Below are 72,089 nucleotides of genomic sequence, written 5' to 3'. Positions count from 1 at the left end.
GAGGAAGCTGGCTACGTCCTTCGCATGTTTAGGCTATGGAAATTCTTTAATTGCTAAGACTTATCGGCACAAGGTTTAAGGACTTCGGAAGGTATGATGTGCCCAAGAAATTCCACATCGGCCTGAAAAAATTGGCATTTATCTAGGTTAATTTTCATGCCATGGTGCCTTAACGCTTCTAAAACCTCTAACAAGTTAGCCATATGCTTGCTCCTATATTGTTGCACCGATTACAATGATATCATCTAGGTATACCAAAACTCCACGGCCTAATATGGAAGCTAAAACTGACATCATTACTCATGAAAAATGAGCCAGAGCATTCTTTAATCCAAAAGGAAGGAAATTATATTCAAATAGCCGATTATTCACTATAAAGGCCGTTTTCTCTTTACTCTTGTCATCTAAGGGAATTTGATGGTTGCCCGCTTGAAATCCAGCGTGCTGAAAAATTTACTCTCCCTTACTTTAAGCAAAAGCTCTACGATTGAGAGCAATGGGTAGGCGTTATCTTTCGTAATGGCATTCAGTCACCTATAATCAACACAACCTGAGAGAGCCATCTTTCTTCTTAAATAAAACGATTAGAGAAGCCCAAGGAGATTCACTTTCTTGAATAATACCCTGATCTTTCAGTTGATTAATTGTTTCTTCGATTACTTGTTAGTGACATGCAGGAGTTCTATAAGGCTTTGTTTGAATAGGGGGGTGATTACCCGTCTCTATTCTAAAAGGTAATTTATTAATTCTCCGGGGGGGCTCATCTCCAGTTGCTATCACATCTCGGTATTCCCTAATTATGTCTCCTAACCATCTGCGGTAATTTAAAGGTGTTGCTTTGGCAGCTGTTTGCAGTAGCCATCTAAGCCGTGGTTCTCCGCGACCTTGACTCTGTGTAGTCAAGGCCGACATGGCGTTATCGGCTGTTACAAGGGTGCATACTTCTAAATCACAAAGAGACTCGCTACTTAATTCTAACCTATTACTACTTACATTAATAAAAGGTACAATCGCCTTCCCATCGACGATGGTAGCGACTCCTGGCAACACGAAGTCTGCCCACTTTTTATGGGGATTAATATAGACAAGTGTACCTTCCAACATTCGTGCTGGGACACACCATCTCCTCTCACCCAAGAGGAAAGTTTTTGGTACTGCCCAGTTCCCACTGGCATCGACACTTCCACTCCCCCTCCATTGCCCATAGAGAGCCACCTTGTGCTCTCGCATGAAGCCAATTCCCAAAATAATGGGAATTCCTTCCATGTGAGTTGTCGGTACAACATGGAATTTGTGAGTCAAGACTCGGCCACCTAGGGAAATCTGCTGGTTGACAATGGGCTGGATCATTATCTGATGACCACTCGCAGTGTTTAACAACAGACATCCCTTCAATGCCATAATAGCGCCCATCACAAAGCGTTCCTCCATCAAGGAAACACAAGCTCCGCTGTCAACAAGGCTTGGTATGTTCCCGTTCCAATTCCCACTTCAAGAACAGGAACTGAATCTCCACTCTCTCGAGAGGGAGAAGGGGTGGTGGGTGTCTGTTCTGTTTCCTCCACAGGTACACACACCCCTTGGGCAGAGGGAGCTCTCAGTGGTGGGGGAAGATTCCCACCTACTTGCTGGCCGGGGGTGGCACTACTCCCACTAGGCCCTCTTCTTCTTTTGCGGCCCCCGCCGCCACTGGCCCTTGGGGTGCTAGAGGGAGGATGTTCGCAGGTACACTTCTTCCTCCCCTTCCCTGGTGCATTCCCCTTCCTCGCGAGGGAGGGAGCGCACTGTTGGACACGATGCCGTTTTTTGTACACTCGCTAACTAGAAGGTATTCTCACTGTCCTCCTCTGTCTGCTCTGCATCTGAAGCCAAACTTTCATAGTCGGCCAACAGTCTGACGATGTACTCTGCGATACTCGCCCCCACTCGTAATGCTGGAGAATAGCTGGCCCACATCTCCCGCCTGGCCTCTTTTTTGTAGGGCAAAGCTTCGTATAAGGCCTCGTCTGAACGATGGCCAATCCTTAGGTTTGTTTCCATGACCTTAGCAGCTTGGCTGCGGACCCGGTCATCTTCGCGGCGGTCTATGCAATTCTCTGGGCATCGGTCCAACCGCTTGTGGCCTCTTCGACACTGTTAACAAAGGCTTCAATCGACACGAAGCCCTCTTTTGGCCTCAAGTTATCAAAGTCGAGGATGTGCAATACCGGCACGGGAAGTTTCATCACCACACTGTGAGGCACTACTCCAGCCGGCGCTGGAGGTTGCATTGCAATCCCGGATAGAACGGACACAATCATTCCATTCCCGCTACTACAGTTCCCCACCGACGTAGAACCATTATTTTTACTACCGCTGTTCGGAATTCCCAACGGTGTACTACTGGTTGTTTCACTCGTGTTCATCGGGTTCCTGCCCCCTTGCCGTCTCCACTTCAGGTATCCCCTAAGGAGGGCCAGTTCATTTTCTTCGTCCATTTTGCTGTTTTCCCCTCTCCTTATCAGGCTTACTTCTACCACCCTACTGTCTCTCTCGTCTCCATCACTGCCAGCCCGGTGGGAACTTGTGCTTCTTGTATTATTCACCATTGTCCTCAAATTAATATCACTCCACAGTTATTGAATTAGCATGTTCGCAGACCCACAGTTCGCTATATTTACTATTAATTAGTGCTTCGCAGCAGACCCCGCACACCTGACACCAGAAAATTACCCCGACCTCTCAAGGGATCTACTTACACTGGTCCGGCTGCGGTACTATGGGTCATGTTTAAATAAGACACAGGGTAAATTTAACAGTGATCTGTATTGTCTAAAACTTACACAAGGGCCCAAGTATCTAAGCAAACTAAAATCTACGGTAAACACGAGTTAGAGGCGGAGGGGGAAACCAACAGAGGCAGCGAGGTTATGCACGTCTTTCCCCTAACTTCCACAAAACCGCTGTGCCCTTTCCAAGGGACGCCCTTTGGGCATCTTTCTCCAGCCCTCAAGTACCTCACTGCCCCCAAGTTCTTTGCTCTTGGACGTGATTGGCTCTAGCACCTATTCCTAGGCATATCAGCCAATTGGTGCCAGCAAAGGTGACGCTGTGTCCTAATGAACTTTGGAGGGAGGAAGGTTTCCTCTAGGTCTGAGAGAAGATGACCGTTGACTGATCCTGTCATGGCGTCCTGCGACTGCATCAGGACTCCGAGGTATTCTTACAAAGACTGAGAAGGACTGTACATATATATATATATATATATATATATATATATATATATATATATATATATATATATATATATAGCTAAGCCATTCTCAGTCTTCTTGAAACTTCCCCGGAATCCTGATGCAGTCGTAGGACGCCATTACAGGACGGGTCAACGGTCATCTTCTCTCAGACAGAGGAAATCTTCCTTCCCCAAGAAACCCCCCCAAAAGTTCGTTGGGATTTAGCGTCACCTTACCTGGCACCGATTGGCTGATAGGCTAAGGAGAAGTGCCAGGGCCAATCGTGTCCAGTAGAGAAGAAATCGGGGTTGTGAGGTATGACAAGGTGGGAGAAAGATGCCCAAAGAAGGTGTCCTTTGGGCAGAGCGTTTTGTCACGCGTTTAGGGGAAAGACGACTTTCCCTCGCTGCCTCCACCGGGTTCCCCTCAGCCTCTCTCTCTCTCGGTTTTATGGTAAATTTTAGTTTGCTTAGATTTGGGCCCTTGTGTAAGTTTTAGATAATACAGATCATTGTTAAATTTACACCCCTGTGTCTTATTTAAGCATGTCCCACAGTACTGCAGCCGGACCAGTAAGTCAACCCGACGAGGTCGGGGTCGTTTCTGTGTCAGGTGGGGGTAGAGTGCATATGGATGTCGTTGGACCATTGCCTTCTGTGCAAGAGCAACCCAAATACATTCATGTGTTCGTGGATGCATTCATGACGTTTCTGCGGTGTGGCGATGGAAAATAAGACAGCAGATGAAGTGGCCAAGGCGTTATGTTCCTCGTGTGTCGGTTGGGTGTCCCAGGATGTTGGTCAGTGACAATGGACGCGAATTCATCAATGGTGATCCGTGAGTTTACGACTCTAATGCAAATAAGGCATCACCATCGCGCTTCGGCGCGTCGGCCAATGGGCTGGTTGAGTCCCATAATCGTGAAGTGATCAATATCTTAAGATATCTCAATCGAGGATCACCCGACCCGTGGGTCCTGCTGCAGACGGCTGAGCTGGCTATTAACACCGCTTTATAACAGCTCGATTAGGGGACACCCCTTAGTTCCTGATGTTCGGGCAGGATATTCGATTACCGTGACTCGATGGTCTTGGACCCCAACAGATCCACTCTATACAGTAGAACAGTACCGGGTTTGGTTTTGTAACATGACCCGCCGAGTGTTCCAAACTACCCAGCGACTGCCGTTGAGGGCCAATGAAAAGTATCGGGTGCGGTACGATAAACGCTTCCGCACACGATTCTCCAATCCAGATAGGGGATAGAATCTACCTGAGGAGACAGCAACTGCCGAAGCACAAGCTCGAACCGGCCTATACGGGACCATATCGAGTGAAAGAGATCAAACACACCACTGCGGTCATTCAGCATATCCGCACCAGGGCAGTGAGCGAGCAACACCTGTCACACCTGCGTGGGGTGCTTGAGGACAGCCTAGTGTTCCACACCAACCAACCGGTACCTCCCTACCCGGGACTGGCTGGGTATTTGGGGGAAAGAGCCAGTGGAACCCGCAAGCACGCAGGTGGGGCCATGCTGACCGAGCAGGCGCGTGCTCACGAGTCGTTGTCAAAGGTGAATGCTATTGCAAAGTGAATGAGAAGGGTCAGTGATCAAAATTGGTAATTGTCGTCCCATGTCCTTACCTTGGAATCAGAGATATACGAAGCATTTTAATGTTATGATGTTCTTGTCTTATGTTTTTGATTATCCAATTATTTTGAGTGTCAACATTTTCTGTGTCATATTTCAGTGTCTAATTTTGTTTAATCGTGGTTGTATTAATTTCGTTGTTGCAACGTTCCTTGTTATGCTTTTATTTTTTGTTGTCGTCGTTCCTTATTTTGTGTTTAATAATTTACCAACCTAAGTGTCGTATTTTCTGTAAGATTACTTTTTTGTTATTATTGTTTTGTGTAGTTGTCTTAAAGGTAAACTGTTGCCATGAAATTGTTTTTTTCTTTTGCTTTGTTAAAAATTTCACTGCTTTTTATTATGTTGTTGTGTTTAAATTGCCAAATTATTGTTTTGTGGTGTTCACTTCTTTCAGGAAAACTTTGTACATTCGCGGGATGCGATGTGATTAAAAATGTGATGACCACCATTTTTTTTATGTTGAAATAGTGCAGGACTTGATCTTTTAAAACTTTTGGGTATTGGTCTGTTTCCAGAAAAGGGTAAGGTTTGTTGGGGGATTTCGTAGAAAAAGAAAATAAAATGATAAACAAATACATAAATAAATGAATGAGTAAGTAAAAGATAAAAATAATATACAATTTTTTTTTGTGTTGGTTGTAAAGGCGTGTTCCATTCATGTTTGTAATTTTGGTTTGTACACGCGTCAGCTGGCCTCCTTAGAGATAGTTAGGTAATTTTAATTAGTTAAGTCTAACCGTGAGGGACGAGGCTCGTGGCGGGATCCGGGTGTGGAGGGGTAGACGCATCTTTGCGGGGACACAAAGGACTTGGGAGGGGAGTGCTAAGCCATTCTCAGTCTTCGTGAAACTTCCCGAATCCTGATGCAGTCGAGGACGCCATTACAGGAGGTCAATGGTCAACTTCTCTCAGACAGAGAAATCTTCCTCCCCAGAAACCCCAAAAGTTCGTTGGGGATTTAGTGTCACCTTACCTGGCACCGATTGGCTGATAGGCCTGGGAGAAGTGCCAGGGCCAATCGTGTCCAGTAGAGAAGAAATCGGGGGTTGTGGTATGACAAGGTGGGGAGGAAGATGCCAAAGAAGGCGTCCTTTGGGCAGAGCGTTTTGTCGCGTTTAGGGAAAGACGCACGCACCTCGCTGCCCTCCAACCGGTTCCCCCTCAGCCTCTCTCTCGGTTTACGGTAAATTTTAGTTTGCTTAGATACTTGGGGCCCTTGTGTAAGTTTTAGATAATACAGATCATATATATATATATATATATATATATATATATATATATATATATATATATATATATATATATACTTATATATATTATTATTACTTTTAAAAATAGGGTTATTATTATTATTACTATTATTATTATTAATCATATAAAAAAATCTAAAAATGTCAAACCTCCTTTCACACATTATATATAATATAGATATATAATATATATAATATATATATATATATATATATATATATATATATATATATATATATATATATATATATATATATATATACATATATATATATATACATATATATATATACATATATATATATATATATATATATATATATACATATATATATATATATACATATATATATATATACATATATATATATATATATATATATATATATACATATATATATATATATATATATATATCTACATATATATATATATATATATATATATATATATATATACATATATATATACATATATATATATACATATATATATATACATATATATATATATATATATATATATATATACATATATATATATACATATATATATATACATATATATATATACATATATATATATATATATATATATATATATATATATATATTATATATTATATATATATATATATATATATATATATATATATATATATATATATATATATATAATGTGTGGAAGGAGGGTTTTGACATTTTTAGATTACAAATGATATAATAATAATAGTAATAATAATAATAACTTATTTTTAAAGTTTAATAATAATATATATATATATATATATATATATATATATATATATATATATATATATATATATATATATATATATATATATATATTCATTCTCTTAAATGCCAAAATCAAAATATATATATATATATATATATATATATATATATATATATATATATATATATATATATATATATATATTGCATTCTCTTAAATGCCATCAACTAAAAGCATATTAAGAAGATACTCACTGTGTTTGCGAACTTCATGATGGTATGCGTTGCTTGAAAAAAGGAGTCAGTGATTAGGCATTGCAGCTTTTAGATTTATGGGAGGCCTGGCTTCCACAGGGAGTCCTTACAGGTTGTCAGTTATTAACAATCACTAGGCTATATATGGCAAAATAACAGGTAAAGACCCATCTGTCATCGTCCCAGTTGTCAGCAGAAACAAATCTAGTCAGTTTGCATCTGACAATTGAAGATAATTGTGGATGTTGCTTGAAGGCCAGTTAGTTACCTTACACATAATCAAAAACATAAAAATTTTTATGTATATATACAAACTGTATAATATGTTAGCATACTATATAGTACTGAAGTAGGAGTTATTTTTGTTGCTGACAAACTTTAATACCAGGTCATACTGGTGATTTTATAATCTGTTTTTAATGACGTTCTAAACATTACAGTATGTAGTTGCTAGAGAACACTTTATAGTCGCAAGAAAATAGTTACAGGTACTCAAAATTTTGTTTTGTTGCTTCACTGCACATTTGATTATATAAAGTGTCCCATTCTCATCTTCGTCCATAGACTTACCATGTCAGGAAACAGCCTAATTAGAACTAGGTATGCTGGACACACTCAGAAGTGACGTTCATCAGCTACTAAGGACATTCTCTTGTCACTCAGGCTCTTTTAGAATGCGTTACAATATCCTTGAATGTGCCTTTGAAAGTACCTAGTAAGCTTGCTTGTACAAACTAGAGGGGATAAATTAATTTTAACTTACGAGATGTCAGCAAAAAATGTTAACGTTTTTATACACATTATGCAAGAACCTAGATTGTGGTTATTTCATCCTGTTTTTAAGTGACCAGGATGTCAGTACGTAACTTTGATCTTCTTGAACACTAGAAGATGTGAGAAATTAGTAGTTATAAAATACCCATCTTACACCACTCCCTGGATTATTGAAACTGTTTGATAACATTTATGGTCTTTAAAAATAACATGTATGGTTTTTAAAAATAACAAGAAATTCATGTAGACATTCACCAAGGAGTACCCAGGGTAATTGTGCCTTCCAGTTGGGGAAATTACATCTGCTAATGAATGCTGTTTCAAAGTGGTGTATGTTTGACCCCAGTTTTTTGGCTAAGGTGTTTCATATTTCAGAAGTTAACGCTGGCCCTTTGTCGGAGGGCATCTTCAGGTGTGCCAAATGTTCCGTTGCAGGTGCTTGCTGCTGCTCATGGGGATTGCCTCCAGCCATTGGATAGTTCTTTGTTGCTTTGAAGATGCATCTGAAACCATTGAAGGGTAGGAGGGGCCCCATTACATTCACGTGGAGATAGCTGAACAGCTGTTTGTTTGGTAGGAATTCACCAATGCTATATTGTATAATGGGTCACTTTGCTTGTTTGCTACTTGCTGCACTGTTGTTTATTTTTCCTTTGTGTCATGCATTTTTTCTGTCACCTGTGTGGCTATCCTGCCGACGGATGTCTGTGGATGAGTTGAAACTTTTTTTCTTTTTTTTTTAATCTTGGCTCGAGGAAGCGAGCAACTGGCGTCACAGATAACAATTTGTCTGATGGCATTAAAGGTGGTGTCTCCTTATATCAGACTTGCTTTGGTAGGGTGGTAGTTTCTTAATTTAGGACCTTGTTGTTGAGCATCAGTAAGTTCTTCATAACGTAGTCCTGGTTGAACCCGAACCCCTTAATTTCTATTCTGGATAGGGCGTCAGCTACAGGGTTTTTCCCTCATGGAATGTGTTGTATTGTGCGCCCAAATTCGGCAAAGGCAGGTAGGTAACATTGCCAACAGGCGGAGTATGGGCCCTGTTTTTCGGTTAGGGCAAGGATGAACAGTTGATGATCTGTCAGAATGGTGAAAGGCATACCTGTGAGTAAGTGTCAGAAATGTCAGGTGCACAGATATCGGTGAGAACTTCTCTGTTGAATGTGCTGTATTATCTTTTTACTGTTGTCTTTTTCCAGCTGAAGAAACAGAGGGGTTTTGTTGTACGATTGATTCTCTGCTCTATGACTGCAATGTTGTTTGCTTCAGTGATGAGTGTTTGCATGACCTGAAGCTTGGGAAACACCAGTGTAGTGGTGGTTGCTTTGAAAGTGTCCTATTTGGTAGGGCCTGAGGTGAGCACTGGCATTGCGACTGAGGAGGACGTTGTAGAGGAGTGCCATTATCTAGTCAAAGTTGGGCAGGGATCTTTGGTAATAATTTACTATGACCATGAATTCTTTTTAGTTGTTTTAAAGTGGTTAGGATTGGCATTTCCTTACAGCTGCTTCCTTGGAGGGTAGGGGGCTCTGTTACTGGAGAATGTAATTATGTCATCACGAAAGCATCCACAGAATGTGAGGTCTTGCAAGGATGTTGACCATTAGCCTTTGGAATGTAGCCCCTGAATTCCATAGGCTGATTTTGAGTAGTTGAAGGTATACGTATTTCAAAAGGTGTGATCTCTGTTTTCAGGATAGCTTTGTGGTGGACTTGAGCTTGGGAATACCCTTTAATTAGGTCAGACGGCAAAATTCTTGTCCTGTGAAAGGTGGATGTGATGTCTGCCATGTTGGGAAGGTGGTAGTAGTTGGGATCTCTCTGAAGGTTAAGGTTCCCATAGTCTCCATAGGGGTGTCATAAGCCATCAGGTTTCTTGACCTTGCGGAGTGATAAAGCCCAGGGTATGGAGGCCTTCTGGCATAGGCCCATCCATTCCAGGTCCTTGAAGGCCCCCTTTGTAGTGAGTAGTTTCTCCGATGGCAGGCTGAGGAATTTGGAGTGGACCGGGGACCCATTGTTTTGATACAATGATGGCTGCCCGTGGAGTCGGACCAGAAAATATTGGTTAATTCCTGCACCAGGTGGTGTAGGTTTGCGGGACCTACCAAAATGGTCGGCTGCTGGGCCCCACAGAAAGGGGGCCCATGAGGCAATTATGACAGACGTCTACAAGTAGCCCCATATGTCTGAGGAAGTTGGCAGCTATGAATTCCTACCAGTGTTTTTTTCCATTTAGGTTGGGGGCCAAGTTACGGTGGCTTTGTGTCTGGCAGCCACTAGGTGTCTTTTGATGTTAGTGTATGGACCTGAAGGTGCCAGTCTCCTCGAGGAACTTCTTGCCAGAGGCGCTTTCAGCAACGTAAAATCTGGTGAAGTGGGAGTCTATTGGTGGCGTGGTGCAATCCTGCTCATTTTTTTCTCCAACTGCTGCTGGGGATTAGATGCCTGGCCAGTTTGATCAAATTGGGTGATAGATGCATAGTATGGGCGGCTGGTGGTGTCCTTTTTGTCACGCTTTGTGCAGCCACCTGTGCACAACATTGGCTCATCGTCATGGTCTTCTTGTGGGGCCTTACAGGCCTTCTAGAACTCTTCACTCTCTTCAGTAGGTCCACGGGCATACCTTCGCCAAGTCTCCCTTGCAGTGTTGGCCTTCTGTGGCTCCTCATTGGTGTCAAGTTCTGGCAGTGTGAGGAAGGACTGAAGCTTGGTCCAGGACACCCTTTGCAAAATTTATATCCCCCAGTGGGTTGTTGAGAAGACAGAAGGGACATTTACCATGGGTGGGTGGCAGAAAGGAGAACTGTGATCAGAAACTGGAGTTTGTCATAGGTGATTCTCCTCCCTATGCATCCAGCCAGCACATGTGAAGGAAGAGGGATTCTGGGACCACCGCAAAGAATAAGTTCACGAGTTTTTTGTTTTATTTTTTTTTTTAAACAACAGATTTCAGCAGGGGAATATTATCTTTGCCATTTGGAACTAGAAAGATGTTTCAGTTGTCTTACAGTAAGACAGACAGAGGTTTGCCATATTTGCATTTGAGAACTTGCCAGACAACATCTCATGGATGCTTAGACCTTCACATATTTGTTTTTAAGCAATAGATTTAGCCAAATTTAGTCCATTAGCTGCCAGGGTTTGGTGTAAGACCTTAGTATGTACCATACTATAGCAGTAATCTTTATAATGCTCTTAAGAGAGCTAGCCCGAGCATAAGTGATGCGTTTAGGCCGTTAGTAGCTTTGTTTCATCAGGCATGGCTGTATGTAGTGCAAGTACCATGTTTTGTCTACCAAGTGGAGGAAAAGTTTTCGAGAGAGCGAGCCAGGGCTAAGCACTGTTATTAGTTCATTGGTGACCTGATTGATCGCTGACCACCAACTTGCTGGTCCAACCTGGATTCAGCAGCAAAGTACAGAGCTTGCAGCAGTAATTGTTGCTTAAGTTTTCTGTCCACTTTACCCTCGATAGCATTATAGAGATTTGCTTGTCATTAAGTACCCCTGTATTTTCTGTGTTGTCTGTCATTGTCTCTGCTGTTAACTGTAGTTCTCTTCATAGTTATAAAAAGCTAACTTTGTGTGGTAGGTGAGTATGTAGTGTATGGGAAGGTTTAGCTCTCAGATCTGGTGTGAATGTACAGTAGTAATTTTTTTACTGCTCCCTTATTTTGTGTACAGTAATTGACATGTAAAATTGCCATAATCTAACTTCTCTATCTTGTCCATATTACACTTTTCATGGTATTTCCTCTTGCAATAATGGGTCACTTCCCAAAGTGCTGGAATGCAGTGGAGTGCCAGCATCTATGCACATACAGTTGTAGTGTTATTTAACGTTTTATATTCAGTATTGCATATATTTTTCAAACTTGTGCAGTACATGTATTTTACTTGAAATACTTATCAAATTGTATTTTCAGGTTATGTTGAGTGGCAGTTAAATTGCTAGAACATTCCTGCTACTGCCTGTTCTACCCTGTTGTCCATTCTGTACATTTTACTTTAGAGGGGGCACTGCAGGCAAGACAGGAATGTAAGTAATCACAAGCATCACTGTTTTTCTGTATTTTGTGGTTCACTTTTGTACCATCTGCATCATCACTCATCCTGGATCTTTTACGGACAAGAGCTCAGGTTTTGTATGTGATTAATGTATTGAAACTTTAAATTTTCGCTTGTTTCTTCAGTCACTAGTATTTCCTCTTCTGCTGTAAATAACTTTGCATTGAAAATTCAAATTATTTATGCAATTGCCTGTTTTTCCCACTATATCTGTTATTTTACCTTAATGTTGTTACACCAAATTGCTTCATTTTTCATTGTACTGTGCTCCTGTTACATCTTACTCTTTTCCTTATCCATTTTTATATTTAACCAATTTCTCCATTTTGGTCCCCACAGGTCTTCCGTTAGCCACCTGCCTCCCTTTGGTCCCCACAGGTCTTCCGTTAACCACCTGCCTCCCTTATTGCATCTTCGTCCTCCTCTTTGCTAGGCCGTAAGAAAATGGAATTTTTCATAATCTATATTCTCCCATTCATATCTTTTTAGGTCATTTTCAAAACTGTAATTCTGTGATGCCTTTTAGTAGTTTGCTCTTGTCTGTGTTGGTCTTGTTGGTATTAATTTATCGTTTTTGTCTTTTCAAAAATTACCTTCTTGATTAGCGCAAAACAGTCTGTCAAATAAGGTTTGCATTGCTTTTCTGTCTTTTCTTGAAGTCAGGTCCTTACTTGAGACATTGTTTCAGCTTCTAACTACTGTCAACGTCAGTGCACCACTGTCGACATTACTGACGGTTACTTCAGCATCCCTTCTTCCTGCTGCAACGTCTTTCACTCCTTTACGCTGTACCTCTGTTCATATTCTCTTCATCTCTTTTAACAAAATTGCTTGTGTGCAACTGAGGTTCTCCTGTTAAAACCTTTCAAACCTTCATACTGTAAATTTCTTTTCAACACTGAATGACTTGATAGGTTTCTGCAGTTGGCCTTTGGCCTAATATTTCTATATTCCTTCCTTCCTAAATACTGCTGTCCTGCTTCTGTGACCTCAACAAAGCCACATCCTTCCAACCAAGTTTCAAATCTGATTAGTTAACCCACCATTTCATTTTGAATAACTTTGTACCAAATTTAATTTGATTTTTTTGTTGCAAATGCATATACTTCACCTATGACCAGTATGCCTCCAACAAGTGTTTATTTTATCTTAGGACCAGCTGAATAGAGTGAAGTGTTTTATTTTATCTTAGGACCAGCTGAATAGAGTGAAGAGACTTCTTTTTCAGCACTCCTACACCATTTTTTGTTTTTCTTTCCCATGACTCATTTTGGAAGTTATTTCTCACCTCAATAACCCAAAGGTTTTACTGTTACTCTAAAAACAGTTGGTCTAATGTTATGAGATTAAAGATAGATATTTATTACTTAATTATACAGTATTTGTATATTATTTACAAAAAATAAACCAGGTACAAAATATGTAATAATAATTATGAGAACTCAGGAATGACAATGATATAAATGTACAAGGGAGCAAAATGTACATGAATATCCATACTTACATTAGGCATGTACAGCATAAATTAAAAAGTATCTTAGCAATATGATGATACGCCAGTGCCCAGGTTTTTCATCATATTATAACAGTCTTGTAACCGTTGCTTATCCCCAATTTTTTCCAAGGTCTTCGCTGCTTCTGACAGCATTCCTGCCCTTTCACCTGGTGAGGACAAGAGTTGTGATGGAAGATGCCTGCATGCCAGCATAAGAGCAGTTGCACGTTCTCGTTCACCACTGAAGCTGTCTATTTTCTTATCTGCAGGTAATGAATGCGTGATTATAACTCGCCAGGATTAGTTATTAACTGTAAAAATACAAGAAATAAATTAAAATCACTTTCAATGGCAAAATCCTACCACTGACTTACTGTAGATGTTTATTGGGTTACCTTTCTCCATTCTCCCTACATGCCTTATGTAAATTTTACCATAGTAAGTTAGGGAATTAGTATTCCCCTTTCATCTCACAATAGCCCTTAATTTTGACTGCAGTATTTATAACCACAGTTCCTCAAGATTACTTCATCGCTTTTTGACTGCAGTATTTATAACCACAGTTCCTCAAGATTACTTCATCGCTTTTTATCCCTTACAAGACTGATGAATTTTACATTATCTTTCCCTCCCTCCCGTGGGCGTGGGGTAGAATTTGTTCAACCTTTTTCAAGGACAAGAAAATTTTTCAAATTGAGACTGAATGTGGTTCACCATTGATGGTCGGGTAAATTTAGGTTCAATGGTACATCCTGGTCTCATATTTATTCTGCTTCATTTCAAGTGCAGTATTCATTGTGGTTTACTATTCTAGCTGTCTTTTTTATGGTGATTTGAGCACTATGAAGGAGTTTTAAGGAGTTTTTAGTTGCAGTGACATGGTTGTACTCCTCTTATAAACTGTCCTTGAAAAGAGAGGTACAACCATGTCACTGCAACTAAAAACTACTTAAAACTCCTTCATAGGCAGACAACCACCATAAAAGACAGCTAGAATAGTAAACCACAATGAATACTGCACTTGAAATGAAGCAGAATAAATATGAGACCAGGAAGTACCATTGAACCTAAATTTACAAGACCATCAATGGTGAACCACATTCAGTCTAAATTTTAAAAATTTTCAGCTTAGCTAGCAAAAGGATAAGGGCATAAAAAAAAACCAGTTCAATGAAGATGGTGTAAAAACTTTTCTGAAGCAAGATAAATATTTCATACACACAAATACAGTATATCTGGAACAAGGTGCTTCTGTGAGCAATTTCATAGCAATTTTACCTGAAAATCCAGTTACTACAATGGTCCATTATTACAAAGGAAAGCCTGAAACGGGGAAAAAAAAAAATTACGAATGGAGGAAGCATTTCAGCTACTTTTCACTTCCTACAGCTGTAGAGAGGGGCTTCAACTTTTAATCTGGTAATCATTCTACAATGCAAAATGTTTAGCCATAATGTAAATATAAAGGAGTATCCTTCACCACAAGCTGAAAACTGTCTCACTCGGCTAACCAAAGAGGTGCACTACCTCTCCTATGCCCCTCAAGACTGAGCGGCAAAGTAGACCTCTCCAATGAGTAAGTGTGCTTGGATTGCACACATTCAAGAGAGTGCAACTTAGCAAGTGAGAAACTATTGCTGGTCAGCCTCCCTTGCCCCTGAAGGAAAAGCATAACGAACCTGACCTGCCGTTAGAGCAAACACTGTCGGAAGAGTATGCACAAAGCTAACAGGTTGTACATGTCCACTCCCTACACCTTGGAGACCAAGGGAAGGGGATGTGCAGACCTATCCCAGTGTGAGCCCATGGGGGGAGGGAGAGTGCAGTCCTCTTGTCAATGAACATGCATAGCGGTAGCAGCCATGCCAGAGTTACAATGATCGTATGCCAGTGACCTGACACCTTGGCTGCAGTAAAGAAAAGCATGTCGGAATATGTACTGTATTACTTTTAAAGACCTTAGAATTCCCCTTCTTCCTCCCATGTGAAGGATATGCCAAAGACAACTGCCACGACAGGCTGAAAAATAACAACGATGAAGAGGCCCACTCATCTACCACAGCAAAGGGCTGGCAGAGGCTGGAAAAGGAGATGCTGAACGCACCAAATAGTTGGCTACTGGAAGAATTAATGTGACTGGAGAATCTCCCTTCCCTTACAACTGATGAAGCCTTGGGGGTCCAGGGATATCAGTAGAAATGAAAGGAAACGAGGCTTGTGTCTCTTTCCCATTAATACATTGAAGAATGCAACGTTACCATCAGACCATGTTTTCTGCTGATACTTAAAAGATGAGCCCAACCGTCATGTTTTCTCACACCCTGATGAGATGGTACTGTATTGTATATCCAAATTGAGAGGAAATGTTTTCTGGTGGAGTTAAAAAGTGTTTATGGATTAAACAGGGTCACCAGCAGAATATTTCCCTTGAGGGTGACAAACACACCACGTCCTTTGTATTCCTTCTGTTGGCAAACTTTTACTGCTGGGGAGAGGGGCACATACCACAGGGGGCTAGATCAGGAAATATTTCCCATTACAAAAAGGGCAATATTTTTTAGGGTCTACAGGGGGCTAGATCAGGCAATATTTCCCATTGCAAAAAGGGCAATATTTTTTAGGGTCTACTGATAGGGAGACAAGCAGAAACCACAAGGTCATCATCCCAAGTCCCTCTCGCACTGATGGTTAATCACATTTCTTCTCCACACTCAAAGGTAAGACACATTACTATCAAAAACACCCACAGCACCATAAGCCACTCGACCAACCCATCATTCTTCTCTATCTCTACGAGTTAAATGATTACCTCCATCTCACATTGAAGAATACTTTTAATATACAGGAAGTGATGGTTACATATATCCCCCTTAGACAAATCTTTTATAAGTTTTTAATGTTTTAAATTGAAGCATATGTGTACTTGAAGGAATGAGCATTTATTACCCCATTTAATACACAAGCTGATGGAGTCTTAAAACAAACCCCAATGGTTAATAAACAATTTTACAACTCAATGGTTAATAAACAATTTTACAACTCAAAAGTATTTTTATCGCCAAAGTTAGCATACTTTAAAACTTACCTGGCTTCCAATTGGTTGGTCCTCATATCTTTGTGTTAATATTTTCTAGACACCATAAAAAAAAATACGTTTAGCCTGACCAACCTATCCACCAACTTCACCAGAATAAAAATATAGCATAACCAATATATGCCCCTCCTTTCTTCAGTATCGAATAAGAATCTTTCACACCAACAACATGCAGCATGAACCAACAGACTTTGTGAGACTATGTAAGGTACTATCTAGAATTTACTATATACCTCTCGTTACCCTATTCATCATGTAAACCCAAACTATATTAATGAATGCAATATAATAATGATCATTTCTACAAACCCATACAAAGTTAAGAATGACAATGTCCTGTTGATAATAAAATGTACAGCAAAGAGGTTTTAAAAACTATCGGAGCCTACAATTTTTTTAAGGGATTTAATATTGAAATATAAAAAAATAACATTCCTTCGTTATCAATCTGAAAAGCTACCTAAATGTGAAAATAACTGGAGTACATTAAAATTACTGGATTTTACTATATTTTTTCTTCAGTGTTTGTATAAATGTATAAAAGATTTTAGAGCTCATTGGTGTATTAACAGTGTAGACAACCTAATGAAATATTGTCTTCCACTACAAAAGACCTAAATGCTTCTCCATTCTATCTACACATGCTTCCCAACTGCATAGCACTGTAATTCAAATACATATTAATGGCAACATGCATGAGAGAAATTAACTGCAGACACTCGCTCCTATATAAAAAATCTACAGATAAGAAGGATTTTAAAATTTCTGTGCAGTGTTCCAACTTCAACCCAGTTCACGCCAGGAATACCGCAAATTCCATCTCCCAGGATTCCTCAGAAACATTTGTTCCACAGTTCCAAACATAAGAATCTTTCTGAGCGAGTACAATTTTTCAGCAAATATCTTCACCTTGCAACAGTTCAGAAACATTGTATTAAAAAAAACTGCAACCTAAAAATTCCTGTAAAACATTGTATAATACTAACACTTAGTGCCACATATAACTGATGACTTCACATGCAACCTAAAAGAAGTTCAAAAATTAAATTCTAAACTTAAAACATTACAGAATTATAATACTAATTCTACCTACCTTTGCCACATATAACTGATGACTTTCCATATCTATGTCTCAAAGATCTATCAAGCAGCTGCTGAGTCCTGGCAGGAGAGGCACCAGCCATCATCCGAAGGGTAGCCTCATGAAGGAAAACCCTAGCCAATACACCCTGTACAAAGACAGACCTTTGAAAAACTTGGAAATTCATAAACAGCCTGTTTTTCAGTAATATGTCACATTTTTTGTACAAGGAAAAAAACCTTAAGACTGAATATAGGATATACTTTTGAAAAGTCAAGACTGAAATATATCCTACAAACTGAAAATGGAAAGAAAAAAAAATAAGTAAATAAATTCAAGTACTCTTACTGGGAGATGTTGTACAAGCTTTCGCAGTAGTGCCAAGTCATTTTGAAAACCACGAAGAATATGTGCAGGTGCAACAGTTAATGTGTCACAATCTGTAGCCGATTCACTTTCCCAAACTACTGTTCTGACACCCAGTAACAGATCCACAATGATTAGCTGGACACTCTGTAAAAGACATACTTTTTTTAAGGAAAAAGAAAATTTCAAATTCTTAAATGGAAAATTTACTGTAATACTAAACTATTCATTTAAAAGTAAATGACGGCAGCTATAAAGACAGTAAATTAAAATTCTGCATTACTGCCACTACTGTTATAGAATACTGGCCAACTACTTGAGAATTGCTCTACATTTCTTACAATCCCAATTACAAATTTGCTAATACAAACAAAAATAGATAAATACAAAGCTACTCATCACTATAATAAACATACTGTACATCAAAGGCTACCTGAAGCAAAATGAAAATTTTCATAAATTTATTAGAATCCTTACCTATTATCAGTTAGCTTAACCTCTGTGCCATTAGATGCAATAAACATTCACAATAAACATTACGAATACCATTAGGCTGGCCAGGATGGACTATCTATAATCACCAGTTTCCCACCTGGTGATGGTCTAATGTTGAAGTTATCATCCTAATTCTTCCTGACCACCCACTCAAGATGTGAGGAGGTTGGGTGGGTTTCCACTTAAAACAGTAGGTAAATGTCCAAATAATCACTCGTCATAAAAATTCTCGTTTGGGATGACCCCTTAGGGGAGGGTGGTACTGTCAGCGCACCACTGTAGGAATTACCTATGGTTCTTTGCAGCATCCCTTCAGCCCCTAGATGCAACCCCTTTCTCTCCTTTTACTGTACCTCTGTTCATGGCCATCTTCCATCTCTTAACAAAACTGTTTCAGAGTGCAACTGCGAGGTTTTCCTTCTGTTACACCTTTCACACCTTTTTACTATCAAATTTCAGTTTCAGCACTGACCTCATAGGTCCCAGTGCTTTTAGGCTCTGGGCTAAAATCTGTATTCTATTCTATTGTATTGTTTGGGATGAATCTTCACTACTGTTAAAGTTAGCTGACTACCACAATGAAAGGAGGAGGTGGGTTGTGTGCAAGAAAAACATCCATTCAGCCAAGCAGTTTTTTTTTTTTTTTTTAGGAAAAAAAAAAACTTCTTTATTATTACCCATTGTGTAATCCTTCCTAGTAAGTACTACCACCAGATGGTGGAGCACAGCAAGGTGTAAGGGCACCGTAGAGACACTTGCCAAAGGATCCTTATAGGTGAAAAGGATTATTTCTTAAGGCAACAGTGACTTGTACAAGTCAAAAGTCCACAACTGACAGTTCAAAACTAGACAACTACCACCTCCAGATGTGAAGGTATGCTCCATACATCAATGTGCACCTTCATGCTCCCCAAACTACAGAGAGAAAGGAAGATTACTCTTGCATTTAGCTCACGAGAAAATTACAAAGGGCTTTGCAATTCTCATAAAAAATGTCTCAAAATACAATGCAAGGCAAAAACTGACTTACAGCCCAACGGAGATGCACTGACAACCTTCTCCATCAAAAGGTTTTCAGGTTAAAAGAAATTCTTAACGCATAGTATGGATGTTGTGAGGTTTGCTTACAAAAATGGTACAGATCAGGATTAAATTCTGCATGCAAACACTTCATTATACAATGTAGAAAAAGGACAAACTATTCTTGGACATAGGAGTATTTGGTCTCCTAACTTCACAAATTCTTGACTCGTCCTCTTAAAAGGTTGAAGTCTGTCCAAGTAATTCCTCAAGAGACCTAACTGGACACTGTAGAGCTTCCTCTTCATTGCCTACTAAAAGCAGTTAAATTAGGCACCATCATAAATCTTGGAAAGGTTTACATTAACATCGCTTTTCTCCTAAACAATGGAAGACAAAATGTGCATCCCCTTGAGAAAAGCCAATAAACAACAAGGCCTTAACATTCACTAATGCACTTCACTGTAACAAGAACTAATAGAAAATTTCTTCCAAGTAAAGTTCTTGAGGGACACTTTAGCCAATGGCTCTCAAATTGAGGTACGTCAAAATTAAGGACTCCACCCACATAACATCCTAATCAATATGATGATGATTTTGGGCTTCCAGTTCCGAGGATCGGAAACCCCCTTTAAAAAGTCATGAGAGATATTTAAGTCTGTGTTGCAGAAATGAAGAGAGACAGAGCAATATCCTTTAATTAGTGGAGCAAAAAGTTGCTGTGTGTGTACTTGAGATACCAGAACTTGATAAAGTTTTTACCAGAAATTGATCAAGTTCTCTCACGAGATATGGGTGCTGGATATCCCTCAGGACAAGCACCTACATAGATAAACTGACCACTTTTGTTGATACAAACTAACAGTGGAGGACCTACTAAACTCAAGGACTGATTCCCTAGCTGCTCTAGAAAAGCCTTTAGCTCGTAAGACACAGTTGACAGTCTCCACGCAGTCAAATGATGCACATGGTAGTTTAGATGGAATCTCCTATGATAAGAATGTGAGAAATTCTTTACAAAGCAGCAGAAGGCAAGGCACACCTACTGCTAGGAAAATCAGCTCTGAAAACAGTTCCCTTTGAGACCACCAAGGAACTATCGTTATCCTTGAATTCCCCAAAACTATAAACTTGAACACTTAACTCAAAACTGCTTGAATTCCCCAAAACTATAAACTTGAGCACTTAACTCAAAACTGCAAGTGAAGAAAAACTGTAAAGCTCTATATTCAAACAAGATTCAAACACTTACAAAAAAGTATTGACTGCCCATACCCCAAGGATCTTGACATGGAGAAAAATAGATTTCTGTTTTTTGAGCATTCATGAACGTACCAATGTTCAGGGCTCCGAAAAGGTTACACAACTCCTTACAGACTCGCAGATGAAAAGACCACTCGGGGGAAGAACCTGCCCCTTCCTGCCGAGTTGGTCTGCTATAACACGATCTCCATGGCATGAATGTGGTAGAACAACAATGGTCCTGGACTCTTTCGGTCCAAAAGATTAGTTTCTCAACTGGCCCAACCAAATCTCTCAAATGCAACCATCTTGACTCAGGATGTGGACGTAAATGTCCCACATACTGATAAAAATCACCCAGCCCTTCCAGATAAATGCCAAGACCAAACTGGACAATTCCATAAAAAAAAAAAGACAAATGGACCAGCCCTCCAAGGCCTTGGAAACAAAAAACTGGCTCAACTGCCTCCCTGAGTAACAAATGCCTCGTCTCTAGCAAGACTTGAAACTTCTCAGGGAAGGGCATAAAGAAAACTAACAGGTGGAAGTACATCAAAGGAATGACATATCCATCCCCGAGAACCTTCCCAACCTTAAGTTCAGCTCCTAAGTTTTGCCAGACACAACAAAAACTATAGATGGCTTTCTACTGGAACATAAGGGCTTGAAACATTAGTTACAGTTGCCTTTGCAATTCTTTCCCTCCAAACATAAGCCTTGATCACCCTGAAACAGCTTACTGGAAGCAGAACTACTCTAGGACAGTTTGGGTCAATACTCCTCACAGAGCATTAGTGCAGGGATCAACTGCAGGCACAGGACACTTGAAGGAACACTTCAGAGACTGTGCTGAAGACCTCTGCTTTCTTGATCCGAGATGTCTTTGGCAATGGCCTTAAAACACTTTGGGGTTAAGGAGACAATAAGACTCATCAAAAACAGCTACAGAGTCTTGGGTTGTAGCTAAGTTGTAAGAAATATGAACACCAACAACAAGTTGTAAGAAATATGAACACAACTGTTTCCACACCTTTAAAACCAAAGCACTGAAAATACCTATCAAAGCAAGGTAAATACTCCAAAACCTCATCAAGAACTGCATCCCCTTTCTAGGACTACTTTTCTAAACTGTTGCAATAAATGAGCAGTGGTGATCAAAGTAATTTCTGCAAAAGGAAGCACTAAAATAAAACAACATGCCAACTTCATAAGCACTGCCAGCTTACTAACCCTTAAAACGCCGACTGGACGTATCATATACCCATAAACGTTGGCTCGACGTGACGTACGATCGACTAAAATTGTCTGTTGGGTGCGAGTGGACTGACCATGACGTCGACACACAAAATTTCAACCTCGTCAACTTTGACTCAACGAAATGGTAAAACCGCAATTGTAAGCTAAAACTCTTACATTCGAGTAATATTCAATCATTTACCTTCATTTTTGCAACAAATTGAAGTCTCTAGCACAATATTTCAATTTATAGTGAATTTTTGAAAAACTTTTTCTTTAAATGCGATGCGGTAACTCCGCCGAACACCTCAGAAATTCTTTTCGTCACTTTGTCGTAATGTTTGCACCCGTTTATTTAGTCGTTACATAAGTTTTATGTATGAAATGTCGCAATTTCATGTAAAATACAACAAAAATAACTCATGGTTGTAGCTTTTATCAGTTTTGAAATATTTTCATATAAATTACGATAAATAGAAAAAAAATTCTACTTTCCAACTTTAACTCAACCGGAAATGGTTTGAAAACTGCAATTGTAAGCTAAAACTTACAGTCTAGTAATATTCAATCAATTACCTTCATTTTGCAACAAACGGAAGTCTCTAGCACAATATTTAGATTTATGGTGAATTTTTAAAAACACTTTTTCGTCCATGATTACAAATTCATGCATCATTTGTGATAATATTTTTCTGTGTTGTTTGATTCGTTTACAATTTGTTATTTACCAAAATCATTGCAATTCAGTGTACAATACAAAAGAAAAAAAATAACTTGTTAGCTTTAACCGTTTTGCTCACAGCGTGAATTTGTATACAATTATATATGAACTTTCTTTTTGGCGCTGTCATCTATTTCAATATTTATATGATGATATTTTTTCATTTCTGATGGTTTTGCATACTAAACTTCAGGCAATGACAAAAAAGGAGCCAAATGAACTCTTAATCTTAAAAACTAAGCGTGCTGTGATTTTTGAAACTTTTTTTTCCGCTTTGCTAACTCGACGCCGCCGGCATGACCGAACACTTTTGTAAATAGAGGGCATGAGAGGGCTAACAGGCCAAAGACACTTGAAGCTGGATGTTTTTAGAGTCAAGCAACCGGAAAATCTTGCATCTTAAACAGGACGACAACAAAGACCTGTCACCATAAATACAACTAGAAACCAAAGCAGTCACACTCTGAGAACCTGATTCAAGGGAGAAAATTTTTGAGATAGCCTCAAAGCGAACCTTAACAAAAGCATACAATTTCAACTTCTTACTTGCTTGAACAAGAGCAAAGTTAGAAGCTGACAAAAGAGAGCGCTGATCAATAGGATCATCCTCAGTAAAATGGTGAGTAAAGCAAAGCACTGCAATCCATCAAGCACTTTAAAGCCAATGACGATCCAAGCCCAAAGAGAAACCAGGCAAATCTGTGGACTGAGATGATGAGGTGGTAGGTACCTCAGACAGTAACATATCTGGGAACGTCAGCAATGTTGCAGGCAGTGGTTGCAAAGTGCCAGATGTCTGAGGAGTGGGTGACTCACTTGACAAAGAGACAACTGGCTAGGAAGGAGACAGTTGGATGGCACAGGGTTCACAGATAATGAATCACTGTTAGGGAAACCGATTCTTGCCCATAACATACTCTATCAAGGCTTAACAGGAAGTTTACCTATCAATTTCTCCTGAAACACAAAAGAGCTGAAGGAGTGAGAGAAACAACACCAGAAGAAGGAATAGAGTAGAATTATAGCCAAACTTGACAAAGCAACCTATCAGCCTCCCGCACCTTCTGTTAGTACCATAAACACTACAACACCATCAATAGGGAAATAGGTGATTGGAGAAGACCATTGGGTCAGCCAAGCATTGTCATTTTTATTTTTATTTTTATTTTGAATTCTGGTCACAATTAACAGTACAAAGATGTAAGCTAACTTCAACAACATGTAACAGTCATCCTAAATAATATGCTATTTTGCCAAATACTGCAGTCTCTTTTACAAAAGTCTTTACAGTAGTTTCCATTTGCCAGCACAGTTGATGTCAAATTTTTGAAGCTTTGTGTCATTCCTCTCAGGATCAGAAGGCAGACATTTGCAATAAATTTCCTACAACTACAATGTCATCCTTCTTGCCAGAGACAATATGCTACTTGAACCAGTACTGCTCTGATCCAGAACTCATCATCATCCTTAAAACCAAGAGGGAACAAAACTCAAACTCACCAAAACCATCTGATTGGGATGCTTGTAAGAGGCCTGATGGATAGAATCACTTAGAGCAGAGGCAGAACGCTCACAGAGACGCAAAATGGATGATGGAGATCCATGGCCAAGCTGACGACGTGCCCTGCAACAGAAAATGATATTTATGAATCAAAAGTTGTCAACTCTGAATACTGTACTACCCCGCACAGTAACAAATTGCCTGACAACGCTCTTAAAAGACTAAGTAGCAACTTACAGCTGTTACACATCAACACAAACAAGAGACCACTCAAAAATACTGCATGTACGCAGACCTTGATTTAGGACCATGTAGTGGATCAAGACTTTTCTGTTTGTTCAATCCATGACGCATGAAGCCACATCTTTAGACAGCTGGCTTGAAGGGTTTGTCTTTAATGTTCCTTAACTGATTTGCTTCCAAACTTGACATATGGTATTGAAAGAAGTTTGACAATCCACAAGAGATGTGTTTAACAGTTCAGTAGATCTACGTTCTCTACATAAAGGGACTGGGTCATCTGGATTACTGTGCAATACTGATGTTACCATTTTACTCAATAACTGGATAGAATTACTTTAACCTGGTATCCTTTTTGTTTTGTAGAAATATGGGATTTCATCTGTTTTTAAACATCAGATTCATTGCCTGAGAAAATGTGCCATTTATGAAAGAGGATAGGACTTAAAGAGATGTTAGTTACTGTCAGGTATAGTTATTTTTGATCTGGTCCGGAGTAGTTGGCTCTGTGGCTGTTCTATCAGGTTCACCATATCCCTCTGTTCCCATGCAGGCTGCTGCATATTCCAGTAGCACCCTGGTCCTCGACCATATCAGAACTCAACATAATCATATTTCGACGCGAAATTTCAAGCAAATTTTGCATCGGAGTTCAAACAATGAACCAGAATCCGAACCCATAAACTTCATGATTTTTGTAAAAGTGTTGTGTTTCAGTCACTCGGCTATAGTTGGCATTGTTCCCACACCCAGCTCAGCTGTGCTTCAAGTGTTGATCTGTTTCCTTATTTTTGTGGCTTTTTGTACTGTACTATTTTGATAAAAAAAAAACATGGGTCCCAAGAAAGCCATAGCAGACAAGCAGAAATGCAAAATGGTAAGAACCAAATCTGAACTTAATTACTGAAAAGTATGAAAGAGGTATTTGTGCGATTGATTTAGCGTCTCAGTTTAAGCTACTGAGATCCACCATAAGTACATTTTAAAGCACAAAGAAGCAATAAAAAGTGTGTGTTGCTAAGGGGGTTATGAGTTTGACAAAACACTGGCCTCGCATAACAGATGAAATAGAAAAATTGTTGTTAGTAACGATTAAAAAAAAAAAATTGCTGGTGACAGTGTTTAGAGGCTATGATTTACACTAAGGCTTGAAGTTTGCAAGCTGATCTTATGAAAAACAGATATGTGCTATTAAGTGTTAAGAAGATAACTACTGAATATTATGAATTAATTTTATAGTTAAACATTGAGGATGGTCCAGAAATTATACTGTATACAGGAAATTTTTGCCATACACAGTCAAATAGTCACTATCATGGCAATGTTCAATCATAGTGCCGTTTACAAAAAAAAAAAAGGGGCAATGTTCAATCTTAGTGCCGTTTACACAAAAAAAGAGAGAGAGAAATTACCTGTACCATACATTTTTAAAATCTTATGAAAATACATGCACACTATATGCGCTAATACCCATGGTTAGAGTAAGAGACTCAAATGTGAGAGATGCTAATACCCATGGAGAGAGAGAGAGAGAGAGAGAAAGAGAGAGAGAGAGAGAGAGAGACTGACCAAGGCTTGGTGGAGTGTACAATTTTTCTTGGTCTAAATTCTTGAGATTTGAAGAAAATAATTTGAATAGCAGCACACCCAAATGACTGAAGTCAGCCATCAGCATGCCAAACCACCAACCTAATGAACCGACACTCTACTCTCAAAATGTTTTCGGTTTTTAGAGCGTTTTGGTTTTTAGATTTTCGGATAAAGGGCTGTGTACAGTACCTGTATTGTGAGAGTAATGTATGAGCAGTATTCCAGTAGACTATGAGTTTTACCAGAAATTCCACTGAACATGAACAACGTTTATGTATCACCTCAACAAGCCACTAGCTTATTTATTATATCCACTCGCGCATGTGGTTGTGCAAACCGTTGACGTGATTGTGAATCCTTTTCGTTTAGGCTAGTTTTTCAATTTTTTAATATTAGCAACAATTTTTGTGCCTCCGAGTACAGTACAGTACCTAGCCTAGCCAACAGCGCTGTCTCCCATCGGTAATACAGCTGCACTGGACGTAGGGCAGTTTTTTTAAGTATACATTTAAATATAAAAAAGTGCATCTAATACAGTCTGTTATTTAACTCTGAGTTTATTTAATTGTAATTTGTGTGTAATGTTCTGTACAAAAGGGCAAAATTAGGGTAACAACTGGTGGTCGAGAAAGGATTAATCCATTTTCAGTTATTTCTCATGGAAAAAATTAATTTGGATCCGAGAATTTTGGGGAACTAGTTCTATAGCACTTCTAGTCAAGATAAAATTTGTGGAGGAATTTTTTTTTAATGACAATGACTGCAAACTCATTGCACAGTTCTGCTCTGAAAACAGAGGCACTGTTTGGCAAAGAGAATTTGTTTTATCAAGTGACATGACAGCATATCCTACAACTGAAGATTCATAGTAGTGCATTGAGTGACTTGTCATATTCTACGGTGTGTTATGATGTTCAGGAATGTAGGTGTAACACTCAAATCATTAGCATAAATGTGCATACTTTACTGTATTATCAGTGAGTGGCATTTCATGTAATGGTAGGAAAATTATATTCATATTGGAGACTTAACATGTGTATGCATTTGGCAGTTCATTGCATTCAACTTGTACTAATTTGGTTGAAGATAAGACTTGAAATTCTTGGGCAGCTTCTACCCCTTTATTAAAGATCAAGCCATAATTCTACAAAAGTAAATTCTGATGCTTATCCTTATACACTTCAAATAATACAATACAGGTACTGCACTATCAGCAACCCAACCACATACAAAAATTACAAATTTTATAGCATTTCTTCTCTTCCTTTGGCAAGAGGTATGGGCCTGACTCGTGCTTCTAATTAAGCTTGTTAACCAGTCTTAAATTTCAGATGGATAATGGGGATGACGTAAGCTCTCATTTCAAACTCAACATGTTACTCTCCATTCTTTAAAACAGATAGGCTTTAGTTTTCCAAAGGTGAATGGAAAGCCAACAGACGAGGCCCATCCATCTACTTTAGAAATGATAAGTTTAAGAAAGATTTCCTTTAATTCACGCCACTCAGCTTTATTACTACAGTGTTCAAACTCTTGCCAATTACAAGATTTATGAACCTTGAGTGCTATGGATATAGTTACAAAAAGTTGGGCCCGGTATCTTACATTTGTTTTAGTTAATCTTACTTCATATGGATCTAGTATCAAACGTCTGAATCTGTATTTGCATGGGAAAAGAGTAAATCAAATTTGTCCAATCATTTTTCCAAGCCAAAGCTATATTTAAAGGAACCTCTAGATGGGGTAATTCAATGAAAGTATGCAGGATAAATTGCCCTCATGCTTCAAATAAAAATCATCTACCAGCTAGCATGTTCTGGAATAAGGAATATCTGTAGGAACTCACCTTGCAGCATTCAATACAGCCATTGGTAATGGATCATCCGAGGCTTTCAGAGCTTGAGGAACATTTTCAAGTGCAGCATAGACAGACTCAGCATGGTCATCCTCACCAAGAAGCCAATGAGCAATAACCTGGCACCACGTTCCCCACCAACAAGAAACCTGACGGGAGTGTAGGATGAAAATAACACTTTAGCAGATAAAAAGAAAATAAAGCAATCCTAATCATAGCCATAAATCATACACTAAACCTAATTTTAATTACATCAATCCTAGTCAGCAACAGATGAATGAGAATTTACCCAACTGTATCCAGAGCCTACTAGATACTTTATCTACAATGGACAGAGGCGCAGAGCGAAATGAAGCTCCCTTCCACTCGCTACACGTGAATAGTGAGTGTTGCCATATAACAGTTTTTCATCTATTTCAGTGAGATTGTTTCCAAATACTATACTTTTTTTTTATCATCTATTTGTGAGACTATATATACAGTATGTGTGCATGTATGTTTACAAAGTATATACCCAAATTGTCAGTAAAGGAGGGGTTAATATGAACAAAAAATTTTTTTCCTCATTCAATGAAACCTTCAAAACTGCTATTGTATTAGTGTGCAACACTCAAACCTTCAGTAGTACTTTCTAACCTATATAATACACACCTCATCACGGCATGAAACAACAAATGAAGTCTCATAACCATTGTAAGTTTCTGTCAGCAGAGATATGTAGTCCAAAACATCTGAAGTTTTAGTGCGCCTATGAGCACTCTCTTCACAAACATCATCTGCCTTTACTCCTGGATTCACCAATGTAGTAATTGCCCGCTCAAGTAAGTGTTCCCTAAAGTAGAGGAAAACAAAAAAGTTTGTCTAACAGTGCATCCTGCATATTCATACATTTCTTATGAGTATCCACAGCAGTCAAGTTATCCATTCAAGGAACAAAGGAAGGTGTTAACAGTCTCTTCAAGAAATCATGTAATATAACCCAATAACTTACCTGTAAAGCAATAAGAGGTAACCAACAGGATCTGCTTTGTCAGTTAGCTGACTGAACATACTAATTCGCTTTGCATCATAGGACCACTTGTGGGAAACAAAGAATCTGTTTCCCGATGGACTGAAGAGCCACTGAATATTATTCTTTTTGTATAGCATGGAACACCTCTTAGCTTTACCCATGAGAATTTTGGCAATGAACCGACACAATTCAGGCAAAGATTCTTTTGCTCGAAGTGCTCCAAGTACCAATATATCCGCCATGTCGCCACCTGTAAATCAATTATTCATTAAGCACTCACAGTATGAAGTACCCAAAAGTGTTACAGTACTCAGATTTCTATTTCCCAATAGATTTTTTTGCTTGAGGAACTTCAGATACATTACTGTATCTCTTTAGTAACTTTCTCTTGATTAGTATACAAGCCCCTTTACTCCTTCACAAAATGTTGCTACCTAATTTCTGCTTATCAATCTGTCCATGAGACATTACAGACTAACCACAGCCTTCTATGGCTTAACAGTTCAGCAAACCCAAATTTACCTGGAACTGACCCACATTCGCCAAGGTTGATGGATGTTAAGGCCAAGTACAAACCAAGGAGATTGGAGCCATCTTCAACATGTCCCATCAAGTGCAACTTATGCAGCTGATGGTATACATAGGAACACTCACGTATGCTTTCTCTTATCTCTTCACGAATAGAACTGTAAATGGGAGAAAAAATTACTTCTCCATTTTCGTTAAAATGTAACTTCTCCATTTTCATTAAAACGTAATCATAAAATCAACACACTATGTTTCTCAAAACATTTTTTCAATTGGCCATGACTTACTATTCCAAAAACAGTCCACCAGCATTTTTTGCAAGCCACCTCCCTAAATACATTCTTTGCATCATCTGTCTTGTGAACTGCCACATGACAGAGCATGACTTCTCAACCCATGAGCTAGGTAAAGGTCTTCCAATTACATGTAATGCTAGGCCATACTGACGGCAAGCACTACTGTAATTACCCTGAAATGAAAAATTCAAAATTAAACTTAAAACTTTAACCTAACAAAAGGGAACAAATCTACAACTTGTATAACTGAAAATGCAGATACAAAAAAATTGTGCCATTTATGAAAAGAAAACCAATTCTTAAAATTTCTATATCATAAAAGTTCAATAAGAAAACACTAAATTTTAAAAAATGGATGGCTTCTATCAACTTGTTTATTCACCCCTAACAATGTACAAAGATCCTTGGATGTAAAGGACAACGCACACCAAACTTTTAAGTTATAAGTTGCATCCAAGTCAAACATTATGTTAGCTACCTTCCATAAATGTGTCCTCAGAGAGTAACATATATATGCTTACTTAAACATCCTTTGACAGAAAAATGTTTAAAATCAGAACCAAAGTAATAAAACCTGTGAGTAACAAAAACTATTTGCTAACCAACACTTTAACTAACAGGCCCTCATTCTCACTGGATGCTAAGTAAGACAAGAGAAGGAAGGATTCAACAGATATAATCCACAATCGATCAAAAGTGAAATGGCGTTTGGTAAATATATATATTACAAGCCTTACATAGTGTGTCCAGTCAAAATACCAACACAAAAATCCCTTACTTTTGCCATATCAAGATCTGCCTGTTTACGATGTCTCCAAAAACTCTCTGCAACAGGGGATTTTCTCCTCATTATTGGTTCTCCATATATGAATATACGGATTAGGAACACACTAATGATGACAAAATTTACCAACCATACCATGAGTGGTGAATAAAACAAGCTTTGGAAAGAGAATGCATCTGGAAGGAAAAGAAGAAAAATTTTAAATCTGGGTAATGAGATTGATAAAAGTTTACTAAAGTGTGCAATCTACACCACCAACCCAGTTAACATTGCAATTGTAAATTTTTACCAAAAGATTATGCTTGTACAGTAACAAGTAACTCACCATTATCAGACTCAAAATCCAGGATAGATCGGCCTGGTGCTTCACCAATAGAATCAGAGAGAGCTGAATGTGAACGTTTGTTCAAAAGGCCCATTGGATTGAAAGCTAACAAGGCCAACATCATCATACACAACACCATACGGGATCCATCTGCCATGTTACGGGCCATGGGAATGTATGATGGACTGTTACAAGGTGAAGCAGCATCCTGAAATCATACAATGGTTAATTAAGGAAGTACAGTACTTATAAAGGCTTTGTACGCAAGTGTATCTTTTAACTATTCCTTGTTCAAATTTTCACCTCTCCTGCAAGAACAAACCAATTGAAGATTCCAAGTTCATTATATGACTCGTACTTATCAGTCTAAACCTAATTTACAATGCATGCATAGTAATGACAACAGTATTACAATATACTGGCCACCTTCTGATTAGAAATAAAAATTGAAGATGTAACAAATTACCTCATCCTTTAGCTCTATCTTGGCAATAGGAGGAGAAGGTGGCAACGACGATTCGGATATAGGTGACCTCGCTGGCGATGATGTGTCAGAGGGTGGAGGAGTGTACGGACCGAGTAAAAGATCAGTTATCTTTTGATTGCCATCACGCATACGATACGAATTAAGTTCAAGGCGTAGGCGCGCATTTTGCGTTTGAAGGTAACGAATATACTCAATGGCTTTCTTCAAAATTTGAGACTTGTGCAGCTGCAAGGGGAGTAAAATACCCATCAAATTACAGTAAAATGTGAACATGGTAAACTACAACTAGTAAAATATGGTAGCAACCCATTTTAAAGTTCCCAAACTAAGGTAAACAAAAATTTAACAAATGCAAAGCTCAGAAAGCGAATTAAAATAGAGATCCTTTGTGATTCATTCCAATATAAAAAAGATAACTGCAGTAATTAAGGAGCAAGCCTTAAAATACATTGTACTATAATAAACAAAACTGATACTTGCCTTTGACTCTTCCCCTGCAACCAAGTTCTTCAGCTCCACAATTTTGTCATTTATAGAACATCTGTATCTTTTCTCAATTGCATTATGGGAGTTGCGTTTCTCTCCCTTGGGGGGAATGACCAGAGGCTTTCCTGAACTAACAACTCTTGCAACAGGTATACGGTCTGAATCAAAAACAACAGGAATACCTGTAACTACTGTACTAGTATCCAGGCCTTGAACTGGGGCTGCAATTGTTGCAATGGTTGGTGTAGCTTTATATAAGAGAGTTTGGGGCATATTTATACATTGCCCTGATGTTGTGCTCACAATTGTACCATTTTCAGTCTTTGGTAACACTAACTGTTGTATCACAGTTGGATGCTGTAATATTGAAACCCCTCCTGTTGCCACTCTTTTTCCGATTTGATGAGGTATTGTGACCTGCTGAATCTGGGACTGAACTTGAATTGGCTGGGTCTGAATGTGCTCAACTTGCCTTGGCTGGATATTACCACTGGCCTGAGTCAAAATCTGCTGCAACTGGGGCGTCTGGCTCAATGTTCCACTGGTACTAACAACTGTGTGTGGAATGTTTATAAGTGATGCATGTTCAACACGGGGGGCCACGTGAGCAACTTGTCGCATCTGGTTACCACAAGTTGTGGTTGCAATTTGTTGCTGCTTCTGTATCTGCACATGCTGGGGTGTTGTAAGCTTGACTTGTAAGGGCACACCTCCAGACTTAAGCTGAAACAAAAAAAGGTTTACAAAATGACATTTTTATATTAAAATAAGATTTAATATATACTTACCGAGTAATTGCATAGCTAACAGCTTCTATTAACTGGCAGCTAAAACTTGAAATTCGTGGCAGCGATTCTTTTGTTTTTGTTACAGTGTAGGTATCTAACCCCGCACACTTTCGGGAAAGAGAGAAACAACTGAGCAGAGAGCTTCAATATGTTTATGTTTTATGGCCATGTAAGGGGAGGCGGGTGGGCTCCTACTGTAATTACTTGGTATATATAAAATCTTATTATAAAATGTCATTTTTATATAAGTAGTTTACCAAGTAATTATATTGCTGATCCCCACATTGACAGGTGGTGGGATGCATGGACTGTTCTTCCCCCCAAAACATCAGTAAATGTTGAGTTAAGGGAAAAAATGTCAGCTGGCATTACTAAAATGCTTGTTTTCTTACCTGATAAGAGTCGCAGCAGGAAGCTACCGCCTCTGGTTTTGAGTTCATCTTAACCCGTAGAGACGTGGCAGTATGGCCAAGGATCATCTACTACATCAGTGAAAGTTCTACAGCGAAGGACACTTCTGAATGTTTAATTAAGCACCAGAAATTTTGCCCCTGCCTAGGGAGCAGTATCATTAATCCAGATAAACACAACGCTGTTACCTAAACTATAAAATTAAAATACCACCACCTACCACTAAAAGACTGGTGGGTATCCAAGCACAAAGTACCCCTGGACTCCCCTAGAACTCAACACCACTATTCAGGGTGAAAGAGGTAAGGATGGAAGGAATGCTTCCTATACTCCCTCCCCCCAATACCATGCCAGCCATCGATAAAGGTGCAAGGGTACTGCAATCGTTGAAAGTAGTTTCCACATCTCAAGAGGTAATGCGAAGCAAATACAGATCTGCATTTGCAGTAAGCCGCTTGGAGGATGGAGGAGAATGTAAAGGCTAATGAAGCAGCCACAGTATCTAAAGGCTAATGAAATAGCCACATAACTGACTTCATGAGCTCTTACTTTCAAGACAGGGTAATCCTCATCACTCAATTGTGTGTGTGCTTCACGAATGGTATCCCTCAAGAGGAAGAACACAGCATTCTTCATAAGATCTTCGTGAGAAGACGGGATGGATCCTTGACCGAAGCCCAGAGGTTGCTAGACGAACCCCTAATTTTCTCTGTCCTGAAAAGATAATTCTTTAAGGCTCTTGCTGGGCAAAGTACCCTCTCTATCTCTTCTGGCCCAAGCGTATCTGCTAGCCCTTTAATGCTGAAGGATTGAGGCCAAGGATTGGTTGCGTTCTCATTCTTAGCAAGAAAACCCAAGGTAAAGGAGCAGATTGCATCGGCACCTGAAAATCCAACCCTTTTGTCAATGGCCTGAATACGAATCCAGTATCTCCTCTTTAAAAGACAAGGAAGGTAACTGAAGCTGTATTTCCCTTGTTCCCTCTTATCCGTGAACCAGGTTTCCTCTATATTAAGAGCTTTCCTGGCCGAAGTAGAGAGTACCATATTCGGTAATCTTGCAGACTCAACAGTAAATTACTCATTTGAAAGGTGGGTGCAGGAGGAGGAGCCCGTGGCGAGAAAAACGAAGGGAAACTTCGAAGCAGAAAGTGAAGTAGCGATGCATATGCTGAAGGAGGGGAATCTGCTTCCTCATCCTGATCACCTTCCTCACCCACCAAAGATACTGGCGACAAAGACAAGTCTTTAGAAGAAGGGTTCCCAGGTTTCTTCAAAAGAACTAAAACATCATCTAGGCATCGCTGTATAGACACAAGAGAAGGATACACATCTGCAGCCATAGCCGCTTGTTGCAAGGGGGGTGGCGCCACAAACTCTGGCCTGGAAGTTAAATGCTTGGAAGAATGTTCAAACAAATTTGTACAAGCAGCCAGAAATGGGCACTTAGAAACTACTGAATGTTCGGGCGCTAATGACTGCTCAAGAGCAACTGGGTTGCTCTGAACCGCTTGCAGCTTGGGAGCAAAAAAACACTTGAAAGTGACTGCATGATTGGTAGACACTGCACACTTTGGCGCCGGCAGCAGGCACTCGTCCACTACTGGTTGATCAGAAGCCAAAGGACGTTTGTCTGTTGAAACGTGCACTGGCACTAAAGATCGCTTACTCTTGGAGACAGTTCTCGGCACTAACACTTGCCTTTCTCCCTGTGCAGGCACTTATGAGAACTTCTCTGGACAATCCCAGAAACTATAGGAGGGGACTGCCTCCTTGACTCTCTTCACCAGCACCCAGATCGTGAAATTCATCTACCACAGACCTTTTCAACAGTCTCAATTTACCACTGTTATGCCACTGGTACCTCTGTTCGGGGTTAGAAGCCTCCAAACTAGAGGAAAGATTATGCACATTGTGTTAGACGCCTTCCCACTGTCTGTCGTTACCTGCGAACTGGTGCCAGGAGCGACTGAGGGGCCGACTACCCGCAGGCAGACCCCACTGACCTCCCTTGGGCTTCCAGTATAGCTTCTCCCTGGTGCAGGGACCTTCGCCTAGGAGAATCGGAGGGCCGAGTAGGCAGCTCCTCCACAAACACTGCACTTTCACTTGCCACATTCTTACTTTCCATAAAGGAACGAACAGACGCACTATTTCAGCCACTGTATTAACCAACATATCAAACTTGCGATTGAACTTATGCTCAAGGATGGCAATGGCATTGGGTTCGGGAGTAAGAGCTGGGTAATGGAACAGGTGGAATAGAGGAAGGACTAGTAATAGGAGACAAAAGCCAAAATAGGTAAAACCGGTAAATCAAGGTGGAATAGAGGCAGGACTAGTAATATGAGACGAAGCCAAAATCGGTAAAATCGGTAAATCAACAGATTTAGCCGAATCCAGACTATTTTGTCATTCCTAACCGTCGCTTTTCCTATTTTTCTCTAGCTTATTCAAGTGAGAGCTTAATGTCAATACATTCTGCACGTCATATCAGACAAACATACCTGATCATGGTCAAGTTGTGCACTTTGCACGAGAATCATACTTTGATGATGGAAGGCTGCAATAACAAACACTACTTAAACTTGTGTCGGACATCATTGGTGATACAAGTCAAACAGTCACGCAAAGTCCAAATAAACATGTCACAATCAGGTGAATAGTCATATTCAATGAAATCCTAAATATCTAAATTGCTGAGAGGCTATCAAAAGCAAAATACTTCACAAATTAGTCAACCACAAACCAGTTGAGTCAGAGAATTTCAAATTCCACTGCTGCTAACAACCATCGTCGTAAGCCAGTAGAAACATTGAAGCTCTCTGCTCAGTTGTTCCTCTCTTTCCCGAAAGTGGACGGGAAAGTTACCTACACCATAACGAAAACAAAAGAATCACTACCACAAATTTCAAATTTTAGCTGCCGGTTCATATAAGCTGTTAGCCATGTAATTACTTGGATAAGTTACTTATATAAAAATGAATTTTAAAATAAGTTCAGAATCGCCATTTCAATATTCATCAAGCTACTGTACTAAACTGTAATACACAAGATTTTTCAAATCCAATATAAAATTGATAGATACTGAAAAATAAGCTTTCTAAGAACACGGAAGATTTGGGGAATCTTGTTCATAAGATAGTAAAACATGCTTACCTGGGATATGCCTTTGTTAACTGTATCAGAAGTACTTATGAACCCCGACAACGTAGCGTTGGAATTCACCACCGAAACTTGTGAAGGTACATGTGTTGGAGTAGATGTGTTACTGTGGTTTGTTGTTACTGGAGTCGGGTCTGTGTGCTCTAACAGGCTGGTTCCCTGACCCAAGACATCACCTTCATTCCAATCCAGATTTATATCTTTAATATCATCCAGATCCAAATCTGTCCAATTCATATTACTCAAGAGGTCTGAAAAGAGCCATGGAGCAATAAATTGCAAGTTAAATGAAGTGTCACACCTGCCAATCAAACAGTATGTTCACAGCCACCCAATACCCTTATCACAACCTCAAATATGTACACAGTATTCCTAAGAACACATCTCCCAGGATATCTATTGGATGAACAAGAACATTTATCTCAAATTTATTTTTTTTTTTTCATTTTTCCTATCACATCCTATAAAACCTTAAAGACCATTGAAATGTCCCAGGATTAATAAGGCAATATTAAAAACTTCCCATTTTACACCAAAGTACATAACTAGATCATTTTCCATTGAAGTAATGCTGCCTAAACCTAGTCTAGTTCTGAAAAACACTGGCCAATGCTCCTTCAGCACGTAAACAGCTAAACTTAGCCATCTTAGGACAGTGTATAAAATAAAAAAAAGTAAAAATTACAAAAGCAACCTTGATAACTGACGAATAAAAGCACTATATATTAACTGCAAACGAAATGAAAGGATATGATAAAAACTGAAAATTTACTTACAAAAAAGAATGAGCACAGGCAATACTGAATAATAAATTTCAATATGAAAAACAGGTGTATATGCAATATAATGAGTGACAAGAAAGAAGCTAAGGCAAAATGTTGATAAGCTTTGAGACACCCATCTGTCCACCCTTCAAGCAGCCCCCTTTAGCTGCTTTGTACATGGCATTTGAATTTTTTAGTCAAAATAACAGCTCCATTTCATTACCTTCTGGGCCAATTTTGTTTGTACTTTACACTGGCTAATTCCTTTGCAACAGACTGCAATTCTGCAGTTGTTCCCTTTCAGCTATAAAAATGCATCTTAACAATGGTATTGCATTCAAAACTGCTGTATGTGGACAGTTGCTTGCAAAGCAGCCATGCTGATAGCCAGGAAAAAAAAAAGCATGAGTCCAAAATAAGCTTTTTCTTTGTATAAACAAATGGTAATTCTTTGTATTAGCTCCGCGCCTGTTTTTACCTTTCCATCTGGTTTTTCCTACACTTATAGGGGTTCTGATACTGGCGGTGCATCTGTTTGTTGTCGGCCAAATGGAATGTCCCTTCGCCATGTTTAGTATTGGCCGGGGTTACCATACGTTAACAAGTTATTGCACTTGCTGGACAGATAGAAGCGTTCAAAACAGGCGTACCCATGTCTGCCGTCTTGTGAAAGATCGTATGGACATCCCATTTGGATGGACTTCACGTGGTTAATTACAGTTAATTACACTCGAGCACCAAAAAATTAATGGTCAATTCGTGAATTATAACCCAAAAATTGTAGAAAAAGGTTAGAAGCGCAGTCGTCGACCGTGTAGCTACCACGAGTTCTGCAAGTTATCGAGATCCAATTTGGATTCTACACAGCCTCAAGCATTAAGGAAGGCTAGCAGCATCATCAAACTTGGTGGTGAAGAGTAACCTAAGATGCAATTCTTGGATATAAATGGGATAAAGGAAAATCTAAAAAAAAAAAAAAAAAAAATACTATGGAAGCAAATCTAAATGGAGGTAGAAACCAACAGGATCATCTATATAATTAAAGTTATGGCTTATTAAGTAAAGACAATGAAAGCCCAAATAAAATTGATAACATGATGGGGATAAAATACAAAAGGCAGACTGAGGTGACACAAAGTAAGGTATCTTCAGGAAAGTGATGGGAAATATTGATATGGATATAAATATACCTTAGTATCTGCAATTTTTTTGAGAACCAGATCCAAACTTGCAAATGATCATCAAAAATATGCAAGAAAATTACAAAAAGATTAATGATCACCTCATGAGACATATGCTAGTACATTTCAGTAACAATATGAAGCAAGTTTTTTCATTCATGTCCCAGATATAAAATTGAAGCAGCCATCTCTGAGGATACTTGATAGACGTGTCAAACAAGTTACTTTTTAGTTATTAAAACACAGAAAAGAATGCCATTCTACATGTAACGTCAGAGAAAAGCAGGATAGGGATGAGCCTATCCTGAACTGCAACATTCTAGGGATGAGCCTATCCTGAACTGCAACATTCTTTGTTAATTTAGTCACCTTCTTTGTTGTACTTCAGTTTCAGATTGAATACGGTCATCCAATCACTGTAGAAAAAAGGATAAATTCAATCCTGACAGCCAGGTGCACAGGCTAGTTTCTTAGCCGCAGAAACAATAAATCATAAAAACCAATAAGCCTACTTTCTAAAGACCAAGAGCATTTAAAAATTAAATTATCATGGTGCAGTGACATTAGACAAAACGTCGATAGGCCTAATAAAAAAAGTTTTAGAACAAAATAAGGCCTACTCAATACATGTGCAACTTTGCAAACTTCCTAAGTTGCACCAAACAGCATGGCCAGGTCACACAGATTGGATACTGACACGGAAATAATGAAATTGTCAACACAAAGTAAATAATGAATAATCATAACACCCAGCCATTCATGGGTTTGTCCTTGCTCATGTCTAGGCCGTACTGATATTTCTTGAAAGTTTTTGCATCAAAAGCTTTAAATGCATACATGCGTGTGTAAACTCAGAAGGTTTCTGAGTTAAGATTGAAGTTTACCGCCGCGCCCCTCTGGCTCGGTATCGCCTAAGGTAAGCCACCAAAGGGGGTTGGGCAGACTGGGGAAATAAGACCACGGTCTACCTTGATGGTATAACCCTCATGGCCTTGGCCTGTGTCTTTATATACCCAAGATAAGGCTAGCCTACAGGTTAAATCTCTTGTGGAGACCTATCGCAGGATAACGCACTCAACCTTGACTCTAATGAAAGAGAGCAGATAGCCTATACAGTTAAGACAAAAAGTTGCTAAACAAGACCTTACCCTAATAGTGTCAAAATAATGTGATGTTTTAAACATAACTCACCCTCGTCCCCTAAATCATCGGGAATCATAACGTCGTCCTCCATTTCTCCTCACAAAACCCCTCCCTCGCTCACCACTTCGGAATAACTTTGTATCGAAAGATGTAACCCTTCGCTGTAGAGATAATTTCCATGTGTGGCTCACACCGACCCATACGCAGGACTGATCATCGCGCGATGTTGCCTCATGGCCTCAACCAATCACAGACAACATCCCACAGTCTTTCGGCCAATCGGAGGCCTCTTCTGCATCGCGCGATCCTACGTCACCTCCGTGACGTATCATCAAAACATCAAGTGCCGTTCGCTGTCTTCAGAAAGTTTGTTTTGCATGACGTAACGTTCGCTATAACAATGAAATGTTGCTTTGTTTATTATCAACTACTGTGGCGTGAACCAGCCACATATATCTGCTTTCGACGTTTCGACATACATAGTTTGATGTTCCTTCAAAACATAATAACTTGGCTCTATTGTTTTGCCAAAAATATTCTGTTCACACACACAAATGGTTTAGTCACCCGAGTTTTGATTTTTTTTCCTACCTCCTGAAATTCATGATTCATTGCCAACTGTTTTCAGAAAGAACGCAGTCAGCTGCTTTCCTCTCATGTGACATTACAATCACCTCAAAATCAAACGTATATAATTATGACAACGGCGGAAATGCGCGTCTAAGAATAAACGTGACAAATCATATCTAACATAGCATATTTACCTAAATATAACTATACGAACAACAATGATTTAAAACATGAAACATGTTATTAATGAAAGGAGTACAGGAGTCTTACCCTAATTTCCTAAATGTAACAGCCGTGGTCCCCCTTTCCTAAACGCTGTCGCGTCTGCAAACCCCAGCACAACTCGTGCACAAAGACAAGTACGACCAGATACTATCCTTTGCTACCACAAAGCAACACTGGAAATGAGTATACCTAGCCGGCATCCCTTGTCCTCCCATTCCGCCGATGGCATGGATGCCCCCTGGTCCGGGGAAAATGGTAAGCATGGTATCATAGATAAGCAGTAACACTACTTCTTGTGGAGAGTCCAGAGCCTATTTCTTTGTCAGCGAAGAATTTACCAAAGAGAAAGCACACACATATATATCGAGAAAAAAAATCCTGTAGTCCACCCTCTCACTAGATTTTCCAGATAATATCAAAGACCTCTTAATTTTTCCATTTCCTTACACTCACTGGATGCGTTTGTCACTACCGATGCCTTAAACACAAAATGCAATGGCAAAATCCACTCAGGTCGAGTGGTTATGACATACTGTATGTGTGGGTTCGAATCCATCCACGGACATCAGGAATTCTTCACCTGGGTTAAGAGCTTTGTTGTGACAACTGTATTCTAAAGTGTAAGGACATCGAGAAGTTAAGAGGACTTTGCAGCTATTATATATATATATATATATATATATATATATATATATATATATATATATATATATATATATATATATATATAAAACATGACTTTTTGTATTCGCAAACATAAGCCACAAATATTGTTTATGTAAATGACCCATAAGAACTATATTATTATATTAACACGACAAAACCATATATTTTGTGATTCTTTGATAACTGCAAGCCATTTAGAGTTAGCAATGGCTTCTCTTTTTGATGGGGTAAACCCCCTGGGAGATTTTATGCATACTGTTATCAAGTCATTTGGTAGAGGCATCTCTTAGTGACTCTTCCCCCGAACAAATCGTCATCGATTTTGAAAATAAAGATTTTGGAAATGCATAAATGTAAACGATAATTGTAGTATTAATATCACCTGTGAAACTGAAAGAGACGGTGGATGATTGCAGGGTGAAAGTTAACTTTAGCATTTGTATGCAACAGCATTTGTTTCATTATCAGATTTTGAAGTGTTCGGGTTGTAGGTTAAATTTAGTATTAACTTTAAATACATGTATGTGAATATTTGTGACATATGTGTAAATTATATATATTTGTGAAATAGAGGGGAAAAGTGTAAAATATATTTATCGCTTCTTCCTCCTTGTGACCCCAAGAATAAGCAAACCCACCACAGCCAACGTTTTCCTTTTCGTACATTCATTCCCTCAGCGGTCATGATATTCCGGTGAACTGAGGTAGCTGTAATTGTTTTCTTAGAGGACTAAAAATCTGTTCTCATGGTTACTCGGACAAAAAAAAATTATTCTTCCAATTTAGCCCTGTTCTTGAATCCTTGTATTTTATGCATAATTATTTCCATCTATAATGTAAATCATGCACTGCATTTCCCCACAGCAGTTCTACAGCGTGTCTAATCAAAGAAATATTTTGTATGCATTTTGATCTATATTGACCCACAGCATCAATGCTATCCGTAAACAGCTAACCCAGCTACTCTACTATGTAAGTTATCATAAAAGCCATTACCAAACGAGTAAAATATATTTTCGAGGCCATGTTGGAAACAAAAGGATTTTAGCAACAAAATAAAACTTCATTATGTAGAAGATATAAGGAGACTGGTAATCCTTTGGGTTTTTTTTTTATCCAAGAACCATACGGAGTGGTTCTTACCAATGTTCAGCAAAATAAAAGAGAAACTGAATCCAGTGCCTACAAAGCAGCATGTGAAGACTGTGAAAAAGTTTATGTCGCAGAGATTGGAACACAAGATGTGGCCCAGAAAATTCGTGGATATTCGTTCACCTTCGAGATTTTAGGCATTGCATTAACTGGAGTGAGTCATCATCATTAATTAAAAATACAAGGCCATACAGGAAGAAGATTCAAGAATCGACCATCATAAGCCAAACAGAGACATGAACATGTCAGAAAGACACTGAAAGGCAGACGTCGTGGACAAACTCTCCCGAATCCACTCAACAAAAGGATAAGATAGCAAGATAACTTTCGCCAAATAAATCCCAGGTCGCCACGTTAGCCTGCAATCCATCTGCTATCACGAACAGCGCCCAAGAACTCAACTGGAAGGAGGCATATGTAGCTGGAATGCCCTTATAAAACAAACCAGTTCAAAGTAAAATCTATTTTTACCCCGCACAAGTATTGCCTCTCTCACACTTCATATTCCATCGAGACGAGGGCCGGTGTTTATTGGTCGACACATAGGGCTTATTCTATTTACTTTGTTTCTTTAACTGGCCTTTAAAAAAAAAAAAAGAAGATAATAAACTATTAGATCCCAGAACCAGTGGCCGAAATAGTATCCACAGATCAGACGCTGAGAATGCACCTAGTTACCGGGAGAAACAAGGTGTAGAGAATACAGTAGAGGTCCGGATCTGGATTAGAGGTATTTACTCGTATACATAGAGTCGTAATCGAAGCGAAGGCTGGCATAAAACTAATCGGGAAATAAAACGCCCAGAGAAGGGAAGCAATCATAGGCATACCTCTAAAATGAGAGCAATATTTTTACAGGAATTAATATGGAAATATATATATATATATATATAATATATATATATATATATATATATATATATATATATATATATATAACGCTTTCAGTAGTTATATATATATATCAAGCAAATATATGGCAACAGGAGGCTATATATATGAAAACAGGTGTGGGTGGTGAATGCGCACCCACTATAATTCCAAAACCAAGGTTCATATATAGCTATATCATAGTGGTTCAGATTCCATTCTCATAACATATATATATATATACACATACATATGCTTTTTTTTTTCTTTGTGGGGAGTAGGGGGTTCGAATGAAGAAGACAACTTACCAGCGGATCGTATGATCCGCACATGAAAACAATGACCAAATAAATACTGAAGTTTTAGATAATAATAACATAAATGAGAAATATGAAAATGGAAAATAAACATTATAGTCGCATAATAACAAAATCTTTCCAAAAGTTCACTGGTAACAGGATTATTAGGCATTATTTTTGATTTTTTGTAATTTAATCAGTTGGGGGACCATTTCCTTTGGGCATCATGGATGTCCCTATCAATTTTAAACCGTGAGGTGTAAAGAGTGGTATAATATCCAGGGGCCACAGATCACAAGGATGATTATGCACCTGAATATATTTAAACCATGTAAAAGAGTTCATTTTGATAAATATATGTGCTTGCCTGGTGTTTCACTGAACGAAATTACTTCTTACAGTGGGTTCAAATTGCACGCCGAAGATTTTTCGTCCCACTAATAAAACATACAGGCGAGGAGCCACAGGATACAGAGAGATGAATGTCTCGTGTGTGAAATGATTTGATAACTGGTTATTTCGCTGATTTATTTTCGAAGATTATGTCCGATTTCTTTTGTAACATTATTGATGATGCACGGAAATTCCAAAATTTTACCCTTTAACAAACAAGGAGCCCAAAATTTTAAATTTGAGCCTATTTTTAAAAATCTGTTTCATCATTGATGATGTATAAAAACAGATCGTTGAAAATATTATATCAGCAACAGAAAACTAGCCAGCAAGAAGGAATATGGCAGCATTTCCATATAGTATGTATGTGCTGGTAGTTTGAATTGATAATTTGATTGACAGAAGCTAGCGAATATTTAGTTTTTCTTTGTACAAAAAATTTTTAAGTAACGTACAACTATTGTGTTTGTCCCATTGATAATGTTGTCATCGCAATTCTTCCATTCGAATATAATGTTTCAAGCACTTAACATTATGGTAATCTGCATCCCAAAATGTTTATAGGTTATCAATCATCGCATCTAATATTCTAAAGGTGAGTAAATACTTCAGATATCAACTACTGAATTCTAAATAAAATGCATGCATTATCCCTCTCTCTCTCTCTCTCTCTCTCTCTCTCTCTCTCTCTCTCTCTCTCTCTCTTTCTCCCTCTTTATATATTGGTATAGTACATATATATACATACATATATACAGATATATACACATACATATATACTGTATGTGTATATATACAATACACATATTATATATATATATATATATATATATATATATATATATATATATATCTATATATATATATATATATATATATATAAACAAATCCCAAACGAAAAGGAAAATGACAGGCAGAAGTTCAGCACCAAGCGACTTTCACGTTTATTATCGCATCGTCTGAGGACAAATGTATATATATATATATATATATATATATATATAATATATATATATATATATATATATACCTACTCTGTATATATAATATGAAAACTGGTGGTCCCCATGAAATTTTTCTGGATCCGTTAGTGTATTACGGCAGGATATTTAAACTGTTAAAGTGGTAGCGTTGCTCTGGGGGTCTTATTGAGTTTTGCGGAGTGTATATTCTACGCACATCCACATTTTAATTTGTTACTTCAGCAACCTTTGTCTCTCGCCTCTCTCTTCCTCTCGATATAGTCTAATTTCAACTGGACATGTCTTTCATATCATTCTCATGTTTCCAGTAAGCCGGATTCATTAGATGACTGAGCCCTTGTAAAAAGGTTTACGCATTTTTAGTGCAAAATGAAGCGTTTTCCAGAATCCTGTAATATCTTAAGAAAAGAATAGGAATGCCGTTGTCACTAGGAAACAGAAGATTTTCCATTATCTCATTTAATTTTTCACTCTTTAAATCCGCACTGTTTTGTGTGTGTGTGTGTGTGTGCCAAACCAGGAATGTTATCAGTATTCGCCCCCTTTTGGTAGCAATGATGTGACAACGAACCTACCCCCTTTATTCTCCACTTGATCATCAAAATTGTCTTTATTCTGTTCAAGATGGAGCCGTCACTCATGAGATATAAACCTTCCTTTTATAATTCGACCCTCAACATTTCCTGTTTCCTTTTCATTATTCAGTCTTGCTCTTTTTTTTCGCAAAAGGTATGGCCTAAACTTGCGTATCTGAACTACCTTTGCGAGAAAGATAGACCTTGAACCTTTGTATTATCACTTTTAGACTTCCAAGTTGGCTTAATCTTCATGCTATTTATTGCTGTTTGTGTCTATTTCCTTACAACTTACAGACTTGACTCTCTGAGCGTTTTATTTCCTGATTTACTTTATGCCGGCTTCACTTGAATTACGACTCTTTATGTGCGTATAAACAAGGTAGGCGGCAACATGTGCTTCACTAGGTGAATGACTAAACACGTACAGGAATACCCGTCCCTTGGTCCCACCCAAAAAAAAAAATAAAAGATGCTTTTACAAATTTTGTAGACTGAGCGATTGGGAAAGGTTTTAATGCCCTAGCATCGTTCTACAACTCCTCACACAGTTTCTTCCCTTGAATGTCCAAAACTGTAATCCAAGGTCTAAAGTGTAATATCTTCACTTCGCAATCTCCATGGATGATAACTCAACGCTCCTGATGTGATCAGTACCTAAATGACAAAATGAAAAACGAGCTATTACTATCAGTGATCATAAGCGAAACGTGCTAACCCAGTACCAGCTTCTTACAAAACAAAGACCGAGTTCTCGTAGAATTTAATTCTAGCTGAAGCTAATTTTGGCGTTTATCCACCGCCCGCCCGGACTTACACCCACGTGACGGGTCTGCGTGACGCTTATTGTCAAACGTACCTGTCACAAACCTCTTTGTTGGAAGCGAGTGTCTTCTTACAGAGTCGGCAAGACTCAAGAATATGACACTACTTTCCTCTCCGGATGATGAGGTCGCTGTTATCCTAGCCAGATCGGATACCGGGCTTTTATTTCCACTATCTAATCATTTGTTGCTTTGTTCAACTTTATTTATTTGTGTATGTATTTGATATTTTGAGCTGCATTTTACTGAGTCTCTTCTCTTGGTTTTGTCTTCCTTATTTATTTTTTTTTTTTTGGCACATAAATATTGTGTTCTCTGGAAGGTTTCCAAGCAAGTTATTTTTTTTATATTAATATATGCTCATTTTGTATAGTAAAACAATGATGCTTCATTCAAGTTTGGCACACAGATAAACCCGCAACAGCTCTTCTGACTAACTCTGACCTAAAAACGCTGAAGAACTCAGAGAAATATACATGAGTAAGCATCAGTAGAGCCACAGGCGATATTTTTTTCCTGGTCTACAATCAGGGAACTAAGAGAGCACCTCACCCAACTTCTGATGCAGAGATATGGCTAAAATTAACTAAAACAAGTATTTTGTACCGGCCTTCAGTTCTGTGCAAGATGGACCTTGGGATAACAGATGCTACAAAATATTCTTCTCTCTCTCTCTCTCTCTCTCTGTTTGTCTTTTGGCCTTCAATGTGACCAGCGCCGCTCACGACAGACATCTAAACGCTTTTTTGTTTTTTTTGCAAGACAGGTGAGTTCCTCTTACGCGCATTCCACCTCTTTCATCTGACGTTGTGTCTGGTATAAGAGAAGGGTTCAAGGAAATGTTTTTTCCTACCTGAGCGTTGAATTTTGGGATGCGGTTGTCGGACCCACACCCATGCCGCTACAGAGAGCTTTAGCGCCAACGTCGTATAGCGTTACATGATGTTCACCCACCCAAGTGTTGAGCAGAAGTCCATTGGTGCTATTGGTGTCAGTCATATATATAAAATCTTATGTATTTTCACATACCCTGCTATTCAGTTCATTGTAGGTAATTAGTTTTAAAACTACCTCAATATTACCTAAGTGAAGGCAAGTATTATATTTAAAAAAGAAAACAAAAGCTGCAACTAAAAAGTCTTCGAGAAACAGGGAGGTCAATAAACCGTGGAGATGAGACGTCACTATATTTACTTAATAATATGGTGTAAACACTATGGTGTGATTTGCCGAATGTAGTATAAAACGCTATTTGGTGAAAATTGCTGATAAACAATAATTTCTGAAAAATAAGTTTTTTTTTAACGAGTAATATATAGGTTATATCCTATGAGCATCCATATTTACTTGTAGATTCCCGTTAGGAAGAATTTACTGAAACCTTCTATTTCCTACACATCGTATAATCAACAGTTGAAAACCGTTACGAAATAAACAACGAAGCAGAATGGCCATGAAACTTTGAGGTCTTAAATAAATAACTGAATCAATACACAATCAATAAGGAACTGGAAAGAATAAAAATATACTGAAAATTGCATTTCAGAGAGAGAGAGAGAGAGATCAGTGCGATAGAGAAGTTCACTGAATAATTCATCAGGATGAATGAAAAAATAGAAGTAAAGTGTAAACCAATCAGAAATATAGTTTCTGCATTAGAGGGAACGCACTATGCAGACGCACTAACACTTGAGGAATGCTTGAGTTTTAAAATCTAGTAGCCTACAGCGAAAGCAACTGACAAAACACATTATGACAGTGAGTCGCGAAATTCCAATAGAATGTAAAAGGCAGGCATAAGATGGACACTTACCACGTATTAATAAGGAATTTTCTGACAAAGTGAAGTTATGTCAGGTTGCAATAAATAAGACCACGGATAAAAGTGAAGAATTAAACAATCCAAAGGAAAAAAACTCCGAAGATCATGACAACAATTCTCTCAGATGATAAGGAAGATGGAAGCATAGGATATATAAAAGACAAGAACCCATGGTCGCAGATTTGGTGAAAATTGCAAATGATTTCAGAAGGTTTGCTTTACTGAAATGTAAGCACAAAAGGATGAAATATTACATCATAAACTGCTCAGCTCAGATGACAATGAATATAGGAATAATAGGCCTAACTATACGTACTTAGCGTTGCAATGTCAATGACAAATCCTAAGCAATACATTACTTCAAATGCCAGACAAGACACATGGACAGGCGAACTTGGCTGCACAAAGTGTAGGAAAGACCATGAGTTAAAGGATTGAATACTTTGCCTAGGTCCCAATAACAGGACACACAACATACAGAAGTAAAAAAAAAAAACAATAAAAATATAACGTGTCATGAAGGAAAGCTATAAAATATAATACTACCTTTTGAACATTCATTAAGCGAGAAACAAAACTACTGAACCGTGAACATTTGACAAAAAATCTAATAGACAGTGCAAAAACATACCAACGAAAACAAATATACATAGAAACGTGGAAATTCATAGAATCAAGATGCAAAAATAGCTTCAAAACAACCTCCGAATGCACGGCTCGCAGACTATTCAGAAAGATGCCTCACGAGCTAGAAAAAAAAAAGTTAAACCTTGAAAGCCTACGAAACAAACCCGAAGGCGCGTGTATACAAAAGTTTTGCCTTGGAAAAACGTCATGAGAGAAACCTATAAATGAAGCCGATGGGCCCGATGAGATCCGACAGGAGGACCTGCAAAAATAAACCAGGGAGATGAAGATTACATAAGACCTAGGCGTCAGTTTTCCCCGCGACGGTCGCCAGAAACATGATATAAGCCAGAGATGAGCAAAAGCGCAAAACATCATTTTCCTCTCTCACCGACGGAAAGAAGACAATTTTTGTACACAAGTATTTCTGAAAATCATGACGCAATACATTATCAGTAACACGTTAACTACATTACTGGTCTTCACGGTAAGCCAAGTTTGTAACGCAGGGTCTGGTCAGTGCGTGGATGGGTGACCGCTAAAGAAATGAGTGCTCATGCCATACAATTAAAAATCATATATCATCGTGATTATAATCATTAATGTGGATATGGGATGAGGCTAACGGGCCAGTATTCTCCATAAAGACAATCCTTGTAAAACGGAAAGACAAGTAGGTAAAAAGTGTAGTACATTATCTATTGCCGACCTTTCGTGTGCATAAAATTTTACTGATACTTTATAAATGATAAAATACGATAATAGGTCTAACATATCAAATTCTAATAAATATAATATATATATATATATATATATATATATATATATATATATATATATATATATATATATATATATATATATATATATATATATATATATATATTGCGCTGAGAAAACTTTGGCGTCATTAGACTAAATTTCCTCATTCTTTTCGTTAATGGAATTACATAATCTCCCTCTGTCAACGTAGGGGGCAGGTGCAAGCAGCACAAAAACAGAAATACCATAACCGCACACACATCCAAGACAGGTGCAGCGGGATAGCAAACCGAAGCAGCAAACGACTGTCTCGAGAGACGCCGGAAAATTAGTTTCTGCTTTGGTTCACACGTCTTTTACTTGGCGTCGTTTTAAGTCTCGTGGGACAAGAGCAAGATTTTCATATCTATTTCTGGAAGGCGCTCCCTTCTCCAGAGGAAAACGGGGAGATGTTATCTAAATACTTTCTTCCTTTAATGCACCAGAGACATAAGCTAGCAAAATACCGCGCACGCACACGCGCGCTCACACACACACGTGAACATTATAGGAGTGTGTCTTATCTTTCCTTTTTTTAATATGCAGGAAGCCGAAGCGATCAAAATTGTCGAAAGGGATGTCAAGTGTTCAACAGCTTAGAGGCCCACAAACGTAACTCACAAATTGGCTGGACATATTAAAACAACGGAAGAGGTTGAAAAGCAAAAATCGGAGTTGACCTGTCATCGAATTGGTTTTCATAACTCGAAAAGCTGCCCAGGTCAAAACAATAACACTCGATTTGCCAGTGTCCACAAATGTTTACCGTGGAATTGTTAGGTTTCATTCAGTTTTATTATCTAGTCCGGCAAAAGCAAAATAACGGTGACTTATCAAAGTGCAGTTAACAGTGTTAGCGGCTCGATGTCGAAAGTGTCGCCATACCTTCCTTGATTTCAGAAGAAGGTTTAAGCGATTCGGAATAGACAGAAGTGGATAGCATGGGGGAGCTCCAACATTTCGACGGATATTAACTGAGTTCAAGTCGAGTTATTTTTTATCTATTACATCTTATATAAGTTATATGTTATTTATTACCAGTTACAACACATATGAATTGTATACGCATAGATATACAATAAAGCTAACACTTTCCTGGCAAAACATCCTTCACCAAAACAATTTCTTCCGAAAAGAAACTTTTGCTTCGTCAGTATAAAGCAATGAAAAAGAAATTATCGTAAACTCGTGAAGAGTTAACATAATAAAAAGTCAGAGCTGAGTAAATGAATAAAACGACTGAGTGTCAAGAATACCAGGTAAAATCAAAGAAACAAGATCTAGGCACCAAAAATAGCGAGAGCCCTAGAAATGCTGGATACGAGGCAGATGATCTACACCAAGGTTCATGTCTCGGTTAAGGCCAAAATATATTGATTCTCTCTCTCTCTCTTCATTAGATCATCTGAAACCTTACATGAATGGGATTCTGCGGAATGTAAATACTGCTTCGACAGTAAATACTGCTTCGACAACAAAGGGTGCTTAGGAAGCCATAAAGTCTCCTAAAGTCTTATCAATGGTGTCATGATAGCTAACTGATCTGAAATGAAACTACGTTTTCGTGTGGTCTGAAGAAACTCCAGCTTTCGCCGGTTACTGTCGCCTGCATCAATGGAGACTTTACTAGGCCTATAACTTGCAAATCCAGCGTAGCGATCACATAAGAGGAACACAAACGCTTAGCCAACTCTTTATAAAGTATTTGTCAAGAGATTTTGTTTAACAGAGAGTACTCCCTTGAAAATGCATTGACAGAGAGGAAATATTTGAAAAGCGTTAAACAAAAAATAGATGCAAACTGTAAATAATAAAAGAAAACTACTCACCATGTGACTGTGCATAGACCCTTGCATAGACCAACTGAATCCATGACGACTTGCGTCGTCACCGAACACCCGGTAAAAAAGGTGTCTGACCTCAACTAGCCAGAGAAGGTATAGACTCTTGAGAGAGCACGTGTGGGAGACAAAACTTGGCGTGACCTCGTCACGAACCTACGCTGCTTCAGATGAACGAGTTGCCAGTTACTGTCTCGGGGACGAAGTCATGGGAGAGAACCTTATCTAATCGTCTGCCTCCCAAAATAATATGACAGGTAATTTGTCTCTTGTCGGCTACCGTTATCCCGCTACATTCTTTTACCTCTAAATTTGAGAAGAAAAATAAGAGTAAGGAAACAGATGCTGAAAAGACAATAGTGTTATGTTAATTATAACATAAGTAGCAAGCTGAAGAATAAAAATGTAGAAATCCGCTTGTCTATCAATCAGATTAAGAATATACGACAGTAATCAAGATAATATTGACAATAATATCGCTGTGGTTAGAGGAATATCTTTATTTGTAATAAATTCAAAATATCTGTATAAGCTGAGCATCAACTCGCAATATTGCTAAGCATCTTTCATGCAATATAAAAAAAATGGAATCCACCATCCTCGACCACAACCGAATCACGTGGGAGCTCCAATGATAATTATGTTGCCAAGGGGAAATACTGGCTCGAATCATTACTACTACGCAGTTCCTTACTTCAACAGTTTTTAATAATGAATTTGCCAAAAAGGCTTTCATCTATAAAAAGCGTACTGATAACTCAGAATTCAAAGCGCACAATTTCCATGACTGGAAGATTTGGAACGAAATCCAGTTACGGCCATGTGGGACGCAAAAGTTTGGCACTAAAGGACAACATTTTATAATGAATCCAAGTTGAACAGCTATCATTTTGATAAAAGCCCCTATGGATCAAAGATAGGTTATAGATTTTCTGAGGGAAATTACAGTCACTTGGAACCCATAACTGAGCTTCATCTTTGAAAAACCAGGTTAAAATTCACCATCTGTGGATCAAGCAAATGATGGGAACTTTTAACAAAGCCCAACAGTGCTGCTTCAAAGAATGATACCTGTCATTCTCAGTAAAATGTCACCAAATGTGCAGTTTCTCCAAAGACGTTGAAAAGATCACAGATAATCCAAATGGCTGAGATAGAAAACATCAACAAGGGGTTTCCTATAATTTACTTTAAAAATAAAAACTGTGTGGGATAATGTCACCAAAACTCAGCTTATCTTATTAAATACATCATCAAAATCAGTTTGAGAAAGTCTGGACTCATGTCCTTCCTGGATGCATTAGAAATATTCCAAATATAACTCGACCACTAACACAAACCATGGCACTCAGATACTTAATCATCACGTGATCAACCGCCTCCCTCAGTTAAAACTCGGTGATCGACGTACCATTTTGCAAGACCAGCTAGACAGGCAGTTATTGGGAATTGTAATGTAGCAGTATCACACATTTCGGATACCGCACTTTGCAGTTTGAGTTTTCTGACTTAATCTAGGCGATTGGGGACTGGGCTACCCAAAGACAGCTTTTCTCTAATGTCAATCCACTTCCCTAAAATAACTATATCTAAGGTCGGGAAGGAAATAATATTTGCATGTCTAAACTTTATAGCATTGTGCAATGATATAGATAGTACATGGTAAGTATCGAACAATAACAGAAAATATGATGAGTCACCTGGCTAAGCCTGTAGAAGCACCGGAGGAGGTGAAAAAGGAATGAGTGAGTGGAAAGAGAACCTACAGTGGAGGATAGGAAGGAAAAATGAGTCTTAGCCAGAAACGAGTATAGCAGCTCAACTTCTATTTGATCGGAAGAATTACGTTACTTGACTTTTATAAAAATCCGTAGGTGTGGAGATCAGTTCCTTATAAATGAACAAAGGCCCGAGTTTCTGTCGGAGCTCAATGAAACTTCCTCTGCACTTTACAGCCTAACTTTTCCCGCACTAAAATTTGCTATTATTTCTTCGTTTTCGATGCATGATTAATTCCATGCTATTAATGTATAGGTGACCATTCTGGCATAATGGTTAAATTTTTAATACCTTTTCTTTACTAAATGAACAATTCCTGACTAGAATATAAGAACGCTCTACGATAAACAGACACTCCTCACTTTTATCATATTTGTGCATGGTGGTAAACTAATTTTTATGATGAGAGATGTTGAATATGATGAAGACTGGTAAAAAGCTTAAGCTTAGCATAGGTGAAAGGATGGGTTTTCATTTAGTGACTCGTTAATCTTGTAGCGTGAACAGAAAACAAGAGGTTGGTGAAACTAGCGTGAAAGTAGAGAGAAGGAAAATCGTCAGTAGTGAGCTCATAAATTCAGAGGTGGTAGAACAAAAACACTAAAGGTTAAAGTGAACGGCGCAACACAGCCCATGTAAGGGGGTCTAAAGACTATTAATTAAAATTCTGAGTGTGTACGAAACTGTTGCAAGGCTGTTTCATCAACAGAGAATAAATATAGCACTAAACCATCGCCTACTCTATCCACGAGCGGTTTTTTTTAAGAGGTGTGTTGGCATCTTATGTAAGGTACTTTAAATGAAACGACCTCATAAAATGGAAGTACCTCCTTCATGCTGAAGCAAACAAAGGTATCTCGAGCAAATTTTACATTTACGAAAAGAAGTTCAAAATAACTTGAAAATGACTGTTGGTGTTCGATTTTTATCTAAAGGTGATTGATTGATTAATTGTGAGTTGTCTGGCCTCCTAAAAGCATTTCATGCGAGGGTGCTTAAAACCACCGAGCATCCCATCAGGCATGCAAGGAGGGTTTTTGCCGGCGAGCAGCAGCGAAACAGTCAATTTTAAGACTATTCCTGGTTGCTATTATTAAACTGAAAGGAAAACTTCAGCTTCAATGTGTTGCATGTCATTTTATTCTTTTTAGCCTCTGATATACTGCAATGATTCTGAAAAAAAATTATCAGTCATTCCTACATCTATATTGGCTGAGGAAGCGATGTGGCAAGTTGATATTCATCTCTGCTATCCAGTGGTAGACACAGACACGTCGTTCTTCAGTCATGTGGCTTCGCAATGTGTATTCACAGAGTTATAAGCATGCAAGTGGGCATACAAGTGAATTCACAAAGTAAATGACCATTATGATAATTACATCATACGTAAGCACGAAATAGACAGATAGATAGACGGGGATAAACTCTGATACTCAAAAGAATATATGTTTTTAGCAATTTTATTGTCAATTCAGTAACACAACGAGCAATTTAGTGTTTCTCATTTAGTCGACCCTATAATAGAAATATTCTCGTCAGTGAACTTCGAACTTAGTAGAGTAGAAATAGAACGAGGTATGAGGGGCGGCAGGTGTAGGTAGGAAATAAAGGTATTAAATTCTCGATCGAGGGGGAAAGTTCGGAGTCTCTTTTATCAGGAGGTGGCTGGTTGAGGAACATCCTAGGAACTGGCGTGGCTTTTCTCCCGGTGTTACGTAAGGATGTAGTCTACACGTGGGGTTCCCGTTACATAACGCCAACGGTTGCGCGCGGGTTTGTGTATGCGCCTGCGCTCATATTAGCTTCTTGTTGATTTCTATTTTCAGACTTATGTTTTCCATCCGAATAATCCCATACGTAATTATACTTCACAATAAATTTCCTTACATACATCGTTTATATTCCGTCAATGGATAAATAACATCTGTCCGAGTAGCTGTTAATTATAGTATATAAAACAGTTTTCTTCGAAGATATACTCAGGATTACAAAGCTATCTTAATCTTTTTACTCCATCTGCATAACAGTCTTGACTTCCTGCATAATCTGCCTCAAACAATAAGGATTACCGCAATATTACGTTTGCATTGCATTTCCTCCAATCATGGGTAGGTAAAAAAAAATGGACAGTATTTTACAAAATAAGAAGAGATATGGCAAACAATCTTTTATTATTTGGTGCAAACTTTCACAGAAGCTTAATCCGCCAGCAGAATTACTTTGGAACAAGGTAGACCTTGCGTTGGAAGTACAGTATAGGATATTCGTTTTCTAATTACACTCTTCGCTTCTAATGCGAGCCTTCACGAGGGAATATACGTTCATCGTGCAAGCTTAGTTGTGTAGACACGAGGGAAAGCAAAGGTTCTGCTCATGCCCGAGAAGGAAACACGCAAGAAAAGGCTACCTGATCACATGAGAAATCACGGGTTGCTTGGCAAGACGCTCCCACTTCAACGACAGGCATCGAAGACTAGAATGATCGATGGTAAAGATGGAATAGCGGAGGTGACGCTTTGGTTAAGGTATCGTTCATTAAACACAAGTGAAATAAAAACTCAAATTTCAAGTCCAAGAAGTTTAGCAAATTGTGAAAAATATCTTCCCATAGAGTACTAAGCACCGTAGACAAACGCAGAGCATCGGATTCAATACAATTCAAGCCCCACGGAAATTGCAGTGAAATATTATGTACGTTCACAGTACATAAAAGCACGCGCGCGCACACACACACACACACACAAACACACATATGCCTTTTATTCTGGAAAAGGTTGATCCCAGGAAGGCAAAGCCTCGAGCTTCCGAGAAGTCTCTCGAGCTTGATGACGTTCTCCAACATACTACAGTCGGCTAAATACCAGGTACATTACTGATTGCTTGGGTCAACAGATCCTCAGTGGTATTTAACAGACCCCTAGTTAAAGATTTCCGGGTCGTTCGGGAATCGAATCCGAGACCGGTTGTTGGTGAGATGGACGTGCCAGGTATGGGCCATTGAGGCCATTTCCTCCCTCTATCCCCACACTGACAATAAAAGTCTTATTTTTTCATGGAATTAAAAGAAATTAGTTAATTCTGTGTGAAGAGCGTCAGGGGCAAGGCATATTTAAAAGCATCTGATTCTCGCTTTGAGAGAATTTGCCCTTATTGAATTTGAGGTTCATTTCTAGCGCGTAGAATAATTAATAATTCCTGTGTGCCCTGAAGACGGCTTTATTGGGAATTACTCGTACGAGCAATTACTGTAAGTTGAAACAGATTCAGATATAAAGTAGTATGGCTAGCAGGAAATAAATAATTTGCTAGTTTGGAATTGTACGAGTATATTACGGCAATCTCATTATCATCAGCTGATATGTACAATGTTTCCTGCTTTATGTCTCTTTTGGCTCGCAATCATCTGTTTATTTGCATACAGAGAAACGTACGTGAGGTCAGATAGCCCCGAATCTTTCGACCTCCCCTTTGTTAGCTGAAAAAAACACACGCACACACCAACAAACACACAGATACAAATTTTCAGGAAAATCTTTTAATGAATTCTATCACAAACATATTGATTTGATTATTTTCATCCTCTTGGGAAGATGTGCTCTAGTCCTAGCAGTTATCAGGACTAGAGCACATCCTCCCAAGTACATGCATTCGTACACTTTATTAGATCAAATTTCCAATAACGATAACGTTACATCAAAGAATTTTGTTTCTTCATCTGTCTATGTTACGTTCAGAGTAAGTGAATATTTACACAAGTTGTTTCATTCGGATATCCAACCGAAATACTTCTTGGAAACACCCTCAAAACCCATAGAAAATGCCTAGGATCTATAGATCGTGACAAGTAGCATCAGTGTTCCAAATACTACGCACATCCTTCGTGCACACATGGAAATGTGTTAAAAATTACATAAATGTTCTTTAATTAGCACAGTGTTTATTCGCACGTTTAATTAATCGTCATGCGTTAATTCATCGTCCTTGAAACGAATAAGAGGTAATAAATTTCCATTCATGTTACTAATAGTCCCTGTGGTTTCATGTATCGCCCGTAAGGAATTTGAATTCCAGAAAAACTATGATTTAAGGACATTTCCTTTAAGTTGACAAGCAGGCATACGTGAAAAAATAACAATTCACAAAAAAGCAGAAATAACTCATTAAACATTATTGTATTATTATATCTAGTGCATATGATGTTGTCTGTTAATTATAGGAATGTTCTTCTGAAAGCACTCAGAAGCAAAGAAAAATCAGAGACCATTCTATATTATGTTGTTTGCAAGCATATTGATCAAACCTTCTAGTAACAACGCATGATAACAATAATACTAAAAATGCATTATGATTATTATTAGAATTCCAATTAGCAAGCAGACTGGCCAGCAGTGACACACCATGCAGCCTCTGAAAAATGCTTCAGTCTGACACCAAAAAAAAAAAATAAAGCACTTCTCTGGGCAGCTTTTCCTGTGCGAGACCGGAGGCTCCCGCCCAGCTAGGAGCCATTCGTCCAGGCCTACCTTTCCCTAGAGAGCCCAGGGAACTCTGCAGTCCTTCCTTTGTAGTTGCCATTCCCAAAATCCCAATGCCCCTGTCTGCCCAGTTGGCCTTCCTTCGGGTCTGCCTTTCCAAGGAGAGCCTGGATACGGCACTTAGAGGGCACCATCTCCATGGCTGTCCTTCAAGGGAAGCCTAGGGGTACCCATCACCCAGATGGAAGGATTTCTTTATGACTGCCTTTACCCGGGAACCCCTTGGGTACATGCAGTACATGCAAAGACTGAAGATCCATTTAAGGGGATGACCTCCCTAGAAAGCCTTTGCCCTGCCCCCCTCCTGGAAAGCCAACCAAGAGGAGGGCTTCCCTGGCAGGGCTACCCCTACTCCCTCTGAGAAGGGGTCTCGGGTGAGTGGCTGGAGACCCTCATTTTCTTCTTAGCTTAATCCCTAGTTTGGGTTGCTGTTACAAATGAATCTCCTCCAGTTGTTTCCACCTTGAGTAGCTTATTTCATAATCAGTTTTGGCAGATGTTTTATGGATGGATGCCCTTCCCGACTCCTCCTCTTCCTCTTCTACTCTCACAACTTAATCCCTAATTGGATCACTGTTTTTGATGTGCCTATTTGTCAATGCTTGAGACCGCCATCAAGTCGGGTTGTTCATGACCCTCATCAAGGAATGCTTTTCCCAGGGAATCTTGGCCCCTACTCTTGTGGTGAGGCCCATTGCTGGGGATGCTTCCCAGCCTGGCAGGAGCCCTGTCTCCATTCTGGCCTCCATCCTAGGATAGCAGGCCCATAAGCTGGAGACCCCTCTCAAGGGATCCTCTTCCTAGCAAGCCTGTGGCCCCACCATTATAGTGAGGCCCTCCTATGGGGATGCTTTCCAGCCAGGCAGGAATTGTGCCTCCCCCATGGGAAGACAGTCCCTGAGGATGACCTTCATGGCTGGAGCATCCTGGCTGTCTCTAGGAAGGCATCCCTGGGGTGGGGGATGCCTTCCCTAAGAATCTTTTTCCTTCAGCCCTACAGTGAACCCCTCCCAAAGGAATGCTTACCAGCCTGGCAGGAGCTCTGTCTTCCTCCTGGGAAGGCAATCCCAAAGGATAGCCTCCTTGCAGGGGATGCCTTGGTTTCCTCTGGAAAGGTATCCCCGGGAGAGGGCTGGAAATCCTCCTTAAGGGATTCCTTCCCTAGGAAGACTTGACACCCTCCCCACAGCGAATCCTTCCTGGGAAGGCAGCCCCACTAGAAGGGCCTCTGTGCTGGGGTGCCCTAGCTTTCTATGAGAAGGCACCCTGAGGGAAGACCTAGAGCCCATTATCAAGAGATGCCTTCCCTAAGAAATCTTGGCCTTTACCTCTATATTGAGACACTCCTATGGGGATGCTCCTGGCCTGGTAGGTGACCTGCCTCCTTCCTGGGAAGGTTGCCTCGAAGGAAGGGCTGAGTACATATGGTGTTAACAGAACCCTGTTCCTTCTTGGCTGTGGCCCTCTATTTAGATGCTTCCCAGCCTGGCAAAAACCCTGCCTTCCTCCTGAGAAGGCACCCCTAGAGGAGGACCTTTGTGGTTCGAGTGCTCTCACTGGGAAAGCATCTTTGAAGAAGGGGCTGGATACCCTCCTCAAGGAATCCTCTCCCTAGGAACAATTGGCCCCCAAGCCCTGTGATGAGGCCTCCCTACAGGGATACTTCCCAGCCTGGAAGGAATCCTCCTTCATCCTATCAAAACAGCCTGGAGAAAGACCTTCGTGGCTGGGGTGCCCTAATTCCTTCTAGGAAAGTATCCATGGGGTGGCGCTGGAGACCAGTCAAGGGATGTCTTTCCTAGGAAGCCTTGGCCCCCCATGCCAGTAGTCAAGCCCTTCATTTGGACTGCTCCCCAGCCTGGCAACAGTTCTCCCTACCTACAAGAAAGTCAGTCCCAAAAGAGGGCCTCGGGCAGGGACACCCTGGCTTTTTCTGGGAGAAGAACAGGGATCGGAGAACCTTCTTAAGGAATGCCTTTCCTAGGAAGACATGGTCCCCATCCCCGAGGTGAGGCCTTCCTCTGGGGCTGCTTCCCGGCCTGGCAGGAATCATAAGGTCTCCCGAACTGGCCCGCGTTTTGTTAGATCTTGCAACTGATTTACTTTCACAATATGCTACATGAAAGACATTGGAATCATATTTCTGGATACTAATCCACGATAAATCAGTATGAAAGAATCTGCAGCTCCTTGGAAGACTTCAACCTTCATTAGAGGCTCAGAGGTTCCGGGAACTTGAGTAATTTTACAGTAGTCGAGGCCATTGGCTCTACTCCAAATGGGTCTCGTTTATCAAATGGAAAAGTTCCCAAAAATACGAAAACAACTTATTCTTTTAGATTCAAATACGGGCTTCTGTAAGTATTTTACGAGAGAGAAAATTTTGAAGCATATTTCTGTGGAATGTTGCAGGAGATCGATGAATTCTGCGAATCTAAACTGGAAACTGAAAAGCGTCCGCCTACTTCTTGTTATAATAATAGGCTGGTTTTCCTAGTACTAACTTTGATTTTTCATAAAAGAAAGCATACGCATTATAAATTGAAGCAATCTCGGATAACTTTTATACAGAAATGCCAAAACTTATTCTACGGGATTAACGAAGTTTTTGTTGAACTTTTCGGCGATCTTTATCATGCAGGTAGAGTTCCTTCTTTCCTTGGGGCAATTTTCAGGCCTCCAGTTTAAAATTTCAATCAGGCAGTCTTGAGCCGCTTTTGCTCTGACACGCACAAGTGGTAACTTTTTGGGACTGAATATTAATAGCTGATCTCAAGCATACTTCTGTTTATTATTACAGTCGCATGACTTCCAATTAGGTATTTATCTAAAACAGAATATTTAATTGTGTTTGTATGCAATCTAAGGATGACATATAAGGACAGAGCCTGGATGGAGGTTTTGCAACACGTTGAGGCACCGTGCTTTGGAACATGATTTTATGACACACACACACCCACACACACACAGAGAGAGAGAGAGAGAGAGAGAGTTACTGGTTAAAACTAAATGAAGTAATTAATATAAATGATATATATATATATATATATATATATATATATATATATATTTATACATATATATATTATATATATATATATATATATATATATATATATATATATATATATATTATATATATATATATGCTTTGTTTATAGTGCACACACAAGCACAACATATATATATTATATATGTGTGTGTGAGCGTGGAATAGAAAATATATATATATATATATATATATATATATATATATATATATATATATATATATATATATATATATATATATATATATATATATATACTGTGCATTATGCAAGTTTAAATACAAGGACCAATACGAAAGAACCTACACTGAGTTTAGCTCACCAGAATGCAAAGCGGTCGATGAAACAGACAGGAGTGGAACTGTGGTACGAGAAGAGAGAGAGATAGAGATAGAGAGAGAGAGAGAGAGAGAGAGAGAGAGAGAGAAAGAGAGAGCCACATGCCTGCGCAGCATAGGTGACATGAGGCAGGGAAGGGGAGGGTTTTTGTGGTTGAGGGTGAGGGGGCGAGGGTTTGCCAACAAAGGACCTACCTCAACATACCTTCTTCTGAAATCCTTCACACGGGGGCCTGGGAGGATGGAGGGTGTGAGATAAGTACAACGAATTCTCAACTGCATGTCTCCCAGAATTCGCTTAATTATATCAACGAATTCACGCTATCAGATTTTGGTGCTTTCAGATCAATGAGATGGAAAGTGTATTAGTTGTATGACTATGATACATACCACAACTGCACGCACTGTCAGAGAGAGAGAGAGAGATAGAGGGAGAGAGAGAAAGAACTCAGGAAGCTGCAAAATACTGTATACTACACACACACACATATAACATATATGTATATATATATATATATATATATATATATATATATATATATATATATATATATATATATATATATATATATATATATATATATATATATATATATATATATATATATATCTCTGTAGAGATTAATGGTTTTGCACCTCGGGATATGATTAATCTTGTAGTTTTGGAGTTGCACTGGCTCTCTAATCTTAATAAAGTACCAAATACGTTACTGATCAAGCTACCAAGACTAGATGGTCAAAGCATTACTGCCAACGAATGGTGTTAGCATAACACTATCTAGACGCACTCTCGTTGTTGGTTTAAAAGCTTTCAAACATGCAATTCTCTAATTGTTCAGTAACCTTCCATTTGATGTTAGAAGACTGAAAAAATGGCTCTTTAACGAGTGTTATGAAAGTGTGGATTTGACAGTCAACATAAAGAATCTTACGATTCTTCAAATGTCCCTGAATGCGAGCGCATACGACGAAATAATGCGCAGGGCCGGCCCACGGTGCGCTTTCGGAGGAGCAGGACCAGATAAGAAACCAGTAAAAATTCGCAAGCTTCGCTGCCGAAATCTGGTTTAGCTGCCAGCTTCAACAGCCAGTCACGAAGCTACCTCGTGGTCATGCGTTTACCTGCCACCAGATTGGCCTGTCACTCGTTTTCTGCCCGCATGCTCGGTCAAAACAGGTCAGTCTCTGAGAATAAAGTCTTACCGGCTTCTCTATGAGCAACACCATATGCTAGCATAAAACCCCCTTAATCTAAAATATGTAAATATGATTCATCATAAGAAATTCGAATTTTCCTGTTTACATTGGTCTAAAACTTCATTACAGCCAATGAATTTCATTCATATTTCACTCATACCCACCACTTATCAAGTCCATTTTTTTGTTTTGCTTGCCTATTAGGTCAGTAATTCCCATCCTTTTGTTCACATGCACCGCTGTGTTCTCCCTATAGTTTTGACTGTGGTCTCTATCAGTGGTTGAAATCTTGCTTGCGAGCACCAGATCTTCGCAGGCCTAAGTCTGAAAAAGACCATGCTCGTTATGTAAGACCTCTCGTCAGTTATATATCAGAACTGCTAATCAGAAATGTATAATCAGACGCCGATATCTCTGTTACATTGCAGTTAGATCTAGACATTATTTTCCGTTATTTTTCTTATATTTCAGCCAAGAATTGTAGGTTAACTTTATAACCGATGTAAGGTACAGTAAACGTAACACTGACGAATTTTCTTGGTCACTCTTCACTTACACTGGATCATCCGGAGTCTGGATCATTGACTCTAAAGCTGAGTAAACATTGCTCAGAAAACAAAAATCCTTATTCTGATATTTTTTTAAAGTATGCATGTCGATTACCTAATTTTAGTAAATTTGTGCAGCACTAAAGTCGTTGGGGTCAACCTAGCATTCTCGTCCTTGTTATGAATTTTTAACGAGAGAGAGAGAGAGAGAGAGAGAGAGAGAGAGAGAGAGAGAGAGAGAGAGAGAGAGAGAGAGCAAACAGTTCCTCGCTATGGTTTCTTACTTAATTTTATTGTTAAATGCAGCTCCATTTGCGGCAAGAAGTTGTATAATTTTGTTGTTTTTTTATATATTTCATTTGTATTGAAAAAACTTTCTTTAAATTAACAAGCAAAGAGTAAGCATATTGTGTCGCATGTGATCATGGATATATCTGCAAATATGCAACAGTAATTTCCATAAAATGATCACTTATTTATTATTCAGTATTAAAAACAAATTTAATGTAATCCACATTTCTCTCATGAGAGAGACTTGTTTATGACACTAAATTTATTATATATATTTGTATAAAAAATCTAAATTTTAAAACAACAACAATAATAATAATAATAATAATAATAATAATAATAATAATAATAATAATAATAATAATAGTGTGATTAATGAAGTTGGTAAATGTTAATTACCTCCTAATAAATATTTGAGTTGTGAAAGTTTCATTTGTGAACCTTCTGTGAAGTAATCTAAAGTTTCTGTGGAACCGAAAATATGTCTCACAGATTGTACTGCTTTACAGTTTCCAAAATTATGGAGGCATCTCAAGAGGGTTGCCAATAGTCAGCTATGACTTGTTCTCTCATCCAAGCTCGCTACGCAGGTGTGTATTCACTCTCGCGGTTTTTGAGATTCTTTATGGAACTGCAAATGGATCATAATGTTTAGTCCAAAGGCCAAGCACTGCGACGTTAAGTAAAAATTTACCGCAGTTTTGTACACATACAGATCAGAAACAAAATCATTATTCCTTCAACTTCTAAGATCTTATAAGAATTTGTTACTTTTCAGCTGCATTATTGAAAGGGCTATTTTACGAGACTACCCCTCTGGAAGTGATGTTTTTTACTGACGTATTTCTTACACTACAACTTTAAATTGCTGGGACCTATACCATAGGGTTATCGCTGAAACGGAAATTGTGAGTTAAAATTTTAAAGGCCTCGCAGTTGCACTGTGAAACAATTGTTAGGAGAGGGTGGAAAGTTAAGATGGAAGAAAGAGAATATGAATGGGGGTATAGTGAAAATGATGCAAGGGGTTACAACTGGGATCCGAAGGGAAGCTGCAAGGAACCGTAAGTAATGCCTAAAGTGTGCACTGATGCCACTACACCAAACCGCTATGCTTTATACATTTATAATGTTTTTACGTTAACTCCACACTCAACCATGAGATTATTTCCGGATCTGGGACAAGTGGTGGAGCATGCGATGGTTACACTGAACACAGAGAGAGTCGAAAATAAAATGTTGCGACGCCAGTTTGAGTAACCATAAATCAATCAAAGACATAAAAACTTAAAATGATGAATGACTTTCGACTTGGGTCGAATTGGTTGTGAAATTCATCAAAGAGTCTTGTCAGATGTCGTCCCGTTTCTTCAATAAACAACCTCCCGTGTAATCATCAGGCTTTTCCTCAGCCCTGTGAGAGGGTGAAAAACTTTACAATTGATTCTTAAGTAGCAACTTATCGATATTCAGTGATGGACGTCGCTGAACGTTACACACCAAGGACAAAGTTCATCTTAAATTTAAAATCTGTTTCTTCGTGATGGAAATAACCCGTCTCATATTACTGACTTCAGCGAAGCAGAGGTTTTGACAAGTTACAGGAACTAAGCAGGAATCACTACCCAGAGGATACACTTCGCGTGGCCTGGCCTTCATATACATTTCGTATCGGCCTTCGGGTATATTTTGTGATCAGTGACTAAATCTTATTTACAATATTTCATTTTATATGGCTACCAGTATCCTATTGGAACTTTACTTTAAGTAACAAAGACTCTTATATATAGTTTCTGCATGCTCCCTGTATCCGTTAGTCTGAGGTGTGGTACTTGTAACATTCACGTTGAGCTTGGATGCAGTCACAGGCGTCTATCTCGTCGGCCTTCACAGAGAATAAACCAGGAGCTTCCACGCGGTTCGCCTTTGTGTTTCATATAGGCATCAGTCGGTTACAAATGAATGTGCAGGACGAGAATCAATTTGCGTTAATTTCTTACTTGCAGTCAGTGCCATGTCAACGGTTAACATCATAACATCCATCAAAGTCCCAATAATTTTAAATCTCGTCAGTTGTAAATATGGAATAGTATCCAGCATTTGTAAGAACTTAAAAGTAATTGTATGTCTTTATGTTATAAAGTCCTCCTGGGCCTCTGTAGGCTCATAGTGCAGGTGCTGATCTCCTGTTTCTTAGGCCGACAGCCAGGCCCCAGTGCCTATGACACGTGACCAGTGTGTCGCTAGGCCCACTGTTTAACTCCCCGACCCGAGGGCTGGTACCTATTCTCCTACTGAACCTCTCTGGTTTTTTCGTATGTCTTTACAAAACAAAACAAAACAAAAAAAATTACATCATAAGCAAAAATATCGATGCCAAATAGTCAGTCACTCATGGCCTGACTAAAACTGTCAGCTACGCCTACCGTCATCGCCCAATCACTCACGTGACACGTGAACAGCTGACTATATCCTTAATTTGTTAGGTGTCTCCATCATTTGGAGTTCTCTCTCTCTCTCTCTCTCTCTCTCTCTCTCTCTCTCTCTCTCTTAACCACCCGTAGGAGTACCAGACCGTATTCATATGATGCAATTTAGTCAGATCACTAGCATTCATCTTCCTCGACACAGTTTGACATGCACCCCATGAATAAAGCCAAGTGATATCATAAGTAATTGATTGGCCATAAAGTTAACGACTGTGACATATCAAAAACTCATTATTTATAAGTCTTAATAGTGTTTTATAGTGAGACTACATTTTTTTTATTTTCATCTTATGTCCGTTACTTAATTTAGATTTCAATACTAATTTTATAATGGCAAATGTACCAGATTTAATTATTTGAGTAAAATCACACTTATTTCATGTCTGATAAACTGAACTTCTGGTTTACAGTTTATTCCATTAAGCCGGATACTGTTCTAACTTCTCCATATCCATAAGAAGGCTTCATCAGTTTATGAAGTTTGACCGAATCCCCTTGGCAGAGGTGATAGGCCGCCATATCACCCAAAATACGATCGTATCACCTTGACAGGAGAACTCAAAGATTAAAGGAATACTATACAGGTTGGTGACAAAGGTACATGATCGACAAGGAAAACTGGGGAAAGAGTTTGTGATTATACGCTCTTTGCCAACACTTTATTCTTTCACTTCAACCGAAGTTGATTCATTCTTAAACAAAAAGCATTCCGTTTGTTCTGTAAGTTTATCAAATACTTCAGGTGTTCCGATGGCAGGTGTGCCAACCAAGAGGTGGTCTCCTGGCAACGATTACTGATCTATTTAATGTCTTGCGATATTTGCCTTGAATTCCATGAAAGCTGGTGTTACCTTAGCTTTCTAAATCATGCGTGGCAACGCACGAATGAATGTATACAGTGTTTTAAATACATACAACTCGCCACTTTGTTGCGTGAGGATATGCGGCAAAAGTTGTTCACTTTAGACTACACTCTCATTTACACACTTGAGCGAAATGTTTTCCGCTCAAGTATTTTATGTATTATACGCAATGTAACCTTTAAGGTCACTAGAATATCCGTTTTCTTTGAGTAGACCTTAACTATAACGTATTTGTCTATTTTTATTTCTGGTGATAGAAATTCATTTCTCGCTATAATGTGGTTCGGATTCCGCAATAAGCTGTAGGTCCCGTTGCTTAGTAACCAATTGGTTCTTAGCCACGTAAAATAAGTCTAATCCTTCGTGCCAGCCATTGGAAAGCTGTTAATCAGCTCAGTGGTCTGGTAAAACTAAAGTATACTTAACTTTTATGCACAATATAAGTTATATAAAGTGGCACCTAAGTGAAGAATTCTTAAATCACCATATATTCAAAGAAGTTATAACACCCGCCCCATATTCTTAATCATCACAGGGAAAAGGATGAGAAGGTTCCGGTCGCCCGTGACACGCCGCATGAGAAGAGGCAGTTCACGTCATTCCTGATATACAGAGGAAGACGGTGTCTTCCGTGTGCTCTAGGCGAACCGTTGCAAGACTCATCAAACTGGTTAACCCTGAAATTCGTTGCTACCAGACAGTATTGAAAGTACAAGTCGTACTGCGTGCACAGGGGCCCACGACGTAGTGAAAACAACATACCATCAAGCAGCTCTCTAGACCAATGCCAAAAGTAGTTTCTATGGGATAAACAGAATTGCAGTGAATCTAAGGTGGATGTTACAGTTGTGTCGTTTACCACCAAGAAAGCTGTCGATTCAATTGTCAGGAAGATTGCAGATAATACTCCATAAAGGACGCTTCAGGTCCCCGTAAATTCCAAGGAGCTACCCACAGAAGTGCACTTGACATCTACCTTGGACATCCAGTGTCCTAAATGAAGGTTAATCCCAGAGGAATTCAGTTTCAAAATTCTTGTACATTACTGTGAGGGAGGAAAGACAGAAACAGAGAGAGAGAGAGAGAGAGAGAGAGAGAGAGAGAGAGAGAGAGATAACAAGATAGGATAGATATTGCCTGGGAACAGAGAAACGAGCCAATTTTTGCCTGCTCTATTGACAATGCAAGATTAACCGGAACGGAGATAAAGTTGTCACAGACGAAAGAGAAGGATGCGACGATGATTTTCGGCGAAAAAAAACACACCATATAAACGGGACAGGACAAAGATGGGACTCGAAGAATGTCATGATGAAAATGCAGAATATCTGGAGCAGAGAACAGATCCCCGAAACACACCAGGAGTCGTAGCGCCGTCAGCCATAACTGAAATAGACCGGTCTGATAAGAATTATTAACTTTTATCAGTCGAAACGGACCATACTTGACGAGAAAAGCGTAAAGGGTCACTGTGGTCAAATTTTTATGTAAGATAGTCAGATTTGCCTGCTAATGAATACATGATGTTCAGAGGAACTGAGATAGTATTATTTTTTAAAAATCTGATCCGCACTGCATTCATAATTCTTGCTTTGCTTAATGTTTTCACAAACACACATCCCTTGCCAATTTGTGATGATTTTGCTAGTCACGCCGTTTTCCATGAACTGGGTCAGTCGGACAGAAATCTTTTTTGAAGAAGCCGTGCGTTGATTTGTCATAAATTTTTTTCATTTCAAAGCATCTTAATCCGCCAAAAGTACCTTTGCTAACGTTAGTATTGCAGCGAAAAAATAAAAGAAATTGCAACCAACTTTCCCAGGGAAATTTTCATAAAGATCAATAAAATGTTCACTAACATTTTTACCAAGGTAGGTAATTCATGAAACTGGGTAGCTAATTTTCAGCTGTGCTTTGCCAACAGACGTAGCTTGCCAAACACTTGCGTGCCCACGCCCTAAAAACGTGAAGAGTAAGCACGGATTTTTGGTATTGCCTGACTGAATATCTGTACTGACTGTTATGAATCCAGTTTTCAAAGTGAAATTACTTTTCTCGCCACACTGTTAACTGAAGTAATATTTCCCATTATATATATATATATATATATATATATATATATATATATATATATATATATATATATATATAAACATACCCACATATATATATGTGTGTGTTTAAACACACTGTACTGAATGTTATGATTTAATTTTTCGAAGTGTAATTAAATTTTTTCATTACACTATTACCTAAACTAATAGATTATATCGCAATATATATATGTATGTATGTATATATTGCATGTACATGTGTGTATTTATACAAAGTATAAGCATAATTTCGATAAAAAATACAAAGAAAAATAACTAAAATAAGACTGAGTAACTCTACGGCTAGAACACAGGATGTTTCATTTAACACTGGGCTAACGAAGTTCGTTGAGAAGGGCGCATTTCGCTCCCCTCATGTCTTTCCATAAGGGAACCACGACCCAGAGAGCTCAAGTTTAAACAGACAAAGTGCCTCGAGCAACTTTCTTGGCCTCTAAAAATACTAAAAACACCAGACTTGTCTGTTAAACAGAAACCCTCTAAATATCATTGGGCAATCAAGTTAAGTATAGGCCTACCTTAGTTTTACCAGACCACTGAGCAGATTAACAACTCTCCTAGGGCTGGCCCGAAGGATTAGACTTATTTTACGTGGCTAAGAACCACCTGGTTACTTAGCAACGGGACCTACGGCTTATTGTGGAATCCTAACCACATTTTAGCGAGAAATGAATTTCTATCACCAGAAATAAATTCCTCTAACTCTTCATCAGCCGGCCGGAGAGTTGAACTCGGGCCTAGCGAGTGCTAGTCCACAGCTCTACCGACTCTCCCAACGAAGAGCTCAAGGCCAGGAGGAAAAACGGAAGAGAAGTCAACACAAAGACCAGTACATCGTGACATAAACTTTAAATGTTTTCGAGAAAATTTTAAATACATAACTGACGGGACCTAATAACTTCTTCCACGTTAGGGCTAAAGATTTCATAGGTAAATACATGACAGATACACTGCCGGCCACGAATTATATTTACGTATATGATTCCATGTCTTACCAAAATGTATGCAAATAATGTGTAAAAAAATGGTTTTTTGAAAAGACCTGTGCAAAAAAAATCAATAGTTTTTTCCTAACGAGCTGCGAGATACGATGTTTATTCCGTCAACGTCACGTGAATTTACTATTATCCGACACCCACACTACATAGTGTATTTGTATTTGAATTTAATGTAATCATTGCAGCATATGACTTCTAAAAATCTTGTTGATGTCACAGATTATGATGAACTTTTTGTTTGTCGAAATAATCTTAAAATTTATTTGGTTTTGGAAGGGCCAATGAAAAGCTGGAGGGTGTGAAATGCTTCATCGTCCAAGGGCTGATATTTCATCTTCTGAAGTTATCAAACGTGACCTCTAATCTCTTATAGCTCATGATATCCAGAGAAAATAAATACTAAGGTAATGATAAAAAACAATCTAAGAGAATGCATGACATAGTCACAAAGGACTTGCTCTGGAATATCTACACAGAAAATAGCCCACCATGTACAGGTTAGTGGTACATTCATATACCAGAGCAAGTGCTAAAAAACAATAAAATCAAAACAATCTTGGACTATGACGTAAGGACTGACCACACGATACAAGCTCGAACACCAAACCCATTCCTGGTAAATAAAGAAACACATAGTATCTTTGACAGATGTATCCACGCCACAGGACACGAAAGAAGAGAAAAAACAGAAAATCACCAAGATCTAAAGGTGGAAATTAAGAAGAATATGGCAAGCTCAAGTGGAAGAACAACCTGTCATCCCGAGGGCACTCGAAGTTTTCTCAGGAGGGATCTAGAGAAGTAAAAGTAAGTATACCTTAGTTTAACCAGACCACTGAGCTGATTGACAGCTCTCCTAGAGAGGGCTGGCCCGAAGGATTAGATTTATTTTACGTGGCTAAGAACCAATTGGTTACCTAGCAACGGGGCCTACAGCTTATTGTGGAATCCGAACCACATTATAGCGAGAAATGAGTTTCTATCACCAGAAATAAATTCCTTTTATTCTTCATTGGCCGTTCGGAGATTCGAACTCTCGGCCAGCAAAGTGCTAGCTGAGAACGGAACCCACTCTTCCAACGAGGAACTATGATCTAGAGAAGACTGTGCACAATCTATAGAAGACTGTGCACAATCTAGAGAAGACTGTGCACAATCTATAGAATACTGTGCACAATCTAGAGAAGACTGTGCAAAATCTAGGGAAGACTGTGCACAATCCTCGAACCGGGCTTGCTCCAGAAAAGTATACTAATGGCAACAGCAGTGATGATTGGAAGCTTTTGAGTCCTAAGAAAACAGGGCAGTGGGGGGTCAGAACCTCAAGGGGCAGATTGCTACCTGGATCCAGACTCGGAGATACAAATCTAGCAAGGTGGTAAGAGAAATGTGAAGATAATAGTAACACCTATAAAGAAGTACAACAGACTATAGTAAAAAAATTGGGGGTAAATAATAACCATCCCTCAAGACATCTGCAAATCAAGTTGTCACCAGAAATAAAATTCTGGCCTTTATAATGCTCTGTGATCTTCAGAAATGAATTACGACCAAATTATTTGGGTACGAAACCACCAGCTCCAAGTGACCTGTCTGCTAAGGTTTATCAAAATCCATTAAATAGAAAATGCTGACCTTTAAACTGATCTGTGACCTTGCAAATTCGGACAGTTGCTGAGACATGGAAAAATTAGATAAAAGCTTGACCTTTACATTAACCAGGGTCCTAGAAAAACAGGCCATGATATAAAGTGTCAGGAAAAATAATCACCAACTTCCACGGTACCTACCAACTACATTTAATCAAAACTAGAGAAATAATAATAATAATAATAATAATAATAATAATAATAATAATAATAATAATAATAATAATAATAATAATAATAATAATACCTTCCACAGTCAAATGACAACTAGCACAATCTTGAAAGTTAGAAACTATCTTGGCTTCTTAATTTGTATCTATTACTTCTGAATACGTATATCATAAGTGAGCATAATTCTTAATTCATCTAATGATGAAAATGAAAATAAAAATTCCAAAATGTACTAAGAACACACGGACACAACACAATATATATATATATATATATATATATATATATATATATATATATATATATATATATATTTACATATATATGTATATATATGTGTATATATGTAATTATATATAGGCCTATACATACATATACATATATATAGGGTGTATACACAAGTATATATTATGTATTTTGATAAACAAACTAGCAGATTATTCAGTTTCCTGTTAGTGATCGAACACCCAGCATGTTCCAAGTCATTTAAACCTCTACACGACGGCAAACACATACCAAACCCAAGGTAACCAAACCAGACGTTTACTTTCAGTCCAGACATAATAATCAACTGTAATCTGTTCTATATTCGGTGTGTCCGTGTTGAAAGGAAGTTAATGTAAATTTAGAATCTCGAATATGCATTAAGAGTGTATTAATTCGAACTATTCAGCGCTGCTCGTTAAAGATGCACTGATACTGAACAACAGACCGATCGTGGAGAATGGATTATAACATTAATGGCAGTGTTGTGATCCATTTCAAACTGTAGCAGCAGTTGGCACACCTGACTTCCGCCACATTTTGTTGCAGTGGGATCGATGAAAAGTTCATTCATGTTCTACAGAAGGTGTTCGATGCTGCTACAACTGCGTCCCCACTTCAGTCATAAATTTGAAACATCCTGAGTTGAGGGGCTACTGACTTTTTTTTCCTCGTATTTAGGTCTTCTCATTTTGAAACGGTTCTTTCTTATATCTTTGCAGGATTTTCCTCCTGACCTACAGATGCCATATGGTTAACATACATACACACACGTATGTATGTACTTAAGCATGTATGTGTATATATGTATGTGCGTGTGTGAGAGAGAGAGCGTTGGCCTATAAATCGGCATCTTCTAAGCCTAACTGAAATTAATGTTATCTGCTCG

General features: G+C 38.7%; 1 protein-coding gene across 3 annotated transcripts; it reads right to left on the bottom strand.

The window, feature by feature from the left end:
• Positions 1-13,320: 13,320 nt before the first annotated feature.
• Positions 13,321-51,220, bottom strand: SREBP (Sterol regulatory element binding protein). 3 transcript variants are annotated; one of them, XM_067082535.1, is made up of 15 exons: positions 50,903-51,220; positions 36,173-36,429; positions 31,810-32,538; positions 31,309-31,554; positions 30,843-31,050; positions 30,512-30,693; positions 29,725-29,906; positions 29,432-29,595; positions 28,889-29,159; positions 28,549-28,729; positions 27,889-28,046; positions 24,212-24,335; positions 17,980-18,144; positions 17,644-17,779; positions 13,321-13,719 (listed from the first exon to the last, which is right to left on the bottom strand). In XM_067082535.1, the coding sequence occupies exons 2-15, from the start codon at positions 36,413-36,415 to the stop codon at positions 13,499-13,501; spliced, it is 3,210 nt and encodes a 1,069-aa protein (XP_066938636.1). In that variant the 5' UTR covers positions 36,416-36,429; positions 50,903-51,220; the 3' UTR covers positions 13,321-13,498. The 3 variants fall into 3 exon arrangements, with proteins under 3 accessions (XP_066938636.1, XP_066938627.1, XP_066938621.1); XM_067082526.1 differs by lacking the exon at positions 50,903-51,220 and adding an exon at positions 40,107-40,592; XM_067082520.1 differs by lacking the exon at positions 50,903-51,220 and adding an exon at positions 39,315-39,604.
• Between the last annotated feature and the right edge of the window lie 20,869 nt (positions 51,221-72,089).

The sequence above is a fragment of the Macrobrachium rosenbergii genome, chromosome 3 (assembly GCF_040412425.1).
Source record: "Macrobrachium rosenbergii isolate ZJJX-2024 chromosome 3, ASM4041242v1, whole genome shotgun sequence".
In the NCBI taxonomy this organism is placed as follows: domain Eukaryota; kingdom Metazoa; phylum Arthropoda; class Malacostraca; order Decapoda; family Palaemonidae; genus Macrobrachium; species Macrobrachium rosenbergii.
This window is presented reverse-complemented; position numbering and strand designations above follow the sequence as displayed.

Excerpts from the sequence above, each read along its gene's own strand:
- SREBP (XM_067082520.1), bottom strand. The coding sequence starts at position 39,357 with ATGGAGGACGACGTTATGATTCCCGATGATTTAGGGGACGAGG. Across the intron at positions 31,051-31,308 it reads AGATAGAGCTAAAGGATGAG|GATGCTGCTTCACCTTGTAA; the intron begins GTAATTTGTTAC and ends GTATGATTTCAG. Across the intron at positions 24,336-27,888 it reads GCTGTATTGAATGCTGCAAG|GGCACGTCGTCAGCTTGGCC; the intron begins GTGAGTTCCTAC and ends TTTCTGTTGCAG.